Raw genomic sequence first — 52,743 nt, 5'->3', positions numbered from 1 at the left:
CGCATTGCTTTATTTACCACTACCGTATATTTAAATCCTGCTCTGTTTCACCCCGAAGGGGACTCAGAGCGGCTTACAGTTTTGGCAAAATTAAATGCCACATTCTAAATACAGATAAAGCAATACAACACATTAAACAATAAAAACAGATAAAATATATAAATACAATTTAAACAGTTAAAACAAAGTGCCAAGTCCTGTTGTTGCCATTCATGCTGCTACATTGATTCCGTTTTGCTAATCCTCAAACACCTTGTTCCATGGTCAGGTCTTTTTTCCCTGAAAACCAGGAGGGAGAAGACCAATCTAATGTCACTGGGGAGGGGGTTCCATAGCCAAGGGGCCACCACTGAGAAGGCCCTGTCCCACGTCCTTACCAACCACACCTGTGAAGGGGGTGGGACTGAGAGCAGGGCCTCCCCGGCAGATCTTAATACTCTTACCGGTTCATAGGGAGAGATATGTTCGAACAGGTAAGTTGAGCTAGAACCATTTAGGGCTTTATAGGCTAAAGCCAGCACTTTGAATTGTGCTCGGTAGCAAACCAGCAGCTAGTGGAGCTGACATAACAGGAGGAATGTCCGCTCCCTGTACACCACTCCAGTGAACAGCCTGGCTGCCACCCATTGGACTACTTGGAGCTTCTGAACAGTCTTCAAAGGCAGCCCCACATAGAGCATGTTGTAGTAGTCTATTTGAGATGTAAGAAGAGCATAACAAAAAAAGAGAGCATGGTCAAGTCTGGCTTCTCAAGGATGTGAACGTTAGATGGATTTTTAAAAGCAGAACTTTGAAAAGTTACTTTTGGGATTATTCTGTTACAAACTGCAAGAGGGTTCTGTGTGGTTACTCAAAGGCAAAATTATTTCCAAGATTTTGTTTTAGCCTGTGTTCTCTGTTCGTGTAAATTAATGTTTTATTAGTTTGGCCAGCACTCCATGGGAAAGAAAGCAGTACCCCAACATCTTGGGCCAGGCATGTAGCTAGGGGGGGGGGGGGGGCTTGAGGGGCTTCAGCCCCCCCCCCCCTGAAATTCTCAGGGTGGTCCATGAGAAGGCCTTACTGGTACATTATTTAAACTGTTATGTTTATTCATATCATGATCTGATCACCATGCTCAATATATCCCATATGCATGGGGCTATTGGGATAACAATACAAAAGGTTTGCTAGGGTAGATCCTCAGCCCCCCCTCCTTTGAATCAAACTCAGCATGACCCCCCCCCCTTCGAATCAAACTCAGCACTCCCTGAATCAAAATCCTGGCTATGGGCCTGTTTTGGGCAATGTCTAGGAAAAGCCATAGGTGCATGCTGAGGGTTCTTAATAGATCAGTTGATGTGAAGAGTGTTTCCTCAAGCTAAAAATTTTCAGGCACCACATTATATTATATTAAGCTGAAAATTCCTGTACCATTACCTGCCCGGAGGTTGGGGCAGGGTGCGGTGGCTGCATGAAGGGGCTACTTCAGACAAACCGGTTTCTCATAAATGTACACAGCAAAGATGCCATCCATCATGGCATTTGTCAGGCACTCAGTGTTGTGCTATCTTGGCACAAGCAACAGAGACCATTCAACACCAAGTGAGTAGACGCAGGAGGGACAGACTAGTTGGACCATTTCCTGGATGAAAAACAGTGACCTGAGAGAAGGGAACCTTTTCTGAATAATTATTTATGCAGTCTGTCATATCTGTACTGATTATAATCCTCAGTAATGTTGCCTCAAGGAAAGGATGCATTCTAGTAACTTTCATATAGGACAAATAACAAATGACATCAGCTTGAAAAGAAAGAAAGGGGAGTATTTTTTTAAAAAAACCAATTATGGATTTTTTAATAGTATGTACCAATACAGCCTGTATACTTTCAGAAAGAAAATATTAAGATGGTTATTTATTTTAATTTTTTCGGTCTGGTTTACTGTAGACTCAACAACTGGTGTGCCAGGATTGGCTTGCCCACCCCCACCCCCCTTCAGTTTTGGGATAGCAATTTCCAAATCCAGCATGTCTTCCAAGTGCAAACATGGGCATTATAGAGAATCAATGCATATTTGAGAATATGAAAATGGAGATGTTTGGTGCAGTTTCAATATCCACACTTTCATTGAGTGACCTGACCTGTTCCTGGCTGTTTATAGGCAGAAAGTTTAAAGGTCCATGGTGATGACACTATGTAACAACATTTGAAAAGGTTTCTATTCCTGGTTTGAAAGTGTTATTTCCTGTTTAATTGTGCAGTACTTACTTTGAAAGTAGTTGTTATACTCCAGAAATTTAATTTTTGTGGCTGCCACAAACTAGATTGAATTGGTCGAGAATCTAGGAGCTATCTATTGAAAAGCTATAGTAAAATGTGCTGCAAGATATCCTTCACAAACAAAGATTTTGCAATTTTCCATGTTTTTAAGATAGACTTAATTAGGAAATTACATTTATAACCCAGGAACAAAAATCATGTTGCATAGTGTTATCATCATCATCATCATCATCATCATCAAATAATAATAATAATAATAATAATAATAATAATAATAATAATAATAATAACACACACCTCTGTGGCCCAAATTATTTGCTGGAACTTATGTCACAAGTACCACCTACCAGCCGTAAAAAATTGGTGGAATCATAAATCTGCAAAGGCAGTGGAAAATGAACATGCAAAAAATACTGTGGGACTTCCGAATCCAGACTGACAAAGTTTTAGAACACAATACACCGGACACGATTGTGGAAAATAAAAAAGTTTGGATTATTGATGTCACCATACCAGGTGACAGTCACATTGAAGAAAAACAACAGGAAAAACTCAGCCATTATCAGGACCTCAAAATTGAATTGCAAAGGCTCTGGCATAAACCAGTACAGGTGGTCCCAGTGGTGATGGGCACACTGGGTGCCATGTCAAAAGACCTCAGCCGGCATTTAGAAACAATAAACATTGACAAAATCACAATCTGTCTACTGCAAAAGGCCACCTTACTTGGATCTGTGAGCTGGTGTATGTGTCTTTGTGTTTAATGATTTGTAGTATAATTTTTGTATCTTGAAAATGTTCAACAAAGTGTTTTTCATCAGTTGTAAGAAACTTTTAAGTTGGGTGAGTCTTTCAGACCACCCAACTCTCTGGGCCAAATAGATTCCCTTTTGAAGATATTTTGCCTGCTGGCTTCCATGGCCCATAGTCCTCATCATCCAATCTGTCATCCTGGGAGTACAAAGCAGAAAGGACAGGTGACTGACTCTCAGTTTGCAATGCCAGGCAGCCTGGTGGAAGGAGGAAAGTTATCTAATTCGGCCATTGGTGAAGGGAGATATCTGTCATCGCTCACATTATTTTTCCTTTCAGGGACAAGATGTGTTACGCTGGAGTGCATACAGAAATGTTGTGGAGTAGCCCATATAAGGCAGTAAAGAACAAGAAAGAGGCGGAAGATTTTCTGAGCAGCTATAATGCAAACTTTCATTGTTCAGTCTTTTTCGTTGTGCTTGGCTATCCCCAATATTTATAGAATTGCCAAACACTTGTCTAATAAGTTATAGTATTTACCCTAAAAGAGCTGGGATGCTTCCCAGATTCTGTCAGAACAAACACCCACAAGGTTTACTTTCCGTATCCTTTCCTCATAGCTCCTTGAGTAGGTGCTAGGGGAAACCTGTGCTCTCCCACACTCCCCCTGGGACAGAAAAACGAAAAGAGAGCAAGGCCCAATGAAACACAAGCCTTTTTGGACATGAAACTGTGTCTATTGCGCAACCACAAACACCAATTTTGTTTCCTGATGTCTACATTGTGTAGCCAAATTCTCCTTCCCACACTGACTCTTCAATCCCAAAATGACACTCATAATAAATGTGCACAAATAAAGAAAGTTACTTTTGCCCTACTAATTTATTTACACTCAAAATGTGTATTCATTGCATTCTTCACATTTCCAAAAGCAGCAACTTCTTACTTATGGTTTAAATTGGGCTGATTCTAACCACACAATTGTATGAAAAAGTACTTGCTGTAAGCCAGCTCATGTTCATTCATCTGAACAAAGCCTCTCCGACCCCTTCTACACTGCCATATAGTAAAGGTAAAGGTTTCTCCTGACATTAAGTCTAGTCGTGTCCAACTCTGGGGGGTGGTGCTCATCTCCATTTTTAAACCGAAGTGCCGCCGTTGTCCATAGACGCCTCCAAGGTCATGTGGCCGGCATGACTGCATAGAGCACCGTTACCTTCTCACTGTAGCGGTACCTATTGTTCTACTCACATTTGCATGTTTTTGAACTGCTAGGTTGGCAGAAGCTGGGGTTAACAGCGGGTGCTCACCCCGCTCCCTGGATTTGAACTGCTGACCTTCCGGTCAGCAAGCTCAGCAGCTCAGCAGTTTAACCCGCCCATACACTGCTATATAATCCAGCTCAAAGTAGATAATCTGTATTTCATTTGGAAGTGTAGATGGGGCCTCTGTTGTTTCTAAACATCAAGTGCAGCCAAGAGGACTTGATAGAGCTGCTAGCGAGATTTCTCTTTAAATGTGCAAGGTATGTACATTCAGGTATACCGAATAAGGACGAATAGTGGAGGAGGGGAACAGAAAGCTAAAAATACAGCAGCCCTTATTTCTGTTTCCATGCAGCCGATGCTATTATAGAGAGCAGGAGGAAGTACCATTTGTAGGGCAATGGGGCTGGTTTTGAGACGTTCTCACTGTGTTCACCCCAAACATATTCTTCTTTCTCAATGATCATACTTGATAAAACCAGTTCTGCAGTTTTGTAACCTGGGCTAGCAGTGAGCAGTGTAGATTGGCTAACGCTTGTAGAGTTACAAAAAAAAGGCACCAATCCTCAGTGACATTTTGGGGGCAAAAACTTTGAAGTACAAAGGGAGGGAATATGTGCTGCTATTGTTTTGCATTCCCTTATTGTTTCTAAGCAAGAAGAATAGAATATATAACCAAATGTGTTGCTGAAGGCTTTCATGGTTGGAATCACGGGGTGCTATGAGTTTTTCGGTCTGTATGACTATATTCCAAAAACACTCTCTTCTGACATTTTGCTCACATTATTGGAGCATGCAAGGGTTGAAATGCTTTACCACCCTGCAACCTCCAGATGTGTCATTTTGATGTGCCGGGAGCTTTTGCCGGAGGGACCTGAGCATGCAGCCGGGTCCCTCATATAAGTTTTGGAGGTAAATGGGGGTGGGGTGGGGCAGGGATGGGAAGAGAGGGGGAATTGACTCCTGGGATCATGGAAGAGGTCCTGAGAGTCAGTCCCCATAGGTCCCACACCTGGAAAGATCTGGACCTTAAATTAAGGTCCAGATCAGGCTCGTAGCCAGGATTTCGTTTCGGGGGGGGGGGGAGGGGGCTGAATTTTTTTCAGGAGGGTTTCAGGGGGGGCTGAGTTTCGGGGTGGGGGTGAGTCTGAGTGAAAGAGGGTCTAGCCTAGCAAACCTTTTGTATCATTACCCCAATACCCCCATGCATATGGGATATATTGAGTATGGTGATAAGATCATGATATGAATAAACATAACAGTTTAAATAATGCACCAGTAAGGCCTTTTCGCGAACCACCATGAGAATTTGGGGGGGGGGCTGAAGCCCCCCGAGCCCCCCCCCCCCCCGGCTACATGCCTGGTCCAGATCTTTCCATGTGTTTATTAATACAGAGTAAACCGGAAAATCCGTTTACTCAGGATTAATTCAGAACGCTTCAGGTAAACCCATGACAGGTCCCGCATTTTGGGCTTGTTTAGAAGGGCCCTACATGTCTTTATTTCCAAATGTGGCATTTTGCTGCCTGCAGCACATAAGAGTAATGCCAAACAGTTGTGATGGTTACTATTAGTGAGTCAGTGAATGTCTTCCCTTCTAAACTACTTTTTGATTCCGCTTCTATTTTGCAAAAATATAAAAACAGTGAAATGCCCTACAATAAACATGAATGCATGAAATGTAGTAAAATCTCATTTGCGTCTGGCTGTGGCAACCCAGTTTTAGAGCTCTGTATGAAATATCTCATGAAGTCTAATATATCATTGATGTTTTGTAGCCTTTCTTCTTATATAGTGGATTGTATTTGTTTCTATGGCAGATGAGTGAAATAGAGGAATTTAAAACAACCACAGATAGTGAGATCTGAGCCAGATAGAGAAACCTGAGGTGCGGATACTGAGTCCAATAAGCGGATAGCGGTACCCCCGCAGGTCACCCTGTGAATCAGTGCGCCTGGTGAGCAAAGAAGGCCAATATTCCCAAATAAAGCACACCAAGTTGAAGAGGAAGCCACTGAGGTTTTATTAAGTTAACTGAAGTGGTGCCAGTCTGTGGTAATCTGCCAAAGTAAGATGAGATACAAAACAGACATTTTTATACAATACTACTCTTTGAAATTCCCGCTCCTGCCTGCCCCAGCTGGAGCCAGCTCCACCATGACTGGCAGAGCCTAGTTGACATCACAGTCAGGTGGGCGGGGATTTCCCATTGCGACACTTGCTGGCCAATCCGAGACCATTCCCTGCTTTGGATGTAGATTCCCTCTGTCCTATGACTGACAGGGCTAGGCAGTCCAGAAGACAAAGGTGTTGAAATGAGTTCTGAGTGGATTGTCAGATCTCACCAAGGGACAAACAAAGGGGCCATCAGGTCCCATGAGTCTTTTATTGTCAAACTGATAGCAATCCGAGTCCCCAGCGAATGGGTGCAATGCTTCTGGCATTGAATGTCCAAAGAGTCCAAGGCAGAAATGTTGTTCATCCTGATAAGATTAAGTGGCAAGTTCCTGGGAAAGGGGAAATGTTATTGTGTGGCATCAACACTCTCATATAAAATCCAGATTATCTGCTTTGAACTGGATTGTATGGCAGTGTAGACTCATATAATCCAGTTATTTATTTATCGTATCAGAAGCAAACCGAGGGTACAGTTGTAATGTATTTTCAAAGCACAAAGTTTAAAAAAACTTGGTATTATATTCAATGTCCTTTGACCAGTGGCTGGCCACTTGGAGTGCCTCTGGTGTTGCTGTAAGGAGGTCCTCCACTATGCATGTGGCAGGGCTCAGACTGCATTGTATTAGGTGGTCTGTGGTTTGCTCTTCTTCGCACTCGCATGTCATGGACTCCACTTTGTGGCCCCATTTCTTAAGGCTGGCTCTGCATCTCGTGGTGCTAGAGTGCAATCTGTACAGTGCCTTCCAAGTCGCCCAGTTCAAATCCAGTTCAAAGCAGATAATAAGGGATCTGATTTTGGGATATTGAGCAGTGTACGTCCAGCTTCATAAAATCCAGTTCAGAGCAGATGATCTAGATCAGGGGTCCTCAAACTAAGGGCCAGGGACCAGATGCTGGCCCTTAGTTACTCCAAGGTAATTTACCTGCCCCTCACTCAGGGTCAACCTGAGTCTGAAACAACCTGAAAGCACTCAACAAGAAACCTATCTCAGCAGCTAAAAACAGGTCCACACTTCCCATTGAAATACTAATAAGTTTATATTTGTTAAAATTGTTCTTCATTTTAATTATTGTATTGTTTTAAAGTGGGTTTTTTTTGCATTACTAATAAGATATATGCAGTGTGCATAGGAATTAATTCATGCTTTATTCAAATTATAATCCGGCCCTCCAACAGTTTGAGGGACTGTGACCTGGCCCTCTGTTTAAAAAGTTTGAGGACCCCTGATCTAGATTATCCATTTTGTCAATCTGGATTATATGGCAGTGTAGTTCCAGCCTGGGATGTCTGTGCGACCAATCTGGATCTACCAGGAGAGCGTTGGGCAATTTTCAGGAGGTTGTCAAAACTCTTGATTCCTAATAATAATAAAAATAATAATACTTTATTTATACCCTGCCGCCATCTCCCCAAGGGACTCGGAGTGGCTTACATGAGGCCAAGCCCAACAACACATCAAAAACAGCAAGCAATAATAAAAACAACAAGCAATAAACAAAATAAACAATACAATTAATATAACTTACAAGTAGACAATAGCACACAAGATTCCTAGAGATTCCACAGTGATCTGTTTTTCATCCATACTGCAGAATGATTGCATCTTGACAACAATTTAATGGCCCTAGGTCTAGCCCAGGCATGGGCAAGCTTTGGCCCTCCAGCTATTTTGGACTTCAACTCCCTACTGGCTGCTAGGAATGGTGGGAGTTGAAGTCCAAAACACCTGGAAGGCTGAAGTTTGCCCATGCCTGATCTAGCCTATATAATCCTGGAGTGTTTTTAGTTCGTTGGAGAATCAGAGAAGGCTAAATATCTCACAAAACTACACACCCCGGCATTCCATAGCATTGAGCCATGGCAGTTTATGTGAGGTCAATCTGCTAGTGTTCTGCAGTGTGGATACAGCCAGACTTTCCTAACCCACTCTCTGTTATAAATCATGTGGCAAAAATTGAGAACATTTGGATTAACCAGCAGCAGATTTTTGTGTGGAAAGACGATGACCTTTGTCCAGTTCTCCTAGTCAAAACAAATTATTGCACCCGTACTCTGCTAAGCAGATGGCTTTTGCCTTACTCTTCAGTTGGTAGCTTTGGAGAAATTTAATTTCGTAAAACAAGTAAACTAGATTCCAAAAAAGCTTCAATCTGCTTTTTTCCAGCTATCACTTTCACGCAGATTGGAAAGCTTGGAGTAAAAGTTGAAACAAGCCATGTGTCCTCTGTCTTTCTGTGTCAAGATTTGCATTTTTTAAAGCCTTAAATCACTCTGACACAATATATTATGTGTGTACTTAGGGGCTTCAATTGTGACTCCCCACATTCTGTTATGTATACATCAACAAGAACAAAACCCACCCATTCATTTGCCAAAATAGCCCATTTGCTAATGCTTGAGAGAACAGCTCTTGCCCAACAACATTTCCCCCTTTTGTTATTCCAGCTACTGTAGCCCTGCTCTTTTTCCAGTGGGGAATGGGCCTCTTGCTGGTATGTATAGAAGATAAACAGTTGAGAAATTGAGCAGTTAATCCAAGCAGCTCTGAGGCAGAACAGAGACTTTGGGCTGAGAGAGCTTGTGTGTTAGAAGTCCAAGAGCATTGCTGGAAAGAATGGGAAAATGGCATCATTAGCAATCTAAGATTTACTCAAATAGGAAACTGTAGATATGGAAGGGAAAGGGGGAGGCGTTGGAGCATTTCACGGAAACCTTCAATAAGAATTTTGTCCCTAAAGTGAATTTTCTTTCAGTCCCACATTTCATTCAAACCAAGAAACGCGTTTTATTATAGATAAGAGTCTAGAGTTGCTGAATTTATCAACTCCTGAGGAAGGGGACTGCTTTCCCCGAAACAGGGTACAAAAATACCCGGGCACCCCTGTTGAATGCCATTCGGACTTTTCCTACAGAGACTTATTTTGAGAAGCAGTGCTCCATTTTCACTGGACTTAATTTGGATTTATTCCATGAAGATTTTTGAGAGTGGTGCTCCATCTTCATTATTGACTTCAGTATACATATAGCCTCATGACTCTATGCTTACTTTGTGTATGATTTATCTCATTGTATGTATCCCTGAAGCCTATATACAGTGGTACCCTTGTTCAGACCTGGAACTGTTACATTTGAGAGCGGTTGCTCCTTTTGATTTTGTTTTGGGCCACTGAATTGAGCTATATACTCGGGATTTTGCTAAATAGCATACTATATGCTCTTTTGACATTATATTTTGACATTATACATAGACTGTTTTGTGTTTGTGCTGATACCCTACAAGTACTCTGGGATATTGTATAGCTGTACTACCATCTTAATAAGACATGCCACATTATCATGGGGTGTCTGCACCCTACACCACTGGAGAAATTACACTGTTTAGCCGGTATTGTACCACCTGACATCCGCCGGGAAGTAGCAGCCAATAGTGAAAGGACCAAGGCAGAGACATCTCCAGCTCATCCCTTGTTTGGGTATCAGCCAGCACGCCAACGACTTAAATCAAGACATAGTTTTCTAAGATCTACAGAGAAACTCGCTGGAACACCTCAGCAAGAGAGAGTCCAAAAGTGGCAGGCTCACACCCAGAACCTCAATCAATGGCTGATACCAAATGAAAGACTCCCCCCTGGGCACACAGAAAACTGGGCGACTTGGAAGGCGCTGAACAGACTGCGCTCTGGCACTATGAGATGCAGAGCCAATCTTAAGAAATGGGGCTACAAAGTGGAATCCTCGACATGCGAGTGTGGAGGAAAGCAAACCACAGACCACCTGCTGCAATGCAACATGAGCCCTGCCACGTGCACAATGGAGGACCTTCTTGCAGCAACACCAGAGGCACTCCAAGTGGCCAGATACTGGTCAAAGGACATCTAATCAATTACCAAGCTTGCAAACTCTGTTTTGCTTGTTTGTTAAAAAATTGTTAAAAATGGAATACAATTGTCTGGTTGATACTGACACGATAAATAAAATAAATAAATTTTATGATTTTATGATTCTATGATGATAATGGTGATAATTATGACACTAAGTAACATGATTCTTGTTCCTGGGTTATAAATGTCATTTTATAATTGGTTCTATCATAAAAACATGGAAAAAGTGTATAAAACTGCAAAAACCCCTTTGTTTTTGCGGGCCATCCTGCAGCACATTTTGCGATAGTTTTTCAATACCTCATTGAGTCTCAACCAATTTAACATAATTTGTGGCAGCCACAAAAACTAACTTTATGGAGAATAACAACTGCTTTCAAAGTAAGTACCACATAGTCAAACAGGAAATAACACTTTTAAACTAGGAGCAGAAAAAAAATCAAAATTTTGTTACATAGTGTAATAATTGTTGTTGTTACTTTATATAGCACCATCAAGCATAAAATCTATATAAATAAAAATGTAATGTTTGTCTGTGAGATGAACAGAACTCCAAAACCACTGGACGAATTGACACCAAATTTGGACACAAGACACCTAACAACTCAATGTATGTTCTTCACTCAAAAAAATTGATTTTGTCATTTGGGAGTTGTAGTTGCTGGGATTTATAGTTCACCTACAATCACAGAGCATTCTGAACCCCGATAGAATTGGGCCAAATCTCCCACACAGAACCCCCATGTGGGCCACAGCAATGCGTGGCAGGGGACAACTAGTCAATCATGAAATTCTTGTCAAAATGCAGGGCCATCTTGGCCTCTCTTAGGAGGGATTTCCACCAAGCACACCAAAAAGGCCTTCTCCCATGTTCCCACCAAGTGTGCTTGAGCAGATGGTGGGACAGAGGGAAGGCCCTCCCCAGTTGATCATAGATGTCTACCAATTTTTTTTACTTGTCTATGAAAATAAAGTAGGAATCATGCCAAACTAATTCCTCTGAAAAGATGATTGCAGAACCTGGAGACAGCCACTGAGAAATTGTCCTTATTTTGGGGTGATATGTCCCATAATTCTCACCAGCGGATCCTGGGATTGCAAATAACTTTTTCTAAGCCCAGGCGATGTAGAAACTCCATTTAGAGAGTGCCTCTAAATACCCCCATGGGAGGGTCAAAAATTCATCTTCATGCTCTGTGGGCTCCCTGAGCCATCAATATGGCTGTTGCGCCACTTGAAAGAGAATGCCAGACTAGACAGGCTTGAGCTTGATCCAGCAGGACTTTTCTCATGTTCTTATTAACCTGTATGAATAATCAGAAACAGTGCTTCAAAAATTCTCCAGCGCGAACATAAACAGATAAACAGGTTCCACGGGGGATTGAAGAACAGTCCCTCCATTGTTCCAGGAGTCCTGTGGAGTTACGAAGCTTCTGCTGAGCACATTCTTTTCTCTCAACTGCGGTGCCTAAGGATTTTTCAGTCTGAGGCAGAAGAGTCAAGGAAAGCCAGATTAATAATCAAGGGCCACCGGTAGCTACATTCTTTTTGGCTCTCCAGGCATTTGTCTTTGAATGGTCCTGGTGTCTTGGCTGTTGTCCTCCCTCTACCTGGCTATAAGCCCAGGTGCCTTCATCCAACTTTCTCAGACTGTTGACTGAAGCATTGTCTGTTAATCGCTTGGTGCCTCCCCTTGGCAGAACATTACTTCGCAAAGCTCCCTAAAAAAACATCGTTTATATTAGACCAGGTAAAACTGCAGTAACCAGGGTGGGAAAAATTGTGCTGCCTAGATATTGTTAGACTGCAATCCCCATCAGGTCTAAGCAACAGAACAAGTGGCAAGGAAACCTGGGTGTTGTAATTCAACAGCATATGGAAGGATGTACAATTGGCCATCGATGTCCACAGATTGTACATGCCCAGATTGAACTATCTTTGGTGGGGACGAGAGACAAGGCCTTCTCCGTGGTGGCTCCTTGGCTGTGGAACTCCCTCCCCAATGAGGTTAGGTCTGCCCCCTTCCACCTAACCTTCTGGAAGAAGCTTAAATCCTGGTTATGGGATCAGGCATTCACAGAATAGTTTGTTTACTGGGAAAGACAAGATTTATTGGACCGGACTTGGACTTCTTTGGATGTCGATTAGAATTCTGGTGATTTTAATCCGGCGAGTGGGTTCTTAATGCATATTTAGAATTATTTTAATTTTGTGGATGTATTTATTATGTGCTTTATATGTTTGGCATCGAATTGTTGCCTGTTTGGAAGCTGTTCTGAGTCCCTCCTCGGAGGTTAAGAAGGATGGGGAATAAATGTTTCAAATAAATAAATAATAAAATATTCCACGCAAATCCCAAAAGCATACCTTGAATTTGCCACTGTATTTAATGGGACTTGAACATCCACAGATTCTGGCATTCACAAGGGGTCCTGGAATACCGGGGCTCACTGCATTTAGATTCCCAGATGTAGCCCCTTGAAAACATCAGCAGGGCCGGATACAGTACTAATAGTCTTTGGCTGGTCAGTTTTCTCCAGTGTTTCAGACAGATGATAAAGTCTGGAGGTGTGTGAGAGAATGGCACAACCACTTGATCCACTTTAGGGAACACAAACAGTATTGTTTCACATAGATATGCACCCAAGAGCAAACCCAAGCCTTCTGCATGTGTGGCTTCTCCCTGTGTGGGCTGTGGTGACTACACTTTTTAAATGCCCATGTGGTTTTGACTCACTTGTGCACTGTACATAAGTAGCACAATCCAGAGGTATTTAGGCAGTTTGAAATTCTATTGGTTTTAAGTAGGACAAATCTATGCATGAGCTTCATAGGGACTTCAAAATATGTTCTATCACTCAATTGTGCCCTGATTTTTATACATTCAAAAAGTTAAGTATTGATGTTTATATGCTTTATGATATGTATACTCACATCCAGTCCTTTTAAACAAAATTGCTCCTTTTCTGACATATAAATAATATTCTTTCAGTGAAAGTTAATGTCACCAAGTTGGTGTTACATCTCACCACATTAAAACATTGGATGTGGCTCTTAATGAAACATGCCATATTATCACAGGATGCCTACACCCCACACTACTGGTAGTTTCCTAAGATCTACAGAGATACTAGCAGGAACACCTCAGCAAGCAAGAGCCCAAAAGTGGCAGGCTAAAACCCAGAACCTCAATCACTGGCTGATACCAGAAGAGAAACCCCTCCTGAACATATTGAAGACTGGGTGACTTGGAAGGTGCTGAACAGACTACAGGGCCAATCTTAAGAAATGGGGCTGCAAAGTGGAGTCCACAATATGCGAGTGTGGGGAAGAGCAAACCACAGAACACCTACTACAGTACAATATCGTCTGAGCCCTGCCACTTGCACAATGGAGAACCTTCTCACAGCAACAGCAGAGGCACTCGAAGTGGCCAGCTTCTGGTCAAAGGAAATTTGGTATAATGCCAAGCTCACCGGACACACATTTTCTTATCCATTGTCTTAGCTGAAATCACTTCACCATCTTATAAAGAGTCAGTGCAAGAGTTAATGGGCATCATGATTGAACAAGAAGAAGCTGAAGTGGCAGAAACCAGGAAGGAAATATTTCCTTAAAAGAGAGGGACCAGGAAGAATGTTGAAAACAAAACAAATTATTATTATCTCTGGAAAGCCTCACAAGCACTTCAATAGGCTTCCAACAATAGCATTTTTATCTTTAAATATTTACTTTGATCAGTGGCTCTGAATGGTTTTTCAATCCATAAATTCCTTTGAGAGTCTCATGGAAGCTATGGACATCTGCATATACATACAATTTTCAAATTGACAGAGAACTCTGCCCCCAGTCCACAGTCTCCATCAAGCATATCTATGCATCCTTGAGGTTAAGAACAGGTTAAGAATGTTGATCTATATCTTAAGACTGAAAAAGAAGAACATGGATGACTATGGCACCATTGCAACAAGTTGTAACAATGTCCCCTGGGTTCACCATAAAGCTGAAGTTAATGGATTACTAAAATTCCAAACAGAATGGCTAAATATGCAGTTGCAAACAACCCATGTGTAAATGACTACAATTCCCAGGGAAGGGGGATTTGGATGAATGACTCAGTCGCTATGTAGAAAATCCAGTCTTGAGGACAGGATAATCATGTAACTACATGTCCAGTGGATCAATAAGGTTGCCAGGTCAGGACTATTCCAGGCACAAATATTTCAGCACCCAAACCTGGGGCTTAGGGGCTTGTTACAGGATCACATTGACCTTACAGGTGGAAACCTCTGGTGAGGTTATTCAGCATCAACCACTGTTCCACAGAGTATACCTTTCACATAAAAAACATCAAGTTGAACAAATAAGTACTTCACACTTTTCAAGGCCCCCTGTGATTTCTCTTCACCTTGAGAACCAGAGCAAGATCTGGGAACCGTTAGGAAGGGAAGACCAGTACCGTCAACTTGCAGTTTCCAAAATTTAGGCTGAAGGAAAGACTTGGAAGAGGAAGAGCAACTTCAGTGATTGGGATCCTGGATGTGGAGAAAGATGTATTCAAGAAGAGGCACTTTAGTGTGTTGACTGCATGTGTAAGTGTGTTGTGCAAACATAACATGAAACCTCTGAGTCTATGTGAAATAAGCAATAAATAATAGAATATATATATATATATATATATATATATATATATATATATGGTTTTCATGAGATTTGCTCCATACATTTTGTTATTACAATATGTGTCCTTATCTCTTATAAGGGGTTGGCTTAAATTTGGTTTGCTAGTAAGACTGACTTATTGCTAGTAAGACTGTTATTACTTTGCTGTATTATATATTATTTTTGATGTGCTAGTACTCACCTGAGGAATTGAATGTCTGCCTTTTTGTGTGCAAACCACCCTGAATCCCTTCAAGGAAAGAGGGTGGTCTAGAAATAAAGATTATTATAATAATTATAATAATTATTATTTGAAACACAACAAGATGAGTCCACAGCAGACAAGATCACTGTGTTGGCTGTTGTATTGGATCCCACGTCGGAGACTTCCCAAGTGTCTATGACTGTGCGATGTTTTGGCGAATAATGTGTGCAGATCCCAGTAAGGTGGCCTTTTGCAGCTGGCAGATGGTAATTTTGTCAGCACTGATTTTGTTTAAGTGCAGGCCAAAGTCTTTAGGCACTGCACCCAGTGTGTCGATCACCACTGGGACCCCCTTGACTGGCTTGTGCCAGAGTCTTTGCAGTTCAATCTTTAAATCCTCATATTGTGTCAGCTTTTCCAGTTGTTTTTCTTCAATCCTGCTGTCACCTGGGATTGCAACATCGACAATCCATACTTTGTTTTTTAACATGATCGTGAGGTCAGGAGTATTATGCTCCAAAACTCTGTCTGTCTGAATCCAGAAGTCCCAGAGTAGTTTGACGTGTTCATTTTCTGTAACTTTTTCAGGCTTGTGATCCCACCAGTTCTTTGTCGCAGGAAGATGGTATTTGGGGCACAAATTCCAATGAATCATCTGAGCAACGGTGTTATGCCTCTGCTTGTAGTCTGTCTGCGCAATCTTCTTGCAGCAGCTGAGGATGTGATCTATTGTATTATTATTATTATTATTATTATTATTATTATTATTATTTACTGTGTCACAAAATTATGCATGTCTAAAAAGTGTGTCACCGACATGAAATGCTACATTAAGAAATATGTGTTTCTAGAGAACACTAATGGTTGAAATAAAACTGCTTGAGCATTCTCCCCTTTATCAAGTACAATAACCATTTTTAGTAGGCTCTCCACTATTCTGGGAATTAGGGGTGTGAAAGTGGTAAATCTGGAGGACGAAAGGTTGGGAACCACTGCAATAGTTCAGTGAGATAGTGCCATTGGGTTGATTCTCAAGGATCACCTGACTAAGGCTGTATCCACACTGCAGAATTATTATATGCAGTATTCCATAGGATGGAGCCATGGCAGTTAAAATGGTATCAAACTGTATTAATTGTGTTGTGCATATATGCAACCTAAGAGGGCTAGGAGTATTCTAGTTTGCAATCTTAGCAGGTATCCTCATTTGAACTCCCTCTTGCTTCTTTTTCTGACCAATAGCCTGTTGAAAGAGAGACTGACCATGCTCATGGTGTGTATAGCTTGCCAGCAAAATCTAAAACATTCTCCCATTTTGGTTTGTTAAGGAAGTAAATCACACAAACAGCATGTCAAGATTTCCCAAGGCAAGTCAATTTCAGACTGCTAACCCACCCTCTCCCCAATCAGATGAAAAGCTGCCTTTTCTGGCTGACAAACTGTCAGTGTGATGGGTAACACACCAGACTTCTGGCAGTGGGCTGGCAAAATTCAAGATTACTAATGGGAGAATAGTGAGTCGTATCAGCAAATGGGAAACAAGAGATGTTGCTTTGAAGGGGAACCAAAATATTTAGGCAGCCTCTTAATCTGAGTACAAGCAAAACCCTTTCCAAGATTTCATGATGGTATGATAGGCCCACCATTGTGGGTATTGCATACTTTGTGCCAGAACTTGATTTTTCAGGTTGATAGATGTGGAGTTTCCTCTCTCCCCCAATAATACCATTCCCCTCAAAAGTAATACACTGAAATATATCTGTTGACTGCGGAGTCAGGGGAACAATCCCCCCATCTGCCATCAGATAAATATACTTTGTATTTTTCATCATCACAAGGCTTACATTCACTACTCACTATTTAGGCTGCCTTTGATGATTTCTGTAGTTCTTGTTTATTCCTAGCTCTGCCTTGATGAGACCACACTGCAGGCCTCACTGGGGAAATCCTCTTATCAACCAAAGGATTTCAGTTTATGTTCTGTATAGGCTTAAGTTGTAGGTCATTAACTGCACTTCATAAATTTAAATCTAATCTGCAGCCCAAGGTAAAGAGTTCAAACTTTTGCTCATTAAGAAATCTAGAAAAACAACAGAGTGTAAGTGCATCAGAGAGTCAGAGTGGTGTAGTAGTTTAAGTGTTGGATGACAACTCTGAATACCAGAGATGAAATCCTTGCCTGGCCATGAACTTACTTACTTACTTAGGCGATTCCTCGTAGCTTGAGGATGATTATGTTCCAGATGTGGTATCTTGGTAGTGGGCCCATAGGTGGCCGTGGAGCCCTATTCTTAATCCACATCTTCTCCTGCAGGGAGGACATCGGTTTCCAGGTGGAAGGTGTTCCTGGTCAGGGTTGGCTTGACATACCTTCCTCTTGGCATGTTTCTCCCTTTCGCCCTCCATTCGTGCCTCTTCAAATTCTACAGCACTGCTGGTCACAGCTGACCTCCAGCTAGAGTGCTCAAGGGCCAGGGCTTCCCAGTCTATGCCACCACTTTTAAGATTGGCTTTGAGCCTGTCTTTAAGTCTCTTTTCCTCTCCACCAACATTCTGTTTTCCATTCTTGAGTTCGGAGTAGAGCAACTGCTTTGGGAGAGGTGGTCGGGCATTTGGACAATGTGACCAGTCCAGTGGAGTTGATGGCAGAGGACCATTGCTTCAATGTTGGAGCCTTCCAAGAAAAATAAAAACAGAAACCCACTGGTGTCATTAAGCAAGTCCAATCTCTCAGATTTAGCAGGAGGCAAAGGCACCACACTCTTCGAACAAATCTTGCCAAGAAAACCCCACAATAAGTTTCTTAGGGAATCTTAAGATTGCCAGAAATCGGAAACTATTTGAAGACACACGACTCATCAAGTGTACCCAAAGACCTTAGACAGGCCCCTGCATTGGCTGTCTTCAGAAAGAACTTGAAGACCTGGCTTTTCCGATGCGCCTTCCCAGATTAGGAAATCTCCACTACCAAGTCCGATAAGCACTTTATCAGAACCAATGATTGCTGCACATCGCACTTGCCCTGGAAGCCCTATATACACCTCCTGTCACATCAACACTTTTAATCTTGTACCCATTACTCTGGCCCGGCCCAGTTTTATTGTGTTTAGTGTATTGTGCCTGTTGTTTATTTTGCTTTATTCTGTTTTTAATTGTTTGATTTGCTTAGATTGTATTGTTGTGTTGTGTGTTGAGGCCTCGGCCTGTGTAAGCCGCATCGAATCCTTCGGGAGATGCTATAAATAAATAAAGTTTAATAATAATAATAATAATAATAATAATAATAATAATACCCTCAAATTGATTTTGCAGTCCCGAGTACCATCACATTGCTACTTTCCTGTCCCGCCTCAACAAAAGTTAAATATCTTCTTCCAGAATTAATTCTAGGTTGCATAGCCCTATGTTCAGGGACATGAGCCAGTGCCGTTTTCAAAACCAAAACTGGACATTCAACTCCTTCAGATTTGTTGTTTGTTTACATGTTTGCCAATCTATTGGATTCCCCAGAGTCTTCTGAGTGGTATTGACAAATCAGACCCCAATTATGAAACGTATAATGAAATGTATAAAAATATAAAATAGAAGCAGCAGCTCCACTAGGACCTAGTAAGCATTCACACCTTTTGCCTTACATTAACCTTTTGTATGAATTGTCTCTGGAATGCTGTCTGATCGCAACCAAACCCCCTTCCATTAATTTCCATAATCCCCTCACAATGAATTGGGAGATGTGAGGGGAGCACGTAACAAAAACAACAACAGCAACAATAATACACTTTGTATTCTGCTTTATCTCCCCAGAGTGACTCAGAGTGGGTTACAATTTTACATATATGAGGCAAACATTCAATGCCTTTTTACACAGTGAACAACGACAAACAACACACAGACAGAGGTAAAGGCCTTCCCCAGAACCAACCAGCGATGACAACAGATGTAGTCCTGAGCCACTTACGATGCGGATCCTAGACAGACAGTTTTTGAACTAATCAGGAACTAACACAAGTTTCTTGAATAGCTGTCAGATGAAATAAAAATGCTCTGTATTTTTAATTGTGTTGTGTCAGGACTTTGGAGTGCTTTCTCCGTTGACATCCTCTTTGGCCATTGAGAATAAATCTCTGGCTTTGCCGTCAACTATGTGTGTCGATTTGGTCTTCTGGAAAGTTAGACACACCCCCCCGAACCCGCGATTTTAATGGCGCTGTAATCACTCAACATAAGGACAGAAAAATAGCTCTTGGATCTTTCATACTCATGTGTCTCGAGTCTAGAAAGTCCACACTGAGCCAGACTCAATGTCTTTCAGCCTAAAGACCTTAAACTCAATCATCCTGTTAATTCCATCTCAGTTACTCTGTCCCCTGATAAAATCCTCATTTCCAGGGGTCTCAATTGGTCTACTTACTGGGGGCCAGTGCACCTCCCCTGCTTGCTCGTTTTTAAGATAAGGCTTTCTAATTGAATTAGTGGAATATAACTAGAGCTGTAAAAGGAAGCTGTAAAATTCAGGAGCAGCAGTGGCTAAACAGTGCTGTCCTGGTCTAATGCATGATAAAAGGTGATGAAGCATATACATGGATCAAGCAACCCACGAAATCATCCTTTTGCTAAGTATAAAAGACCACCAACACTGGAGCCACCAGCTTTCCCTGCAGGTAAGAAGGCATGAACTGACAATCTCAGTCACCTGATACAGCCAAGAAGAAGGCATAGGCTAGCAGTGTAAAGCCCCTTCCACACAGCTGAATAAAATGCAAATACTGTAGGATTTTCTGCCTTGATATTCTGGGTTATAAAGCTGTGTGGAAGGGCCCTTGGATTCAATGATACCACCAAGGTACTTTTTATCATAACACCCAATTGTCCCAACTTGGCAAAGACAGTTCCAGTTAACTATCTGATATCCCACTTTTTCAGCTGCTTCTTAAATGTCTTTGTTGTTTTTTCCTCCATGCGCTTTCCCAGTTTATCCTCTGTTTATTTCAATTGTTTCCAACTGATATCAAACTGCAAATGTATCTTGGACTTACTTTATTCAGCAAGGGGTTGCTGCAGGTAAGTATTAAGGAAGCTATATTATGATTTTATCGCTCTCTCTCTCTGTGCATATACATCTCTGTTCAACTGCCACCTTCAGCTCAAAATAATCCTAAAAATGGGAGCCACTGCTAAGAAAAAACAACAACAATGAATCTACGGCCCTTTAGTGCAACCAAATTATAGCATTATTAATCCACTACCACTGCTGCATATTGTGGTATTCTCAGCTTGTAGTTTTGTCAGGAGGTGCACTCTGCATGAGGACATAAAAACCCTTCCGAAACTGAAAATCTCCAGATTCCACAGATGGCCACAGTTGCATTTGGGGGCGATGAATAACTGTAAGGGGGCGGTGAAAGCATAAAAGAAAGAAGATTTAGAAAAATTCCAGGGGGTAGGCCAAATAAGTTTGGGAACCACTGCTCTACACACTTCTGATCTCATGGCTTTCTTTCCGCACCTCTTGGGAGATTCCTTTCTTCTTCTGTGACATCTACCCCTTCCTGGATATTTCCTGTTCTGACACAAGGCTCATAAAGATCCTGGCACTGACAGAAGGCATGGTGGATATTCTAGGACCTTTTGCCCTCATTGTTATCTCCTATGAATGCATATTCCATGCTGTCATGAAAGTCCCAATGGCCGGAGGTCAGCACAAGGCCTTCTCAACTTGTGGCTCTCACCTGGTTGTCATAGTCTTGTTCTATAGCACAATCAGCTGCCTCTATTTCCAGCCTACCTTTGCTTACTCAACCCAGAAAGGAACTTTCATCTCTCTCCTATATGCAGTGCTCACCCCAACACTTAATCCTCTTCATCTACAGCCTGAGGAACCATGACATCAAGGCCTTCATGGCAAGGCTGCTAGTCAAGTCCAGGGCTGTTTTGAGGAAGGGAAACTCTAGAGCAGTGAGGATGATGGAGAGAGGTGAAGAGGTGGTGCTGGAGAAGATGGCAGAGGAGGAAGAGGTGACTACCTTGTTGATGACTGCTCTTAAATTGTGGGTTCTCTTCATCAGGAGGAAAGGCTGGATCCCTCTTTTTTCCTTCTTCTCAAAGTGGGCAAAGACCTTTTTTTTTATTTAGGCACACATTTGGACAATTGACTAGCTCAATGTTTCTCAACCTGGGGGTAGGGACTCCTGTGGGGGTCGTGAGGGGGTGTCAGAGGGGTCACCAAAGATAATCAGAAAACACAGTATTTTCTGTTGGTCATGAGGGTCCTATGTGGGAAGTTTGGCCCAATTCTTTCATGGGTGGGGTTCAGAATGCTCTTTGATTGTAGGTGAACTATAAATCCCAGCAACGGCAACTCCCAAATGTCAAGGCCTATTACCCCCAAAATCCACATTCACATATGGGCATATTGAGTATTTGCGCCAAGTTTGGTTGAGATCCATTATTGTTTGAGTCCACAGTGCTCTCTGGATGCAGGTGAACTACAATTCCAACACTCAAGGTCAATGCCCACCAAACCCTTCCAGTATTTTCTGTTGGTCATGAGGGTTCTGTGTGCCAAGATTCATTCAATTCCATAGTTGGTGGAGTTCAAAATGCTCTTTGATTGTAGGTTAACTATAAATCCCAGTAACTACAACTCTTAAATGACAAAATCAACCCCCCCCCCGAACCCCATCAGTATTCAAATTTGGGTGTAACAGGTATTTGTGCCAAATTTCATCCAGTGAATGAAAATACATCCTGCATATCAGATATTTACATTACGATTCATAACAGTAGCAAAATTGCAGTTATGAAGTAGCAACAATAATAATGTTATGGCTGGGGGTCACCACAACATGAGGGGTCACAGCATTAGGAAGGTTGAGAAACACTGGAGTAGCTGATTAAAAATAGGATTTTCAAATGATAGATGTTGTATCTTTTAATGAATGTATTGTACATTTAGTGTTTTAACATTAGTTTAATTGTTTTTTAAAATTATCACCATCTATGTTTCATCCATACCTATTCTGACTCTTGCTATAGCATTCAAACTGAAGAAATTCAAGGACAGAGCTATGTTATTTTGGATCTATGTCCAAGAAAACTTGTCCAAGAGAGCCCTCTTGAGGTTGGAGTGTTGATTCTCTTGGCCAATTTACAGCATCTCCTTTCTGCTTCCCAGTCAGCCTCGTACTGCACTCCAATAACTCCCTCCATGACTTTCAGCAACATCTTGCCTTTTAATGATCATTATTAGAACTGAACTTACACATCGTCACCTTCCCCACAAGTTTTGTATTGTTGTTGTTATTCATACATACAGCCAGCCTACAAAAGGTCTGTTCCTGAGCATTTCATGCATTTGAAGATGTCTACAAAAGCTTATGCTACCATTTCTTTTTCGTGCTATGTCCAAGGTTCAGAAATGTTGTCAAAACCAGTGACTATAAAAATAGCAGCAACTAAAACAATACTGAGGATATCAAGTGATGTGTGCTTTCTTAAGAATCAATTCTAAGATTATATTTAAAGTTGAAGATCTGTACTGGTTGTAGATATTAAAATTGTTAATCTTTAATTAGCAAGAACTGTATATTCCAATTCATGTTGTAAACGTTGCCTGTCTGTTGTTTTTATTTATTGATAATAAACACACACACATATTGGTTTAGAAACTTTAGATACTTGGTCAGTATCAATTAATGTTTGTAATATGAAAAGGACCTCAGAAGTATGTAGTTTGTGCTGCAGGGCTAAGTTTGAATTGTAGCAAATGTTTTAATTCAAAATGTTACCATTTTGTTGATAAAAGTAAGTTAAACTGCTCTTGCAGAATTGAGAAGGACATAAACCAATCACTCCCCCTCACATATTTGATTTAAGGCAGCAACCCCATTATCTGCCCACATCGTCCATAAAAAAAAACATTTTCTTCCCAACCTTCAAATCCAAATTCTCCCGTAAGGTCAATTTAGCACAAGCATAAGAATCAAATTGCAGTTGACAAAACAATAATTACACATTATATAGCAGAATGTGCTATTTTGGATATGTTAGTCATAGAATTATATAATAGGGCTCAAAGAGACCACATGGGTCATTAGTCCAACTCCCTGCCATGCAGGAAAAGCACAATCAAAGTACCCCTGATAGATGGCCATGTTTTAGACCAGTGGTTCTCAACCTGTGGGTCCCCAGGTGTTTTGGCCTACAACTCCCAGAAATCCCAGCCAGTTTACCAGCTGTTAGGATTTCTGGGAGTTGAAGGCCAAAACATCTGGGGACCCACAGGTTAAGAACCACTGTTTTAGACTAACAGTGTAAAAATTGTGGTTCTCCAGATTGTTTTGACTTTGGTTCCCAGAATTCCACCATTGGACAAACTGGTTAGTGCTTTGAGAGTTGGAGTCCCAAACACCTGAAGCACCACAAGTTTGACACCTCTGTTTTAGACAACCATACCGCTAATCCCTTGTTACAGATCTTATTGGCTTTTGAGAGCTGATATCTAAAAGCCCCACTGGACCAAAGGTTCCTAATGTCCCATGCTGAGACAAAGGAAAAAAAAAACACATTAGTTAGAGAAATCCCATTGAATCAATTGCTCAGTGATGAGCTGACATATAGATACACGTAACTGATTCAAAGGATCTGCTCTAGTTACTCTTTGAGCCTTGAGGAGAGGTGGGTAAGAAATAAAAATTATTATTAGTTTGGACTGGTGACATGATCCAATCATGTCACCAGTCAATCAAATCAACCTTTCCATAATTTCTGAAGCTTCAATGAAATCAGGCCATGCATGTTCTTACTGACCATCTCAGACTTATCTTCCTTTCCACACAGGCAGGCCTGTAGTTGGGGGGGGGGGGGTCTTGAAGAGCTTCAGCCCCCCCCCCCCCAAATTCTCAGGGTGGTCCATGAGAAGGCCTTACTGGTGCATTTTTTATGCTGTTATGTTTATTCATATCATGATCTGATCACTATGCTCAATATATCCCATATGCATGGAGGTATTGGGATAATGATACAAAAGGTTTGCTAGGGTAGATCCTGAGCTCTCCCCCCCCCCCCCCAAATCAAACTCAGCCCTCCCCCCAAATCAAAATCCTGGCTACGAGCCTGCTCACAGGTATTTTTAGATGACACATGGCCAATGTGAACCAAACTGGAACATCTGGATTTGTCCTCCTTGGGTTGTTCACCAAAACAGGAACTCAAGGGATCCTCTTTTCTTTCTTTCTCTCCATATGTGTGCTCGCCCACCTGGGAAATTTGATGATCATCCTGCTCATCAGAACTGACTCCCACCTTTTCCATACCCCCATGTACTTCTTTCTCAGTCACCTTTCCCTGCCAGATCTTGGCTTTGCTTCTATCACTGTGCCCAAAGCTTTGGAGAACTTATTATCACCCACAAAGGCTATCACCTACTGGGGCTGTCTCACCCAAATGTACTTCTTTGTGGCCTTTGGCATCACAGACAGCTTTCTACTTGCTTCCATGACGTATGACTGCTATGTAGTCATCTGCCACCCATTGCGTTATTCTGTCCTCATGAGTAACAAGCGCTGTCTCATGGTGGTAATGAGTTCTTGGCTGCTGGCTCATCTCCACTCACTGGTCCACATTCTCTTGATGGCCCAGCTCTCCTTTTGTGCCTTCAGGGAGATCCCACACTTTTTTGTGATGTTCAGCCCCTCTTGCGTCTCTCTTGCTCCTCTACTCTGCCTAATGAACTCCTGGCTTTCACAAAGGGCTCCTTGATCATTATGGGTCCTTTCCTCTTTGTTGTGGTTTCATATACACTCATGCTGGTAGCCATCTTGAAGATGCCATCAGCTGCTGGGAAGCGCAAGGCTTTCTCAACATGTGGCTCTCACTTGGGGGCAGTCTCTCTGTTCTATGGTACTGTGATTGCAGTCTACATCCGGCCCTCCTCATCCTACTGCATTGCGAAGGACCGGGTTGTAGCAGTTCTCTACACCATGGTCACACTCATGCTCAACCCTTTTATTTACAGCCTGATGAATGAGGATGTGATGGGAGCAATGAAGAAGATTACAAAGAGATGAAGGAAATAGGGAAATCTTTGGATATTGTACCTTAGAGATAGCCGATTCTTCTAGAATGAAAACTTGATCAGTTAAGCGTCACTGTCTTTCCTCAAGGCAATGATAGGCGATTTTCTTTGCCAGTCAGATAAGCCCAAAATGTTTGTACAATTCACCTGAAGCTAAGAGTCTGCCACTCCTTCATGTGCATTTGTTAGTTCTTTTATTGACAGCCAAGCCCTTTACCCAAGCCTTTGTCTCGAGTCTTGGTACCTTTGTCTTTTGAGCTCCATATCTTTGTTTGGCATGGAACTGGCCATTTAAGCTAATCAAATGTCCATCAGCGTGTGCCATTGTTTTCCCTGGACTGCACCTTCCCAGGGGGCGTCTCTTCAGCTGATTGGTCCTCCATTCTGAACAATCTCCAGCTACCATTCTCCGCGCCAATTAGGAAATAACATTTACAACCCAGGAACAAAAACCATGTTACATAGTGCAATGTTAAGTTCCTTTGGCCGAAAGGTCTTTTTTCAGCAATAGAGCATAGGGGTGGGAGAGCTTTTCAAAAAGTCTGTTGGGGTAGCTGTAAACTAGGAATAACAGGACCAAAAACGTGGGATCATTCTTGTCCAGGATGTATTCTGAAAGAAGGAAGGAAAAACAAGAAGAAGAAGAAGAGAGAGAGATCATTCATGGGACAAACAGGGATCTATGAAGTCAACTTAGATCTAGATGCAGATAACAGCTAGGTTGGGTATATATTAGGACTCGAAAGATGAGCACATAAAATACCATTTTCATTTTAAGATGCTGTGGACCTGAGCTCCCATATTTTTTCCCAATTGCTTTTAAAGATAACACTAATGAGAATCAGAGTCAATCTGATAAGATAGAGTGAAAATGGAGGGGATAGCTCTATAAACAGCATAAGAAGGAAAAAGGCACATTATCAGAATCACATTATGCTGTGCTTTGTTCTCAAGCCCATATTTATAATGCTGTTATATGAAGGTTATTATATGAATCTACACTGACTATGGAATGCCATATAATAATAATAATAATAATAATAATAATAATATATTTATAACCCACCTTGCTCCTTGAAGGGACTTAGTTTCGAACTGCATTATTTGGCAGTCTAGATAGGGCAAATGAAGCACTTAAGGTGGGCTTTCCATAAAATATCAGAAGATATTTTAATAGAACATTTAATTTATCATTCCCTTTAATTGTAAGAAGCGGGGGGGGGGGGGGGAACAGAAAATGGTATTCTAGTGATTATGTATCCGTAGATTGGGTGTTTCATGGTCATGATGGGTTTTCAGCTTGCCTGTGTATGAAGATGTACTCATATGTACTTTGGATTCAAGCAGCACCCAGCAACCTGGCATTGGTTGCCTTAAGTCCTAGAAGACGTCAACTACCTCTGGGATTTGACTGATATTTACTCTCATTTACTGATATGTCTGAAATGCCCTGTCTGTGAGATCATGGAAGAAGTACGTGAGTAGTAGTGCATGGGTGTGTGGTAATTTATACATTTCACATATACAGAGTAGGCAACAATTGAATAGTACAGATTTGAAAGGGAGATGAAGACATGTTCTACTGCTGTGGATGAGTATGCTCACCTTCTGAACTGGACAGTGGACTTGGGCATACCACTCTAGGGACGGCAGGCTGAACTGAAGTGCTACACCCACCAGGAAGCATGCCCAGAATTGGATGTTCTTATTGGGGCTTTTGTTCCCACGATTGGGGGTAGAATGAATTATTCCTATGAAGAAGAATGGCGGCAGATTAGTTGTGCTTTGCAGGCTACAGTGAGCAAAACAGATCCCTGGATTTTGTGAGCAATCTTTTTTAAATATATTCTGGAAATGGTGCAATTCCTATTTCATGGACCCCCATGTATTACCAGCTAGAAATTAATTTCATTTATTTTCAGAAAAGTCATATCCTATGAAGAGAACAATGAGGAAACAAATCAACTTAGGAACGGTGTAAGACAGACAGTAAGGAAGGTGTGGGAATCTTTTGCTTTCCAGATATTTTAGATACAGTCCTTATAATATTTTATTATTAGACATTCAAACTGGAGTAGACATCCAAAACACCTGGCCAGATATTCTCTATCCCTGTCCAAAAGGGATTCAAAATAATTGTTGGGTCCATTTTGCTTGTAACATTTAAAACAATTTTTAAAACCCTTTAAATATAGCACTAAACCTGCAAATAAAATTTTAAGCCACTGAAGAGAACAAAGAACTGCCATGAAGGTTGCCATTGGTTTTGTTATACAGAGGCATACGACACACTATACACAAGCAAGAAGAGGCACATATGCACTCCTCTGTGTGGCATAAAGGCTGGATTTTCACATAAAATAAAGGGACTGAAACTATTTTATTCTTCTGCATGTTAGGTGTGGGTCCCCAGGTGGCGCAGTGGGTTAAACCAAAAGGCTGGTGGTTTGAATCCGGGACGCAGGATGAGCTCCTGCTGCTAGGCCCAGTTTCTGCCAACTAGCAGTTTGAAAACATGCAAGTGTGATCAGATCAATAGGTACCGCTTTTGCGGGAAGGTAACGGCACACCATGCAGTCCTGCTGGTCACATGACCTTGGAGGCGTCTACGAACAATGCCGGCTCTTTGGCTCAGAAATGAAGATGAGCACCACCATCCAGAGCCGGACATGACTAGACTTAATGGCAAGGGAAACCTTTAACTTCATCTTACGTTAGGTGTAATTGTGGCTGAATTTATGGTGACTGAATACTGGTTAATATATTTTTTAAAAAGATTTCACAGTTGTTCTTTACAAACTTCTCATATTTTTGCAGACATGGATTTTTTAAAACTTACATTCAATGATTTCTGCTCTAACAGATCCTTTAAGGCAGTACTGACCTCCTAAAACGATTAAGATCCATAATATGAACTGAAATGGGTAGAAGAAGCCAAAGCTCAATGTGATGGCATATTCATGGGCGACAGCTGAAGTAATGAAGGTAGACAACAAAGCCACAGATTGGGCCTTTCCTTTGAGTACCTGGAAGGCAAGGGGCATAAGTTAGTCACATGGTGGAATCATGTAAAAAGCATCTGAGCATTTGATGAAGGGGGGTGGGTTGTTTTTCCAGGTTGGAAATGGATTATCAGGGTCAGGTAAGCTGTAGCTGCCTAATAGCGTTGGATACAGATGCTGTTACAGTATAAATGCCACATTCCCTGATCACTGGACTACTTGTTTTGAGGTGAGGGGGCTTTGCATAAAAATAATAATAATAAACTTTATTTATACCCTGCCAGCATCTCCCCAACAGGGACTCGGGGTGGCTTACATGCGGCCAAGCCCAATCAACAAATTACAGCAAAATAAAACCAAAAACACATGCAACAAATAACAACATAATTACATAAAACATATGAATACATTAACGATATAAGATTACAATAAACACAGTCACAGTGACAATGGGTGGCGAAATGTGCGAGAAAATGGTTAAAAAATTGATTAAAAACTGATTAAAAACATGGGTGAGATAAAAGAAAACGCAGGTTATTTGCTGAATATATCTGAATGGCCACAGATTCCCCACCCTTGTTGTATGTGCCCATCTGTCTCTATTTACCCAATCAACAGACTGTTTTACCAAGGTTTACTTACCCACATGAGGTCCTGATAAACATAATAGTACAGCCAGTCATGTACTATCAAATTCCAGTTCCGGAAATATACAGGGAAAGATGTGGCATTCCACCAGTCCTGGACAGAATGGAAAGAAAAAAGAAAGGATGAGTTTTGATAGGAGTCGATGTAGTGTTCGGCAGGCTACTAGGGCCATCTTCCCTATCTCAGTGGTTCTCAACCTGTGGATCCCCAGGTGTTTTGGCCTACAACTCCCAGAAATCCCAGCCAGTTTGCCAGCTGTTAGGATTTCTGGGAATTAAAGGGCAAAACATCTGGGAACTCACAGGTTGAGAACCACTGGATCTGTTCCTCCCTACACTTAATTTTGTAGCTGTAGGGCAGTGGTTCTCAACATGTGGGTTAGGTCTGGCCTTCAACTCCTAGAAATCCTAACCGCACTGCTTGGATCTCTTTAATCCACATCCTGGTTTAAGTGACTATAGAACCACCCCAAGATTGGTATAAGCTATATGTCACAGATTCTGTAACTAGTCTTGCCACAGATTCTGATCTCTGATGATGGCAGCTAGTTTTAACTACAGATGGTTTTGCATTTTAAATTGTGTTATTTTATTTTATGTGTTGATAGTGGTTGTTTGATATTTTTATGTGATTATTGTGTATTGTTTATGTTATATACTACTCTGCAGTGTCTTGTAAGCCGCCCCGAGTCCCTTTTGGAAGATGGTGGCAGGATATAATTAAAGTTTATTATTAATTGATACATGACAAGATTAGTACACAGCAAACAAGATCACTTTGCTGGCTGTTGTATTGGATCACACACCGGACACTTACCATATGTCTAGGACTGTGTGATGTATTGGCGAATAATGCATGCAGATCTGAGTAGGGTTGCCTTTTGCAGCTGACAGATGGTAATTTTGTCAGTGCTAGTTATTTTTAAGTACAAGCCAAGGTCTTTAGTCATTGCACTCAGTGTGCCAATCAATACTGGGACCATATTTACTGCCTTGTGCCAGTTTTTGCAGTTCCATATTTATTATTTTAATTATTTTATTGTAGAATTATTATTATTATTATTATTATTATTATTATTATTATTATTATTATATCATTGCCCTTCAAGCATCAAAATTTGTATTTGCTTCTTATTTCATTTTCTTTTTTGTAGAACTCTGAACACTTGAAATTTATTTGCAAAATCTGAATGTCAGTGTTTACTGGGAGTCATGAGATGTGTGCAGATGAAACAGGATGTAAGATAATCCAGCCCTTTCGCCAGAACCCTCCCAAACTCCTACAATCACCTTGTAGAAACTGCGGTCAGCAAAGCGCAGCATTTCAGCAAAGGCATTTTGCCAGCAGTGTAAAAAGCCAAAGAAGCTCAGCAGCAAGCAATATATTGCTGTGGGGACAGAAAACATTAAGTCACTTAGCGTGCACCAATACATTATGTTAAAATTTAAACGAATAGGAAGCATCTGAGGCTGCAAAGTCCGCCATAGCTTGATAAACAATACTAGATGACCTGTAGATGTTCTGATTACACCCCCTCGCTCTCCAACGGCATACAGAATTTTCTTTTAGTTCAGGAGTTGGAAACCAATAGAAAGTAGGTCCTAACAGTATCTAGTTTCCCCCATTCTGTTTAAAGAAATGCTTGAGTGATCCCTGAAGATCTCTTGCCTTCCTTTGTAGTTACACTTTTTTCATTGTTTCCCAAAGTAAATGAGTTAAAAGATAAAGAAATCCTGTGGGATACCTGGTTGTTTGTTTTAATGGAGTACAGTCAGTCCCTGAGTTACAAACATTGGACTTACAAATGACTGATAGTTAAGAACAAGGGAGGGGGAAGGTGAGACAAAAGGAAGTGAGAGAAATCTACCTCTGGGAAGGGAAATTCACTCCTGAAAGAGGTATCATAGGGAAAAGCAGCTTCACCACCAATCTTTCTTTCCACAACAAGCCACATTTCTCAAAATCCAATTATAACAGGGACAGAAAGTGAGGTGAAATGTTCTGAACAGGGCCACAGACAGCAAAACAAACACCAGATGGATGTTCACCCCTATGCTATCCAAACCTAATATATACATAGTTTTGGCTGCAGTTACACTTTAAAAATGTACCTCTTCTGACTTACATTCAAATTCAATTAATAATAATAATAATAATAATAATACACTTTATTTGTACCCCGCTACCATCCCCCCAAGGGACTTGGTGTGGCTTACATGAGGCCGAGCCCGAACACAACAATACAAGCAATAATCACAACAATACAAGCAATTAAAAAAATAAGAACATAGACAATAAACATATAACATTATCAATAAGACAACATACAATTAAAACTGTATCTACAGAACCTATCTTGTTCATAACATGGGGACTGTAACCATAGTTTGTCTACTAGGTTAAACTATAATCCAGTGATTAAATCAGATCAGCGTTTCTCAAACTGTGCTCCTCCCAGTGTTTTGGACTTGATTTCCCAGAAATCCCAACCAGCTTACCAGCTGTTGGGAATTTCGGGAGCTAAAGTCCAAAACATATTGAGGAGCACAGTTTGCAACACTTTGGATCAGATGATGAAGGGAGGGATAGGAAGGAAATTTAGACCCCATGAAGTGAATCTATGCATGGATATATAAAGTTGCAAATGACACTTTAGCACTTCCCAGTGATGTTCACTCTCAATTGCAATCTGAGCTGTGCTTATTAAGAAGTAAATACACAAAATTTTATCACTTATACAAAAATGAAAATGCATCTGTTTCAAATATTTAAATAAATTGTAGCGTAATGTCTATCTTACCTCACCACTGGTTGTTCTCTTCTTTAAAAAACAACTGAAAACTTATTTTTGCTCATTAGCATATGGAGAGGAGGAGGATTAGATGCTGATACACGGTTATTAAACCTCTGATTGAGAACTGTTATTGTACTTGGGCTTTGCAGACCCTGTCAGTCCAGTTAACTACACTAGTCACATAATCAATTTACATATTTCAGTGAACCTTCGCCGGCTCTTGTAAATTGAGGTGCATGCTTGATGCTCATGTTTTAGATTAGATATATTTTATCTGATAGGCTATATTCTATTTAACTTCAGGTGTCAGGTTATAATGTAGTTTTATATATTTGTTTATTTTATGTTATTATATTTGTATTTGTTATCAAATTGAGACATTGTTTGCTGGAATCAGCCCTGAGTTCCCTCGGGGAGATAGGATGGAATATAAGGTCTTATTGTTATTGTTAATACGAAGGCAAAAGTGAAAAAGCTTCCAGCTTTATTTTATTTATTTCGTATCAAAAGCATTGCATAAATTAGTATAAAGCTGATAAAAAACAGAGTGCAGGTGGGTAGATATCTTTTGACCAAAAATGGGCAACAGCAATGGCATCGTCTGTAGCCTCCACTAATTCTTCCTCTGTGCATGAGGCAGGGCACAATGGACAAGCATACAGATGTGGAGTTGTCTGTTCTGCTCCACAGTCACACAAGGTGTGGGATTCTTTTAGGTTGTGCCATTTTGCCAGTTTGTCTTTTGCTCTGCCCACTCCACTTCTGAGTCTGTTCAGGGACTTCCAAGTGGCCCATTCTTGGTTTGCCCCTGGAGGAAGACCCTCGTGGGGGGCTGTCCAGTTGGGATTTCCTAGTTTAGCTGCCCAGAGAGATACCCTTGCTGTTGCTGGAGGGATGCCAAGAGGAGTGGTAGTTCTCATAAAGCTTTTCCTTGATTTGAGTACTGGGAGGAGGCTGGTAGCCATGTAGTGGGTGGCTTTTACAGTGTTCAACCTTATTTCTCTCACATTTAGTAGCAACTTCCCATCGCATATCAGGGGGCAATGCCAGCTAGCCTGTAGAGTTTCTTAACAGGTGTAGGTTTAAGACATTCTGTGATGACTTCCGGTGGACATGGCGACGGGATAGCCTCGTCGAGAGGGAGCTCCCGACGAGGACCAGCGTGGGTGGTTAGGTAGAGCTAAAAAAAAAGCTCCCCCCTTTGCCGGATTGAGTGCAAAGGTGTCGTGAACCCCAAGGACGCTTGAGGCCCCAAAGATCTCTCCCCCCTCAAGGAGGAGAGATCGAGAGGGTCCGAGCGGGAAGGGGAAGCGAGCCACCCCGCAAGGATCAAGCCGCGAGGCTTGTCTAACCGCCGCCAAAACCACTCAAAATAGAAGAAGAGGAAGACAGAAGAAACCCCGGCTGGGGAAAGGAAAAAAGAAAGACCCCAACCCCAGGTAACGGGAAGGTGTTCCCAAATTAATAATATTTGAAGGAAGGGAGGAACGGAGGGAAGAGAAAGACAAGGAAGGCTGAAGAAGGAACAAACAATAAGAATAAAGAATAAAGAACCAAAGAACAAAGACAATCAAGGAACATAAATTATATATAGGTGATTTGATAACTTGGGCAAATTGGACTAAATTGGATAAGAGGAAATTTGGCGAAAATAGATCAAATTAATGGAAAATAAGCTGATTTATGGAAATTAATCTTTATATATATACTATAATTTACTATAAAAGAAGTAAGGAGGATAAAGAGCCCCTCACGCAATCCTAGTGGAGGTTCCTTTTGGAACTAGAGACGGAAGAAAGAAAGATAAACAATACCGACCTTGACGCCATTATTGTTGAGTCTACCCCTGCCTTCTTTATAAACAATCTGGCTGCATGAAGTAAAGGAAGTGACGGAGCAGGAACAGGAAGGCAGGAGACTCTGGAGGACTAAGAAAAGAGAGGAATCAAGAGGGGTCGGAAAGGAGTGAAGGAGGAAGTGACGGGGCGGAAGGAGAGCTGGCGCCATTTTGGATCATAGAGAAAAAACGTTATAGACTGGCAGAGAAGGAATTTGTGCATTTGGAAGACAGGGAGAATTGGAGGAGCAAAGGAGTGGCGGTGCAAGCATAAGAGTCATAAATAGAAGTGACGGAGAGGAGATACGAGGACGAGAAGAAGACGACGACGGACCAGGAAGAGAAGAAGACGGCGACGGACCAGGAAGAGAAGAAGACGACGACGGACCAGGAAGAGAAGAAGATGACATCGGACCAGGAAGAGAAGTAGACGAAAATTACTATAATTGGGAGGAGAACTGGATGATAAATAACCATTGAAGGAACAAACATAAAGAGGAACAGATAAGTAAAGGACTAATCTAAAATTTTGGCGCTCCCAAGTGGAGGAAAAGAGTCTGTGCTCCCTATTAGAAAGTTTATATTTTAGAAATTTTATATTGGTGATAAATTGATAACCCATTGTAGTCAATATACTATTACATGAAATTGACTTTAGACAAGATAGTGTCATATCCTTTTTAAAAGGGGGAAAATTAGAATAAAATAAATAAAATTAATTAAAATTAGTGAAAGTATTAGATTTTAAATATTAGTGGGTAGATATATTATGAGTGAATGAATTAACTTTATAATTTGTTAATAATTGAATAATTGAAGACCTTTAAGAAGTAAGAAGTAAGAAATTGATTTATATCACAATTGGCTATGAAATTAAATTAAATTGATGGACTTTCGCTTTGAAAATCAATACTATAATTGATAATAGATGTAATTAGAATAAAGATTTTTGGGAAATAAGAGGCAATTGGGAAATGACAACTCCAGGTAAAGCAGAGTCAAGAAGAGGATCATTGGATATAAATCCTAAAATGGATAATCTTCTAAAAGAGATTAAAAAGATATCAGAGAAACAAGATGCGTTGAAAACAGAATTGAAGGAGGAAATGAAGACTAAACATGAGGAGTATTATAAGAAACAAGAAGGAATAATTACTAAAATGACAGAAGAATTTAAAGTAATGAAAACAGAAATAAAAGAGGAATTTGGACAGATAAGGAAAGATATAACACAGCTGGATGGAGAAGTAAAGGAATTGAAAGCCTCTAAAGAGAAAATAGAAGGAACGCAAAAGGAGATGACACAAAAAATAAAAGGATTAGACAGACAAAGGGAAAAAATAGAACTAGAACAAGAAAGACTACTGCAAATGCAAATGGATTTTCAATTGAGACTCAGAAATATAATGGAAGATGACAAAGAAGATATAAGATTATTGATAATCAAAATTCTGGCAGATTGTTTGGAATGTGAGGGAGATGAATTAGAACAGGAAGTGGACCAAGTTTACAGGATATCATCATTTTATTCTAGAAGAAATAAGACAGATAGGGACGTGATAGTGAAATTTACAAGAAAGAAGGTACGAGATGATGTGCTCTATAATAATAATAAAAAACCAATCTTTTACAAAGGAAAGAAAATTGCGGTTCTGAAAGAATTCCCACAGGCAACCTTAGCAAGAAGAAGAAAATACTTTTTCTTAACAGAAGAATTGAAGAAAAGAATGATAAGGTTCAGGTGGGAAAGAAAAGAAGGGATAATGGTGACATACAAAGAAGAAAGATATTGGTTGACAACAGAACACAAGGCCAAGATTTTTTATGAAAAACTTATGAAAGAGAAGGAAGGAGATGAAGAGCAAGGAGAAGAGGAAGAAGAAGAAGAATTAGGAGAAGAAGAAGAGGAAGAGGAAGCAGAGGTAGAGGAAGGTGAAGAAAGAAGATTATCTACACCAAGGAAAGGAGTAAAGGCAAAAAAGGCAAGATATAAATCACCAAAGGATTATGGCTTTTTAGGAAAAGAACCAAAACCACAGAGAATGACACCACGGAAAAAGGAAGAAAAAGGAGGTCAGAGTTCGGAACAACCGGCAACTGAAACAATGGAATTGGCTTTTGGCGACACAGGATTGGGACCAGATAAGGATAAATAAAATGATGGAGAGACAAATAAAATGTTTTTCGAATAATATTAACGGTATGAATTCCCCCCAAAAACGGAAGAGAGTATGGAGGAGTCTGAAGAAACAGAATTTTGATGTAATAATGTTACAGGAAACGCACATCTGTGATAAACATGTGGCACACCTTCCGAATAAAAAATTAGGAAAGGAATATTATTCGGCCTACGAAAAAAAGAAAAGAGGAGTGGTTACGTATGTAAAGGACTCAATAGATTCAGAATTGGCATTTAGAGATACAGAAGGGAGATGTGTGGCAGTGAAAATAATAATTGGAGATTCCAAAATATTGGTTTGTAATATATATGCTCCCAATGGACCGAAGAGAAAATTTGCTGAATTCTTAAATACTAAGTTAAAAGAAACAGAATTTGATGAACTGATTTTGGCAGGAGACTTTAATGGGGTCGTCGATTGTCAGATAGATAAAAGTTTGAAGAAAAAGAAGTTTAAGGGAGGGAAACTCCCCCAGAAATTCATGGACTTACAAAAAGACTTCGATCTTGAAGATGCATGGAGAATTAGAAATAAAGATAAAAGAGACTTTACCTTCTTCTCGAATAGACATCAATCCTGGTCAAGAATTGATATGGTTTGGATTACTAAGAATCTCTCTACTAAAGTGAAAGAGATTAATATTCTGCCACGAGACTTATCAGATCACTGCCCTCTGGAAATTGTCGTAAATCAAAAAAATTATTATAGAAAATGGAGATTAAATGAGAACTTAATAAAAACGGAAGATGACAAAGAATATTTCAAGAAGTTAATTCAGGACTACCTACAAACAAATAGACTAGATTCAATGGAGCCACGAGTGGTTTGGGATGCCTTTAAGGCAGTCATGAGAGGGCACTTTATTCAACAAGGAGCAAGAAGGAATAGAGAGAGAAATAAAAGAATAAACGAGTTGAGGGCAGAAATAGCAGTAAAAGAAATGGAGTTAAAGAAAAACCCATCTAAACGAACAGAGAAACAATTGGCGACACTGAAACAGGAAAAAAATTACGTGGAGCTGGAATTCCAATCAAGACAGATGAAATTTCTAAAGCAACAGGCTTTTGAAAATGCTAACAAACCGGGTAAATGGTTGGCAAACCAGGTTAGAAAAAAGAGGCAAATCAACCATATTGCTAAAATAAGTACCAAGGACAAGGACTTGAAAACGGACAAAGAAATTTTGGAGGAGTTTCGGACTTTTTATACACAACTATATACAAAGGAGGATATAAAGAAAGAGGATATTATGGAATATATTGGACAAATGAAACTGGATAAAATAACAGATGAAGATAGAGAAGAACTGAACAAAGAAATAACAGAAGAGGAAATAGAGAAAGCCATTAGTAAAATGAATGCAGATAAAGCTCCGGGACCGGATGGGTTTACGGCAGGATTTTATAAAACGTTTAAACAGCAGTTGATACCTATTTTTAAAGTTATAGCGAATGAAGCTTTAAAATCCCGAAAGGTCCCAGACTCCTGGAAGGAGGCAGAAATAACTGTGATACATAAAGAAGGATCACCGGAGAATGATATTAAAAATTATAGGCCGATCTCCTTGTTAAATACGGATTATAAACTGTTTGCAAATATCATGGCCACAAGATTAAAATTTTTTTTAAGTAAGTGGATTGGAGAAGAACAAACAGGTTTTCTTCCAAATAGACATATGAAAGAAAATATACGCAACGTTCTAGATCTTTTGGAATATTATGAGACCAATCATCAAAAAGAATTTGCCCTTTTGTCAATAGACGCCGAGAAAGCATTTGATAATTTGAATTGGGATTTCTTCAAGATTTTGATACAAGAGTTAGATATGGGAGAGAAATTTAATAATGCAATTAATGCTATTTATGAATTTCAAAAAGCTAAGGTTAAAGTGAATGGGCAAGTGACTCAAGAATTTGAAATTACGAAAGGCACGAGACAAGGTTGTCCACTCTCCCCATTAATTTTTGTTATGGCAGTGGAGATCCTGATGAAGAAAATCAGAGAAGATGAAAAGATCAAAGGAGCAAAAATTGGTAAATTTGAATATAAAATACGAGCGTTTGCAGATGATTTAATAGGTACAATTGAAAACCCGGAGAAAAATTTACAAAGTTGGATAAACAAAATAGAAGATTTTGGAAAGGTGGCAGGTTTTAAGATGAACATGAAGAAAACTAAACTTTTATTTAAGAATGTGAATAAGGAGAAACAAATAAAGATTCAACAACAGGTTGGAATTGAAGGTGTCAAGAAAATTAGATATCTAGGAGTCTGGATCACAGCCAGAAATGGACAACTTTTAAAGAATAACTATGAATTAGTATGGAAGAAGGTCCAAAGGGATTTGCAGAACTGGGACCGGCTGAAACTATCTCTCCTGGGTAGAATATCCTTGATAAAAATGAATGTATTACCAAAACTTATGTTCTTGTTCCAGAATATACCGATAATAAGAAGTCAAACTCTGTTCAAACAGTGGAAGAAAGATTTAATGAAATTTGTTTGGAAAGGAAAAAGACCAAGAATTAATTATATGAATTTAATAGATAAGAAAACAAGAGGAGGATTGGGATTTCCCGATCTGAAGACCTATCATGAGGCCTGCGCACTGTCCTGGATTAGGGATTGGATGACTTTAGACAAAGAGAAGTGCCTAAATTTAGAAGGTCATGACTTAAGAGTGGGATGGCACGCGTATATATGGTATAATAGAGAGATGAAGGAGAAAAATTTCGGCAACCATTTCGTGCGAGCCTCCCTATTACGGACATGGATGAGGTATAAAGCTCTTTTCTATAAAACAACACCATTATGGATTTCAGCAATGGAGGCGCATCAAAGAAGACTACTAGGATGGAGGACATGGCCAAGATACAAGGATATATTGGTGAAGGGGACAATAGAGATGAAATCATTTGAACAATTAAAGACTTTATTTAGCAATATAACTTGGTTAAATTACCTACAAATTAAAGACTATTTTAAACAAGATCAAAAAACAGGTTTTGATTGGAACGAGAATATATGGGATACAATACTAAAAACACAAAGGAAAACGGTTACAATATTATACAATAAATTGCTCCAGTGGATGACAGAAACAGAACAGGTGAAAACCTCTATGATTAAATGGGCGGAAAATATAAGAAGGCCCATCCACTTTGGGGAATGGGAAAGGATGTGGAATAAAAAATTGAAATACACATATGCTATGGACTTAAAAGAAAATTGGTATAAAATGTTTTATAGGTGGTATTTGACTCCGAGTAGACTGAGCCATATGTATCAAAATGTATCAGATAAGTGCTGGAAATGTAGTGAGCAAGTAGGCACCTTTTACCACATGTGGTGGACATGTAAAGAAACAACAAAGTTCTGGTCTATTATTCATGAGGAGTTACAAAAAATATTAAAGAAAAGCTTTAAGAAGAAACCTGAATATTATCTTCTGGGATTTACAGATGATGACTGTAAACTGGATGAGAATGAAGATAAATTATTTACCTATTGCACAACGGCGGCTAGGATGGTTTTTGCCAAATACTGGAAGAATGGCGAGGTTCCGAGTATTGAAGACTGGTGGAAGAAAATTAAAGAAATAAGAGACATGGACGAACTAACTTTTTTGTTGAGAAGAAATGAAGGAAGAGTTTTGAGGAGGACAGATTGGTCCCTGATATATGATTATGAAAAGAAAGCTGAAAAAACAATGGGATGAGAATAGATATTAAGGTGAAGAAATATCTTGAAAAGATCCTGAGGTTGGAGTGGAAGTCATTTTAGAATAGTTTGAGTAGTTGTATTGTATGTATTAGATGGTAGTTAGATATGGTGGGTTTTTGTGTTTTTTTGTGTGTACCTCTTCCTTTCCTACTGTTCTATCTTCTTGTTTTTTGTTCCCCCTCTTTCCTTGTGTGGATTGTGAAAAACTTAATAAAAATCATTTCAAAAAAAAAAAAAAGACATTCTGTGATTATTCTGCATGTTTTTTCAATGGTCTGTTCACCTGCTTTGCGTGGATAGACTTATGCCAAACAGGGTATATTCAAGGTATATTCTTTTTTTATCCATGCATATATTTGCTCCAGTTGATTACTGCAGCTCAGTTCCACCACCCTAACCAAACCACTGTTCCATCCACGTACCTGGCACGATTGCATTGAAGATGTAGAGCACCAGAGTTTTGAAGCTGAAGGGATGCTTATTTGCATTACTGAAAATAGGGATGAAGTGGCACTTGTAGAGCATGGCTATAGAAATCAGACATCCAAAGAACTGCATGAAAAAGAATGGAAGACCCATTTTAATGTGTGAATGCATTTTAAATTGGTATGAAAAGCAAGCTAGGGTTTCACCAGAGCCTTTAAAAAATCCCAGCTGTGCCTGATGTAGCTAGTTCCTGTGGTCTCTCTAACTTACCACAATTCCCCTCCACTTTTACCAAGGTCAGGGGCTTTCAACCTGTGAGTCCCCAGGTATTTTGGCCTTCAACTCTCTGAAATCCTAACAGCTGGAAAACTGGCTGGGATTTCTGGGAGTTGTAGGCTGAAACACCTGGGGACCCACAGGTTGAGAACCACTAACCTAGGGCACTGTGGGAACTTTAAGTGACTGCTTTTTGGTAACATATTGTATTTTTTCCAGGACCTCTGGAAAAAAAAGAGATTCAAGAGATTGATCATTGAGTGATCCTGAATGCTGTCTTCTTTGGCAGAAAGTCAAATATAAATATCAGTATATGGAAATACCACTCACCTTAGTGAAGTTCCCGATGACATACCCCCAGCGAACATCAGGCGTCCTATGAGTAGTACAAGGGAAATAGCAAATATTGGATGAGGGATTTTTCATTTCAGGATTCAGTTCACTGTTTTTGGGGGCGCTTACAGGCAGCAGTAAATCACAGGTTTTAAACAGGGGTAAAAAAATCCTAGGATGTCAGAAGAGGTCCATATACAGACCTATTGGTCTCGGGATTTCTGCATCCATTGTACAGACTTGATGCTTCGTTGTGGGATTTAGAGGCTCCCAAGATGGCCACCATGGGACTTCTGCCGGGAATTTGACCATTTTTTTTTATAATTAAGATGCAAACATGCGAAGATGTAATTCATTGTATACGTTCCGTTCCTGGGTTATATAAGCTGCAGGGCCATTTGTGCAAACAGGGTGTTGTTCCTGGATTATACATTTCTGTTCTGGATTGCTCTTATTGTGAAAAAATGTACAACATTGACTAGGGGGGCACAACTTTGTCCTGGCCAGAGAAAATGTGCCCTCCACACATTTCATGAAGTTTCTGGCACACAAACAAAGTTTTTGCATTATACTCAACTGTCACCTTTTTTAAGGAACTGACCAATAAGGAACAAGCATCTAAAACCTGGGGAAAAACCCAGATTAAAAATCCTATGATTTCCAATTGCAAGGACATACAGACATGCAAAGATCTGCACACTAGGCTCAAAATCACAATATTCCCACACCTGGAAATCTCACATTTTTTGCCTTTTGTCACAATTGCTCCCACGTTTACAGGGAATCTGGCCACCCTCCTGTTTGCTGGGATAAAGGTACTGTCCGGATGGGCCCTGGGAAAACTATTGAAGGGTTGGCTTTCTGTACAGCCATTTTGGCAGAAAACACGTAGGGCTCCATAGCAACTCCCCCCATGCAGGCTGTGGATGATGGGAACCAAAGTCCAAAACTTGTGTGCTGTGCTAGGTTCAGGAACAATATAGTGTGTATTCTGAGACTATGCTCTCCCCAAATTCCTTTTTCTCATCCAAGGATCATTGCAATGGAACAGGGGGTCCAAGAAAACAGTAAATATTGGTATGCAGACAGGACTCACCTTGGGTAATGCTCCCTGTAGATGAAAGTAGGGCAGAAGAGAAAATACAGATACGTAGAGAATTGAGGTGGCTGCATCTTTCCTAAAAGGGGACAAAAAGGATAAAGGAGCGTCTTTGATCAACAAGGCAGAATCAGGGAGACATGGGTTTATACGGCATGTTGAGAAATGTCATATCCTGAAGCAAGGCTAGGAAAGCTATGATACAAGCACCATTTGCAGAAATTCCCTCTTCTGCTCAACCACTAAGAGTCTAAGAGCATTCCAAGAGCCAACGAAAAGAAGAAGCTGCAGCACTGGAAACTACAAGGCATTCTGTCATTCCTAAATTAAGCTCACCATTATTCGATGTGGCCCGAAGGATGGGAGGCACAGTTTCCCGCAGGAAGGAATGGCTTTTCATCAAAAAACGCAACTAAACAAGAGAGAAAAGCAAATATTGATATGATGCGTGCCTGAAACTTACAGTCTAGAATGATGCTGCTGAGATAGGTCCTGAATTGGGGTCCCAAGCCACCTGTTCTTTATCTAAAAGAGAGGTTTCACATCCCCAGTTCTTTTCTCAGGTTTGGCAGAGAAATAAATGATGCTGTTTTCCCTTGAGGTTCAATACCACCAGTCAAGGATTTGTATTATACCTGACAGCTCAACAAGGGGCAGTTGAAATGAGCTTCCACTCAATCTGATGAAGATACGTGCTCCGGCCCGGCTTTGAGTAGCCCTGTTCTCTCCTTTTGGTTACTGGTTGCTTAGCAGCTTTGGTCCCTATTTGCCAATACTGACAGCTTCACACAGAGCCAAAACATCTATGACTGTGGTAATGCTGTGGTAATGCCTGAAATGCAAGTCTAGGAACCCCCTTTAATTCTTTGAACTCTAAAATCAAAATAGTAAATAAAGAGCAACACTCAAAAACAGGGGAATTCCAGACAAGAAACAATCAGGGCCAGCTATTCATTTCCCAACAAAGGAATCCCCCAGGCAGGAAGCAGCCAGACCTTGAAGCTGCCAGGCCATCAAATGCTAATCAAGGTGGCCAATTGAAACCTTCACACCTATCTCCAAGAGACAAGAGTTCTTTCTCCCACCCTGGACTTTCCACAGATATATAAACCCCACTTGCCTAGTTTCCAACAGACCTCACAACCTTGGAGGATGCCTGCCATGGATGCAGGCAAAATGTCAGAAGACAATGCTTCTGGGACATGGCCATATAGTTTGAAAATTCACAGCAACCCAGGAGCACAACTGTTCTCACATTGCTATCTTTAAACTCTGAAAAAACCTGCACCTTCTTTTCTGTAAAATGGAAGGAAAGCAGATTTCTGTCCACGTATAAATAAATGTTGCTACCATTGGCAATATATTTGAAGCAAGCCCATATGTAAATGCTTTGGGCATCCAATCATAGTACTGCAGCTAAAATTGTAGATCCATATCATAATGGCATACCTGCTCAAGGATAATGATTAAACGGGAGGCAGGTCCAAAAGGCTGGGAGACGACCGTGTAGATAGGATAGAAGCCCAAAACAGTAGTATGGCCAATCAGCAACACCACTGCTGCAATGACCGTGAGGAGAGTGGGGAACTGGAGAGTCTTTACGGAGGCGGCCCAGATTTGTAGCACCTTGTAGGGCATTAATAAGGTGTAGAGAAACATGATAAGCCAAGGCAAGGGTACCATGTGCAACCCTCCAAAAGAAAAAGTGAATATTTCCAAATCCAGGACAAAGCTGCAAAACACGGAAAGGAAGCAGTGAGCACACAACTATTTGTTTATTTATTTACAGTATTTATATTCCGCGCTTCTCACCCTGAAAGGGACTCACAATGCACACATACACAGCAAACATTCAATGTCGTTTTTGGACATACAAGACATACAGACAGATATGTCAGCAATTTTTCCAACTTCAGCTCCTGAAGGTTGCTCGATTTCGGCCACAGGGAAGCGCTGTCACTTCATCTACTATGACGCCGAGCTTTTGATCGTAGTATTTCCTCCTTGCTTGTTGATAAGCATTTTAATGATGTCATAAATTAACCCCCCTGCTTTAAGCAGTCCCTAATTTCTCTACTCACAGCTCAGCTGTTTTGAACTGTTTAGATGGACAGTAAGCTGGACTATTAACAGTCAGGAGCTCAAACTAGACTCGGGCTTCAAACTTGGCAGTGATTTATTGCTGCTAGTGATTAACCAGCTGTGCTACAGCCTGTGTTTCCCTGAAAATAAGACATTGTCTTATATTTATTTTTCCTCAAGAAGACACACTATGGCTTATTTTCAGGGGATGTCTTATTTGTTTATGAAGAATGGTACAGCAATCTGCATTAATGGGACAATCTCTATGGACCCAGTAGCAGACTGCTTGCTGAAGCTTTTCCTCTATCCCCTGGAGTTTGTGTGGGGTGAGAGAGACCCATATACTGTTACTGGTCAGGGCTGGGGAGCAGCAGCTTTACTGGTGTTTGTGGGGAGTGAGAGAGACTCACAGACTGTTGCTGGTTGGTGCCGGGGAAGAGAGACTGACAGTGCTGAGTAAAATGGCAGCCACAGCTTTACTTCTTCCCCCTGAGGACACACAATAATTAAAGCAGAGTGTCCTGCTCCTCACTTCACTGAGACTTTTACTTTCTATGTCCCTCTCTATGCCTCAACTTGCAGCATGCACAGAACAACTAGGACTTGACAAGGGAGCCAATCTTGTATGCTGCATATAGCCATGCCTATCGCTATGTCTTATGTGGCTTATTGTATGGCTTACATTGTGCAAATGCTTAGAAATCCTGCTATGACTTATTTTAGGGGAAACATGGTACTGCGTGGGATAATAAAAGCACATGGACATTAGGGGAACATCAAGGCAGGATGCTTGAAACCTTAAAATAGTCACCAGTGGCACCCATGACCATTCTTCTTTGTACCAGCACGACAGCATACCCAATGTAGAAATAGCTAGCCTGTTCTCTTCTAATTTGTTGTGCAAGGTGTGGGGTTCACTTATCCCCCTAAAGTATCAGATTCTGTCATGACTCCTGGTTTCAAAAGGCTTGTCAAAGGCTTAAAGGTCACAACCTCTGAAGATGCTTGCCATAGATGCAAGTGAAATGTCAGGAGAGAATGTTTCTAGAACATGGCCATATAGCCCGAAAAACCTACAGCGATGCAATGATTCCAGCTATGAAAGCCTCTGACAATATATTTTCTGATTTTTTATCATTTAAAAAAACCCAAACTTCACTTCCCCGATATGCTACTTTGGAGTGCTCCAGCATGCAATTCAAGCTCACTCGTGAACCATACCATCCATTATCGAGGAAATCCACAATGACTGCCCGAAGAATGAAGATACAGAGCATGGCCACAAAGATGTTGTAGATGGTACGAAAATGTTGCACTTCTAAAAGCTCACTGCAGAAGAGAGACAAACAGGAAAAAATAAGAATAACATAGTACTTTGTGACACACAGAGTACTAATTAAATGACAACGATCCTAGGAAAATCTGAGCAGCAAATTGACAATATGCAAGTGAGAGCCAACACAGAAAAATGGTTCGAGTGTTGGCTCAAGGCTCTGGAAGACCAGGGTTTGAATCCTTGCTCAACCATAGAAACCTACTGACTGACGTGATCAAGGCACACTCAGGGCCCGTTCACACAGTCATATAACAAAGAATATCAAGGCAGACTAACCCACAATATTGGCTTTGAACTGGGTTATCTGAGTCCATACTGCCATATATCCCAGTTCAAAGCCAATATTGTGGGATTTTCTGCTTTGATATTCCGCAGAGCCCTAGATCCCAGGATATCAAAGCAGGATATCTCACATTATCTGAGTGTGGACTCAGATACCCAGCCGATATTGTGGGATTTTCTGAGATAGAGGGCTGTGTGGAAGGGCCCTCAGAGAAATGCTGTCTGGACAAAACTTACCATGAAAAATTCATGATAGGTTTGTCTTAGGATCACTATAGGTCAATGAATGCAACAGGAACTGAGCTTCCCCAAGGCACTATAGGAATGGTATTGTGAGGCAAAAGGATTTGTTGGTGTGAGCAGCCTCATCCAAAACTATAATCCACATTTCTGTTCCAATGTCAGAGGAAGAAACAAAAACAATCTGTTGAAGAAACTGATCACACACCAAAGTAAGGTATGCTGATAGTCATAGGTAACTGGGACAAAAAAAGAAAGGAACAGCAGGATTCATTGGAATTATTCAGCCAACAAAAGAGATGATTGTATACTTGGCTGTCTTACAATGGCCAATAAGGAATTCAAATAGACTATATACTTGAAAGCAGAAGGCAGTACTTTGAAGTATGGTGAGGTACCTGTTCTCTTTGGCAGAGAAGGCTACAAACAATCCCTATGCTTATACCATTGAGCCATGCCAGTTAAAGTACAGTAGAGTCCCACTTATCTGACATAAACGGCCAGCAGAACATCGGATAAACGAGTCTCCTACTGTTATCCGTCCAACCCAGCATTAGACACCTAGAATACTAACAACAGGGACTCAAAGGTTTAAGGCAAGCAATGCCTCGGGGCTAGAGGGGCCCTGCAGGAAGTGCCCGGATGGGGAAGAGGAGCATGGAAATCACAGAAGGAAGGAGGGATGACGAAATTAGATCGGCAACGTCCCTTCTTTCATTTAGGAAAAAATTGAAAACCTGGATATGGGACCAGGCATTTGGACACCCGGGCAGCTAAAGAAAAACCTAATGACGAGATGGAACTGGTCGAGATGGATTGGACTTATGAAACTTCGAACGCTGAACTCAGGATTAACCTACTGCTGTGTTATTGTATTAATGTGTATTGATGTTTTTAAAATTTTTAATTTGTAATTGTTTAATTTGTTTATATATGTATGTATATGTGATAAAGGCATCAAATTGTGCCTTCCTCTGTAAGCCGCCCTGATTCCCCCCCCCCCCCCGGGGGTGAGAAGGGCGGGGTAAAAGTGACGGAAATAAATAAATAAATAAATTTCTGTTTCTGTCCTGCCTTTTTTCCTCCTTTCCTTTCTCCTCATTATTGGGAATAGATAGAGAGTTGGGGAGCATTCCTTTAATTGAAAGGGAAATGCTAGAGGAAAAGGGAGCGTCTGATAAGACGGAATGCCAGACAATCAAAGCTTGGATAAGCGAGACTCTGCTGTGGTGTCGAACTGCTTCAATTCCATCGTGTACATGCATCCATAGTAATTTTTAAGCAGGTCCCTTGAAAAAGCAAACAATGTGTTAGATATGTAAACATAAATGTTTGTTGTGTTTTTGTACACCTTGTAGTTTTATGTACTGGTATATAAAAGTATATGTTATTAAAAATAATTGGAAAAAATGTTCCATGTGCTTGGGCATCATGTATCCTGGAATGAAAGAAACTTGTCCTGCGTCATCTGGGAATTCTGTAGAACTCCAGGCCATTTATTTCATTCCCGTGTCGCTCTTATGTTTTATCTTTATCTATCAGTGCTGGCAAAGAGAGAAAGCCGTACTTACTCAATTAAGGACTTGCATTCAACAAAGACTTTCTGCTTCTGAAATATGGGGTGCTTCTCCCTGTGGGATTGCAAAATAATCATGGATGGGTTTAAAAGGCCATTTTAGTGTATTTATTGTATTTTAATGCTGTTTTTACCACACCTACTATTAAATTGTTTTTTAACCTTTGTATTGCACTTTTTATACTTGTCTAGTGTGGATTGTTAGCCCCCTTGAGTCTCCATGGGGATAAAGGCGGGGGTATAAATAAAGTTATTAATTAAATAATAATAAGCATTCACATTATTGCTCTAATTTTCTGCCCAAATTGTCTATTTTCTGTCATTCAAGTTGCCATACCAGAATACCCCTCCCTTTCTACAAGACTAGCTGCCTTGAAACTAGGCCTAGGTGCAATGGGTGCAAATTAAAGGAAAGGAGATTCCACCTGAACATAAGCAGAGGCGACCCTAGGTAATTTTCAACAGTAAGCAAACAGTATCCACCCCACCCCCCAACCAATCACTGATATATATTTTCTGTTTGTCGTGGGAGTTCTGTGTGCCATATTTGGTTCAATTCCATCATTGGTGGAGTTCAGAATGCTCTTTGATTGTAGGTGAACCATACATCCCAGTAACTACAACTCGCATATGTCAAGGTCTATTTTCCCCCACGAGCACCTCAAGAGCGCCCCTGGGCAAAATCAACTATACTGCAAATGCTCACTTTGCATAATGGGCTGAGCTGCCCCTGAACATAAGGAAGAACTTATGTTCAGGTTGAAGAGCTGTTCAACAGTGAAACTTTCTGCTCCAGAGTGTGGTGGAGGCTCCTTCCTTGGAGGCTTTTAAACAGAGGCAGGATGGCCATCTGTTGGGGGTGCTTTGTGCTTTTTGTGCATGGCAGGGTTGGACTAAATGGCCCATGTGGTCTCTTCCAACTCTATTATTCTATGATTCTAATTTTTTTTCAATTCAATATTGTTTTTATTAAAAGTTCATTGTGAACTGATACTTTACTTCGCTTATCTTCCTCTTTCATTCCTTCCATGATTTGTGTGTATCTTTTACATGCTAAACATGTGGGCAGGGACTATATTTTGATTAAGAAGTGTTGCATACAGAAGCTGGCATATTTTAGACATAGCTGGCACTTGCCATGGTTCCTGTTTCTCCTTGGCCTGTCTTTGCAGTCTCCTTGGTTTATTCCTTTCATCAGTACCCATCATCTCCGGCTTCATGTTGGTACTGATTTTAAAGAGGCTCTTGTTGAGTTTGACAATCTGTCCTCCTTATCGGAGGAGGGGGAAAGGTCCTCACCTGGAAGGAAAGAAATGCAGCTCTTCAGTGAAAAGATGACTTATATCACATTAAATTGGGATATCAAAGCTGATAACCTCACTCCAACTTCCAGTTTTGAAAAAGAGACATTTCTCATTTAAATTGGCAGCACATTTCATTTTGAAAACAGAAAATGATATTTAGCACATTTTACTATAGTTTTTCAATGAATATTGTTGTAGCCTAGCGGCCTACTTGATCCCCTTTTCATCCAAACACCACACAGATGAACAAGAATATTAAGTTTATTAAGAAAAGTGTATATAATATAAACCAGTTTTATAATACATCTAGGAGCTAGATTTCCAGAAGCTTAGCAAAAAGCAATGATCAACTTTGAATAGGAATGAACTCTTTGAACTCTCCTGGACTCAGCCCTAACGCTTGAAGCGCAGGTGTCGGCGGTGGCCGGGAGAACCTTCGCACCATTAAAACTCGTACGGCAACTGCAACCATAACTCATGAAGTCTGACTTGACCATGGTGGTCCAGGCCTTAGCTACCTCTAGACTGGACTATTGCAATGCTCTCTACGTGGGGCTACCCTTGAAGATGGGCTGGAAATTACAACTTGTCCAATGGTCAGCAGCCAGATTAATAACTGGGGCAACTTACAGGGCTTGGTTAACCCCCATGTTTAAGGATCACCATTGGCTACGGTTCATCCTCCGGTCCCAATTCAAGGTACAGGTTGTTATCTATAAAGCTCTAAACCGTTTGCGACCCGCCTACCTTTGTGACCGTATCTCTCTCCATGAACCAGCCCGAACTCTTCGATCCTCAGGGGAGGCCCTCCTTTTGCCCTTGCCAGTTTCTCAGGCTCACCTTGTGGGTACAAGGGAGAGAACCTTTTCCTCTGTGGCCCCCTGACTCTGGAACTCATTGCCCAGAGTGATTAGGAAAGCCCCTACTTTAGAAACCTTTAAAAAGGGTCTCAAGACCTGGCTCTGCCTTTGCGCTTTTGGAGATTAGTCACATCATTTTATGCTATTGCTCCCTCAACGTTCTTACCCTAGGAGTTCTCCCCCCCCCCCCCCCCGCCACTGTACAAAGGTTTGTTTATTTCTCCATCTCTCTATGAGTTCTCCCTTACAAACAGTTCTGCCCCTTTATCTCACCCTGAGTTTTTAAATCATTCTATGTACATGCAGCCTGCTCTCTGTCATTATGTTTGGTTTTTATGTTTTGCGTATATTGTTTATATGCTTTGATGTTTTATACTTTATTGTTATGCTGTTTATTTTATTGCAATTTGTATTTTTGTATTGTAATTTGCTGTTCAGCTTGGCCTCATGTAAGCCGCTCCGAGTCCCCGTTGGGGGAGATGGTGGCGGGTATAAATAAAGTTTATTATTGTTATTGTTATTGTTATTATTATTATTATTATTATTATTATTATTATTATTATTCCAACCATCATTTAAAACAGAAGCAAGAAACTGTAATCCAAGGGTTGTAGCACTTAAACTAGAATTATGCAAAAGCTTGAAAGTATGAACATGACAATTATCCAAAGGCTTGATACTTGAACTGGCGTTTAATCCCAAAGGCTTGAAATTTGAAACAAGATTTGTAATCTAAACAGGAGGCATGGAACTTAAACAGGAAAACAAGATACGTACCCAAGAACAGAACTCCTAACTCGGAGCTCCCAAGATAGGCAACTTGACACATGGAAGTCCAACACTGATTTTCCCACCGAGCATTGACTCCCAATTCCTTAAGAATAGTCCTTCTGGCCCATGACATCACTCTTTCTCACACGTAGGTTCCCTTCGTTTATCTTTCAGTTTCTGTTTCGCACTAATCCATCTGATCTGTAACCTACCTGTTTCCTCCACATTTCTTTCAGAGTTATTTCCTGGCTGATTCTCACGAGAACCACTGCCTGTTTCCCTGACAACAGATCTACCCAAAACATTCCCATCTCGAAAAGCACTTTTGTTTACCCCCACAGAAACCGCAGGCTCAACCGAAAAATCCTTGTCCTCATCCTCAGAGGTTTCACATGCCTCAACAAATATCTCCTGTCACCACATTGGGGCTCCCCGCCCTGCTTGAAGCACTTCTTTTGCCCTCCAAGTGCCAAGGAAGCATTGCAAGATGCTTCCTTGGCAACTACAGAAAGATAAGTGTGGTTTGTGTAGCTCTGACTGAACTATCCACATTTTTTTGCTCTTTCCTCTATCTCAGTGTTTCTCAACCTGGGGGTCGGGACCCCTGTGGGGGTCGCAAGGGAGTGTCAGAGGGGTCGCCAAAGACCATCGGAAAACATAGTATTTCCTGTTGGTCATGGGGGTTCTGTGTGGAAAGTTTGGTCCAATTCTATTGTTGGTGGGGTTCAGAATGCTATTTCATTGTGGGTGAACTATAAATCCCAACTATCCCAACAATTACAACTCCCAAATGGCAAGGTCTATTTTCTCCAAACTCTACCAGTATTCACATTTGGGCATATTGAGTATTTGTGCCAAGTTTTATCCAGATCCATCATTGCTTGAGCCCACAATGATCTCTGGATGTAGGTGAACTACAACTCCAAAAACTCAAGGTGAATGTCCACCATACCTTCGCAGTATTTTCTGTTGGTCATGGGAATTCTGTGTGCCAAGTTTGAGTCAGTTCCATCATTGGTGGAGTTCAGAAGGCTCTTTGATTTTAGGTGAACTATAAATCCCAGCAACTCCAGCATTACCAAATAACAAAATCAATCACCCCCAACCTCACCAGTATTCAAATTTGGGCGTATCGGGTATTTGTGCCAAATTTGGTCCAGTGACTGAAAATAAATCCTGCATATCAGATATTTACATTACGATTCATAACACTAGCAACATCACAGTTGTGAAGTAGCAACGCAAATAATGTTATGGTTGGGGGTCACCACAACATGAGGACCTGTACTAAGGGGTCGCAGCATTAGGAAGGTTGAGAACCACTGCTCTATCTGATGGTGACAGGGACAGGGCACCAACGAGCCATGTCCCGTCTCCACCATGGGATGATGGAACGGTGCATTGGTTCCCATGAAGTGCCCTGTGTGCCTGCTGGCAAAATGGAACACGGGTCAGAGACCTTGTGAAGAGGTCCTTAGAGTCTCAACCAATTCAACATAGTTCGTGGCAGCCACAAAAACAAGGTTTAGTGGAGTATAATAACTACTTTCAAAGTACATACCACACAATTAAACAGGGAATAACACTTTCAAACCAGGAACAGAAACTTTTTCTGAGATTGGGATTTTGGCCTGCATCAATAGGAGCATAGTGTCTAGATCTAGGGAAGTCATGCTACCCCTCTATTCTGCCTTGGTTAGACCACACCTGGAATATTGTGTTCAATTTTGGGCACCACAGTTGAAGAGTGATGTTGACAAACTGGAATGTTTCCAGAGGAGGGCGACTAAAATGATCAAGGGTCTGGAGAACAAGCCCTGTGAGGAGCGGTTTAAGGAGCTGGGCATGTTTAGCCTGAAGAACAGAAGGCTGAGATGAGATATGATAGCCATGTATAAATATGTGAGAGGAAGTCACCGGGAGGAGGGAGCAAGCTTGTTTTCTGCTTCCCTGGAGACTAGGACGCGGAACAATGGCTTCAAACTACAAGAAAGGAGATTCCGTCTGAACATGAGGAAGAACTTCCTGACTGTGAGAGCCGTTCAGCAGTGGAACTCTCTGCCCCGGAGTGTGGTGGAGGCTCTTTCTTTGGAGGTTTTTAAACAGAGGCTAGATGGCCATCTGTCAGGGGTGCTTTGAATGCAATATTCCTGCTTCTTGGCAGGGTGGTGGACTGGATGGCCCATGAGGTCTCTTCCAACTCTATGAGTCTATGATTCAATGATCCTTTACAAATTTATGAAGCCTGCTATCAGCAACTTAAATAGCCATGGAAGTCTTATATAGATTTTTAGATTTAAGGCATAATTTATTGCCACTTGACCAACTTCTTTGACCATAAAACAGAACAAGAGCTGAAAAGAGAATGTATTGATTTATTTCCCACATTTGTACCCTGCATTTCTCATCTGAAGGGACTCAGGATGGCCTCACAACAGGCAACATTTCAATGCTGACAACATACAATTCCAAAAATAACTATTGCAATTAAAGCCACATAATTATCAGATAATCTGGGATTCGATCCTGGAATATAGGGCAATGTAGATGCAGTCTATATCAGATGCTCACTATTTCTAACATGTGCTCTGAAGTTTGTGTGGGTGAGTCTTTTCTAAGTGAGAAAGGGCATATATACACTAACTCTGGGGGAAACCCAATTCTGAGGCAGGGCAATTAAAATGTGAATAAA

General features: G+C 40.8%; 3 protein-coding genes across 3 annotated transcripts; 2 read left to right on the top strand and 1 right to left on the bottom strand.

Moving 5' to 3' along the window:
- Positions 1–19,774: 19,774 nt before the first annotated feature.
- Positions 19,775–21,339, top strand: LOC132768151 (olfactory receptor 1L3-like). The gene is given in 3 exon segments (XM_067464826.1): positions 19,775–19,868; positions 20,662–21,065; positions 21,067–21,339. Coding segments are annotated over 3 exon segments (771 nt in total).
- Positions 21,340–24,348: 3,009 nt separating this feature from the next.
- LOC132768152 (olfactory receptor 1L6-like) lies at positions 24,349–25,303 on the top strand. The gene is given in 2 exon segments (XM_067463956.1): positions 24,349–24,877; positions 24,880–25,303. Coding segments are annotated over 2 exon segments (924 nt in total). The 3' UTR covers positions 25,275–25,303.
- A 158-nt stretch (positions 25,304–25,461) lies between these two features.
- Positions 25,462–47,194, bottom strand: LOC132768150 (sterol O-acyltransferase 2-like). The gene is made up of 12 exons (XM_060763801.2): positions 47,112–47,194; positions 44,904–45,011; positions 43,050–43,332; positions 41,937–42,012; positions 41,598–41,679; positions 40,499–40,544; positions 39,889–40,018; positions 30,222–30,319; positions 28,927–29,025; positions 28,167–28,308; positions 26,888–27,033; positions 25,462–25,894 (listed from the first exon to the last, which is right to left on the bottom strand). The coding sequence occupies exons 1-12, from the start codon at positions 47,192–47,194 to the stop codon at positions 25,844–25,846; spliced, it is 1,344 nt and encodes a 447-aa protein (XP_060619784.2). The 3' UTR covers positions 25,462–25,843.
- Between the last annotated feature and the right edge of the window lie 5,549 nt (positions 47,195–52,743).

This window comes from Anolis sagrei, chromosome 2 (genome assembly GCF_037176765.1).
Source record: "Anolis sagrei isolate rAnoSag1 chromosome 2, rAnoSag1.mat, whole genome shotgun sequence".
In the NCBI taxonomy this organism is placed as follows: Eukaryota; Metazoa; Chordata; class Lepidosauria; order Squamata; family Dactyloidae; genus Anolis; species Anolis sagrei.
This window is presented reverse-complemented; position numbering and strand designations above follow the sequence as displayed.

Coding starts and splice junctions, on each gene's coding strand:
- LOC132768150 (XM_060763801.2), bottom strand. CDS start 47,194: ATGATTATTTTGCAATCCCACAGGGAGAAGCACCCCATATTTCAGAAG. Junction 30,320..39,888: donor CTTCAATGCAATCGTGCCAG/GTACGTGGATGG, acceptor CTGTCCCCACAG/CAATATATTGCTTGCTGCTG. Junction 29,026..30,221: donor CTGACCGCAGTTTCTACAAG/GTGATTGTAGGA, acceptor CATTCTGTCCAG/GACTGGTGGAATGCCACATC.